The 68072-nt window shown below is 34.3% G+C and overlaps 11 protein-coding genes and 1 non-coding gene across 15 annotated transcripts; 5 read left to right on the top strand and 7 right to left on the bottom strand.

Annotated features, from left to right (window-relative positions):
* Positions 1–781: 781 nt before the first annotated feature.
* On the bottom strand, positions 782–4487 carry LOC107431565 (probable auxin efflux carrier component 1b). The gene is made up of 6 exons (XM_048464774.2): positions 2677–4487; positions 2081–2357; positions 1900–1985; positions 1598–1755; positions 1409–1485; positions 782–1305 (listed from the first exon to the last, which is right to left on the bottom strand). The coding sequence occupies exons 1-6, from the start codon at positions 3806–3808 to the stop codon at positions 1239–1241; spliced, it is 1797 nt and encodes a 598-aa protein (XP_048320731.2). The 5' UTR covers positions 3809–4487; the 3' UTR covers positions 782–1238.
* A 4260-nt stretch (positions 4488–8747) lies between these two features.
* LOC107431567 (uncharacterized) lies at positions 8748–11801 on the top strand. Its single transcript, XM_016042525.4, has 3 exons — positions 8748–9220; positions 10853–11082; positions 11293–11801. Exons 1-3 carry the CDS (start codon positions 8845–8847, stop codon positions 11569–11571), a joined length of 885 nt encoding a protein of 294 aa, XP_015898011.2. The 5' UTR covers positions 8748–8844; the 3' UTR covers positions 11572–11801.
* A 7711-nt stretch (positions 11802–19512) lies between these two features.
* Positions 19513–21450, top strand: LOC107431513 (10 kDa chaperonin, mitochondrial). 2 transcript variants are annotated; one of them, XM_025066885.3, is made up of 3 exons: positions 19513–19724; positions 20453–20738; positions 20921–21450. In XM_025066885.3, the coding sequence occupies exons 1-3, from the start codon at positions 19620–19622 to the stop codon at positions 20980–20982; spliced, it is 453 nt and encodes a 150-aa protein (XP_024922653.3). In that variant the 5' UTR covers positions 19513–19619; the 3' UTR covers positions 20983–21450. The 2 variants fall into 2 exon arrangements, with proteins under 2 accessions (XP_024922653.3, XP_024922655.3); XM_025066887.3 differs by having other exon boundaries at positions 19517–19724; positions 20453–20592.
* A 258-nt stretch (positions 21451–21708) lies between these two features.
* On the bottom strand, positions 21709–24451 carry LOC107431522 (serine carboxypeptidase-like 45). 2 transcript variants are annotated; one of them, XM_016042460.4, is made up of 10 exons: positions 24041–24451; positions 23852–23953; positions 23633–23728; positions 23352–23444; positions 23183–23256; positions 22797–23081; positions 22568–22692; positions 22324–22416; positions 22088–22205; positions 21709–21973 (listed from the first exon to the last, which is right to left on the bottom strand). In XM_016042460.4, exons 1-10 carry the CDS (start codon positions 24279–24281, stop codon positions 21824–21826), a joined length of 1377 nt encoding a protein of 458 aa, XP_015897946.3. In that variant the 5' UTR covers positions 24282–24451; the 3' UTR covers positions 21709–21823. The 2 variants fall into 2 exon arrangements, with proteins under 2 accessions (XP_015897946.3, XP_024922652.3); XM_025066884.3 differs by having other exon boundaries at positions 21750–21973; positions 22073–22205.
* A 1892-nt stretch (positions 24452–26343) lies between these two features.
* LOC107431550 (serine carboxypeptidase-like 45) lies at positions 26344–29632 on the bottom strand. Of its 2 annotated transcripts, none has more exons than XM_016042498.4 (10): positions 28870–29632; positions 28642–28746; positions 28421–28516; positions 28159–28251; positions 27941–28011; positions 27498–27842; positions 27230–27375; positions 26982–27074; positions 26774–26891; positions 26344–26644 (listed from the first exon to the last, which is right to left on the bottom strand). In XM_016042498.4, exons 1-10 carry the CDS (start codon positions 29255–29257, stop codon positions 26498–26500), a joined length of 1602 nt encoding a protein of 533 aa, XP_015897984.3. In that variant the 5' UTR covers positions 29258–29632; the 3' UTR covers positions 26344–26497. The 2 variants fall into 2 exon arrangements, with proteins under 2 accessions (XP_015897984.3, XP_015897985.3); XM_016042499.4 differs by having other exon boundaries at positions 27230–27372.
* Positions 29633–29783: 151 nt separating this feature from the next.
* Positions 29784–31176, bottom strand: LOC107431551 (phytochrome-interacting ankyrin-repeat protein 2-like). The gene has a single exon (XM_016042500.4). The coding sequence runs from the start codon at positions 30594–30596 to the stop codon at positions 30099–30101; it is 498 nt and encodes a 165-aa protein (XP_015897986.1). The 5' UTR covers positions 30597–31176; the 3' UTR covers positions 29784–30098.
* Positions 31177–31546: 370 nt separating this feature from the next.
* LOC107431526 (serine carboxypeptidase-like 45) lies at positions 31547–35158 on the bottom strand. The gene is made up of 10 exons (XM_016042467.4): positions 34832–35158; positions 34527–34628; positions 34130–34225; positions 33867–33959; positions 33473–33543; positions 33021–33365; positions 32507–32631; positions 32296–32388; positions 32058–32175; positions 31547–31936 (listed from the first exon to the last, which is right to left on the bottom strand). The coding sequence occupies exons 1-10, from the start codon at positions 35091–35093 to the stop codon at positions 31769–31771; spliced, it is 1473 nt and encodes a 490-aa protein (XP_015897953.1). The 5' UTR covers positions 35094–35158; the 3' UTR covers positions 31547–31768.
* Positions 35159–40191: 5033 nt separating this feature from the next.
* Positions 40192–43454, bottom strand: LOC107431528 (serine carboxypeptidase-like 45). Its single transcript, XM_016042469.4, has 10 exons — positions 43088–43454; positions 42827–42931; positions 42373–42468; positions 42167–42259; positions 41815–41885; positions 41230–41649; positions 40978–41111; positions 40792–40881; positions 40547–40664; positions 40192–40414 (listed from the first exon to the last, which is right to left on the bottom strand). The coding sequence occupies exons 1-10, from the start codon at positions 43329–43331 to the stop codon at positions 40265–40267; spliced, it is 1521 nt and encodes a 506-aa protein (XP_015897955.1). The 5' UTR covers positions 43332–43454; the 3' UTR covers positions 40192–40264.
* A 1926-nt stretch (positions 43455–45380) lies between these two features.
* Positions 45381–47257, top strand: LOC107431521 (mitotic-spindle organizing protein 1A-like). Its single transcript, XM_016042459.4, has 3 exons — positions 45381–45560; positions 45890–46133; positions 46971–47257. The coding sequence occupies exon 2, from the start codon at positions 45914–45916 to the stop codon at positions 46127–46129; it is 216 nt and encodes a 71-aa protein (XP_015897945.1). The 5' UTR covers positions 45381–45560; positions 45890–45913; the 3' UTR covers positions 46130–46133; positions 46971–47257.
* A 1567-nt stretch (positions 47258–48824) lies between these two features.
* Positions 48825–53622, top strand: LOC107431543 (putative SWI/SNF-related matrix-associated actin-dependent regulator of chromatin subfamily A member 3-like 1). The gene is made up of 3 exons (XM_016042487.4): positions 48825–50723; positions 51385–51676; positions 52580–53622. Exons 1-3 carry the CDS (start codon positions 49125–49127, stop codon positions 53383–53385), a joined length of 2697 nt encoding a protein of 898 aa, XP_015897973.1. The 5' UTR covers positions 48825–49124; the 3' UTR covers positions 53386–53622.
* A 5627-nt stretch (positions 53623–59249) lies between these two features.
* Positions 59250–63517, top strand: LOC107431544 (probable mediator of RNA polymerase II transcription subunit 26b). The gene is made up of 9 exons (XM_016042488.4): positions 59250–60625; positions 60898–60966; positions 61138–61220; positions 61887–61939; positions 62022–62152; positions 62268–62295; positions 62412–62719; positions 62805–62895; positions 63001–63517. The coding sequence occupies exons 1-9, from the start codon at positions 60158–60160 to the stop codon at positions 63123–63125; spliced, it is 1356 nt and encodes a 451-aa protein (XP_015897974.3). The 5' UTR covers positions 59250–60157; the 3' UTR covers positions 63126–63517.
* Positions 63518–66224: 2707 nt separating this feature from the next.
* Positions 66225–66296, bottom strand: TRNAP-AGG (transfer RNA proline (anticodon AGG)). The gene has a single exon. It is a non-coding gene; the product is annotated as a tRNA-Pro (tRNA).
* Between the last annotated feature and the right edge of the window lie 1776 nt (positions 66297–68072).

Below are 68072 nucleotides of genomic sequence, written 5' to 3'. Positions count from 1 at the left end.
TATGAAATGGCAAAGAGAAATTTCAAATTTTCAGCAGCCAGCAATGAACGCTCTTCTCCAGGCCTTATGTCCCTTCCAATTGCACCTTCTTTTAGATCAAGGGGGTGGTGGACTATAACTTTTTGTTCAATTATACCCTCCGTTAGGGTCTTTTTTAACCTCTCTTTTTTTTTTTTTTTTTTTTTTTTTTCCTTAACTGCAACTTGTAGCAAAAAGTGCCATTTAGCTAGCAATAAAGTAACATATATAAATATGTATAAATGGAAAGACTTTTATTACAAAAGGTAAACCTAGGCCGTAGGAAAGTCAGCAGCGATGAGGCTATAGGTCCCTCATGTCCCAAACGCAGAGACAGAGCCCCTATAATTTCACTGCCAAAAACAGTCTTATTAGAAACAACAAACCGACATGAGCTATAGTGTTAGGTTCCCTCAAAGCTGTCATACAGATATACATATATATATATGGCTATCTCTGGCTCACCACTTGCTAATAAATAAAGATTAGAGAACCCCCTACTACTACTGCTACACTACTAATCTTAAATCTTATAGCCCGATACCTCTGCTCTTCAAATTTCCAAGTTCCAACCAAATCCCCAAATGAATGCAAGGGCAAACATGGTTTGAAACTTAGTGACAGTTGGTACCATAAAAACACCCCCACCCTCCTTTCGCCCTAAAAGCCTGAAAAGAAATAAACAACCCAATAAACTCACCCAGCATCCATTGTTTGGTTCCCCACGTTTCCCCTCTTACATAGAAAAAAATAAAATAAAATAAAGTAAAAAAAAAGCCACTTTTGGTTCATATTCTTGCATAGAGAGTCCAATTGGGTTGAAATCTAATTTGGACCTTACAAAAGTTTTATAAAAGTAGAAGTATAACTCCAACTACAAAACAAGCTTCAGTTTCTTCATCAAAATAGCAAAAGTGAAGGCACAAGGTTCATAGAAGAAAAGCCAAAATGACAATAAATAACAAAAAATATCCTAGCTCGCCAAATGCCCTAATGTCTTGTCTTAATCCTCTTTTGCTTTTTCCCTATTAACCTCGTCCTTGTTTGAAGAGAAGCCTTTGTCTTGTAATCTTTTTCTTCCCCTCTATACTCCTCTTTCTCCAGAGGTCTTCCAAAATCTATGGTCGTTCTTCTGTTAGACAGCCAAAAACCAAAACACTAAAATGGGGATTGGGGGGGGGGGGGGGGGGGTGAGCTCTACTATCTCTGTTGTTCACTCTTCATAGTCCCAGCAAGATGTAGTAAACCAAAGTGATGGGAAGAGCAATCAGCATTCCAAATATAACCCTGCTCTCAAAATAAACAGCATAGGACTTGCCATCAATATCATCAATAATCCCAAATAGTTAAGAAGCTAACTAGAAAAAGATAATAAGGTTAATGTTCAAACCCAGTGCTCAGAATGTCAGGATGAACATTGTATTCCTTGGCAAAGACAAAGGGCACAATCCCTTGTGGAAGAGCAGCCTGAAAAGATGAATACAAACTTATGAAACTTAGTAGCAGAACAATGCCCGAAACTGTAGTTCGGGAGTGAGGGACTAAACAGTTTGGTGCTTTCACAATACAATTCCTTTACCTGCACTATAGCAACGTGTAGCAGAACTCCTCTTAATCCTACAGCAATTGAAGCAGCAGCCATAACTGCAGGACCTGTGAGGAACCGAACCGCCATAGAAAACGTGGCAATGGATTTTCCACATGCTATAATCCTAGGTTGCAATGCCATGAATAAACCTGCAAAGCCAAAATCAACGATTTTATTATACACTATTATTTCCAGATGAAATCCAACCATCAAAATAATATATTTCAAGCTTTCCTTATGTTGCCTGAGTTTTGTTGTAATATACAGAATAGCCCAAGAACTTAAAAACATACCAAGACTAAACATGGCCATTCCAAGACCTGCATCGGAAAGAATGGAAATGGAACGAGCTATTATTGCAGGCATGACAATGTTCCACCTGCAAAATAAAATCAGTCATACTAACTTGGAATTATGCTATGAACCGGGAAACCAGTTTAAAGATTACCGGCTGTGCTTTTAACTATTTCTTACTTAAATGAGACCAAGGACCACGTGAGACCAATTAGGCTGGAGTAAGTGTTGGGATTTCTGATGAGTTTCCTCCAAACCATAATAAGAATGAGCCTGGTCATAACACTCGCTGGTGGCATAGATGTTGGCTTGGACTCGCCCTGTGGACCAGCTTTTGGATGAAGCTCAGCAGTTGAACTAGAACCAAGCTTAGAAAGTACAGGACCATCCCGATCAACACCATTGGGAACCGGTCTGTTCCCGAAGCTAAACTCGTCACGACCATACTCATCGTAGTCTAAAAAAAGAGAAAACAAACGCCATTTATGCCAATACAGATGACGAGGGAAACAGAGAAAACAAGGAATTCTGTTTTTGAAAAGCAGGCAAGAAGAACAAGACCCATTGCTAGGAGGAAACAAACAAAAAATCTAACAAGCCCCACTTCACCTCCCAACACATGATCTAAGAAAAGTAAATAAGCGATCCAATGAAAACCCATATTCAATCAGACAAATATAATATGCTTACATCAAAAGATCACACAGATAATTCCAAACAAGCATTGAGGAAAACGACGACTAAATACTAATGGTGTGGAAGATTAGTGTTCGAACCTTTTTGGTGAGCTACCCCACCAAGATCATTTCCATATTCTCCACCTCTGAAGACATGAATTCCTCCTTCGGAAACCGGCGAGGCGCTCGAGCTCCAAACAAACATGTGAAGGTCTTTACCACCCTCTGTCCCATTTGCTTTCTTCTTAGCTCCCGGACCAACCACCGGCGAGAAAATCCCTGCACTTGGAGGCGCCGGATATCCACCCACCCCATTCACTCTCGCCGGAGGGTTGCCAAACCCGCCGACTCCGGTCTCCTCATCAAAACCCAAGTTGCCAAAGTTGGACTGCCGTGGGCTCACATTGCTGATCATGTTCTTGTTACCATTCATCATCGAATAGAAATCGGTGTGGTTGAAACTCGAACTCCTTGGCGTTGGGTTCCTTGATGATTGGAGTGAATATATTTCTGCATTGGTTAGATTTGATGGCCGAGGAGTCAAGGAAACGCCGGAGTTTGGCCCGTGTGATCGCCTAGAAAAGATTTCAGACCTTGAGCTGGTGGATTTTCTGACTGTCACATGGAGTTTCCCATCTTCACCAACCTCAGCTTCAGTCTGCAATGGCTCTTTCCCATCCAAGGAAATGATATCAGAATCGACTCTGAAGGAAATGATGGAGCCAGCAGTGTCTGGGAACTGCTCCACAATCAAAAGTCTAGCTCCTCTGTACTCGAACAGAAAGAGCATCAGAGTGTACCATATTATGCATTGGAGAACAACTATCTGAACCATTAAGGTCCCTGAGAAATCTCCATACATACCCTTCAACAGAGGGATGCCCATAACCAGAGTGTTTGGGAGGGTGGAAAGCGAGAAGAGGGTAATAGACCACTCCAGACAGCCTCTGGAGCTTGTTCTTGACCAGATGGCTAGGACCGCCAAGACTATGACTTTCTGAAGTGTGTCTGCGGCTATGAACCTCAAGTTCATGGCATAGGGGTTGTTGGTCGAGATGAAGTGGAAGGATAACAGAGGAACTGCGAAGAGAGCCACAAAGCGGTTGATGCCTGAGCACTGGTCTGGGCTAAAGATCTTCCACCATTTTACTGAGCCATAGGCTAAGATCATGGCCACGTACAGAGGCACAACGGCTGTGAGGACGTGGTAGAGGTCTGTAACACTGATCATTTTCCTTTATGGTTTTCGTATAAAGGGCTAGACTTTTTCTCTGATGGGGATTTGGTGAGTTTTTGAGGAATGCCGGGATGAGAAGATGGGACCAATCAGAAAACAAACCCTGATTTGGTTTTGCAGAAAGTAGAAGAAAAAGAGCTAATATTTATGACCTTCCCAACGCAGAATATCAACCCATTCCATAGAACAGCCCAAGTAGAGAGACAAGACGAAAAAACAGAGCAGAAAACAGAGGAAATCGCCGGAAAATAAAAATGAATAAAGGCTTGATTCCGGCGCCCAGAGAGACAGAGAGAAAATGAGCGTGGCTTGCTTTGTATGTTATAAAAAAAGAGAGAGAAAGGAGGTGGCGAGTGGGGGATGGAAGGCAAGGGAAGTGAAGCGCTATATTTATGGCATTCTAATGGCAGACAAAGAAATAAAAGCTGAGGGCTTCCTTTTGAGAAGCTTTTTTAAGTCTTTTTGGATGGGAAAGCCCAAAACAATAAAATAATAAATAGATTATAAAACATCTGAGAAAGAGAAAAGAGTATCTGAGAAAGAGAAAGAGTAATTGTGCAAGCGATAGGAAATAGACCAAACAGCATATGGAAGGGAGAAGGAATGAGTGGAAGGAAAAGCAAAAGAAAGGAGAAAGCAATCCACCCCCTGAGAGTGAGAGCAGAGAGCTTCAAAAGATTCTCTTGGCTTTCTACACTATATATACTGCTATTCTATTCTTTTTGAATGGAACTTATGGATTGTTTGTTTGTTTACAAAATATTTTCTCCTTTTTCTCTGTCGGAACAACATTGTATTTTTTTTTCCTTTATATGATGATTGGGTGGACCACCGGTCCATTTATTGTTAATATTTCAATGTTTTACACATTTATTCTTATATTGAACATATATATATATATATATATCTTTTTTAATTACCTGGAATCCTGGCCATTCAAAAAAATATAAAATAAGTCCCTTGTTGCAACTACCAGTTTTCCTTGCATTATGAACTGCACTTGCCAATTTGTCCTTCAAGATTATTTGCCACTATTTTTGATTTATTGCAAATCTTGTTTGCTTTTGACATTACACAAAATGATAATCAATGAAATTTCCACCAATATATAGAATTGAAAACATAACCGCTCTTACATTATTTCCTACAGCTATTAAGTAATTCAAGATTTAATACTCCTATGGTGTATTTTTAAAAGAAAACTCTCTATTCATTGGACAAAATTGGTCGTCACAGTAACACTAACTCTCTCTCTCTCTGTCTCTCTCTCTCTCTCTGAATCTAAGGTTCTACATGATAAGAAAATTGATTCAGTTGGATAAATCCAGAAGGAAGAGACAACTCTCTCTCTCTCTGGCACAGTGTAAAATATAAGTAAACAGAAGAGAAGAAGAGCATGAAAACAACTTCTCCTCTAAAAAAATAAATAAACAACAAATTAAGCTGGTAAAAGAAGGAAGCACAAGACCCTCAAATGCTGGAATGATTGCAGCATCCCTAACAGGCCAGGGAATCTCAATTAAATCCCAAACCCCACACCTTCATCTTCATGCATGCGTGACATTTGACACATGTCACCATCTCGCGTCATCATTGTCTATGTCTATAATATTGCCTTGCCTTGCCAACTTTTTTTAATAGTTTTTTTTTTTTTTTTTTTTTTACATTTTTGTTTTTTTTTTTTGTTTTTTGGGTCTGGAGAAATTGACAAATCAATATCATTAAACATATATATATATATACATATATTTTTGTAGTAAAATAATAATTATCAATGACCCAAAAGAAAAAAAAAGAAAAAAAGAAAAAAAAGATTACTAGTACAAGCTTTGGATGGTGTAATTGTAAAGATCCAAATTTATCTCCTACTGGTCAAAGGTGGAGCATGCACCAACAGTTTTCAATGGACAAAATAAATTAAATATATTAACCTTCCAATTTTATGCTTTGGTATTTGGTTCTTCATGTCACAATAAATCAACTTTGGATATCATAATTAATTGATTGGTTAAAGCTCCCAATTGCATCGCACTGCCAGGATTATTTGTCCGTTTCGATAGGAAGCTAGTTTGCATGCAATGCAAGAGGTTGTGGCTTTTAGCCTCAAAAACATCTACCTCGAGACGTCATTCGGAATTACTTTCCATCCAGTATGTCAACCAATCTTTAATTTTGAGAAACTGAAACTATTATTTAGATGGCGACATGAGGATTAATTCATGTATATGATTAAAAGAAAGGCCATCACTTGAATGTATTAAAGTTGATAGTTAGGATACCTAAACATTTTGAAGAAAAAAGAAGAAGAAAAAAGTGTAGAGAGCAAACTTTTATTTTATTTTTAAATAGAGAGCAACTTTTTTTTTTTTTTTTTCTGGGTAACAAAGTAGAGGGCAACTTGAATATATTAGTAGGGTAGAGTTAAATATGCAAACAAGTCAAAGTGGACCAAAAAAAAAACAAAAAAAAAAACTTAATTATCACTAGTCCATCATCATGAATCTTTTTCCTTTAACTTAGGGCTGTGAAATCATGCATCAATACCATTCTAATATTGTAGCAGCAACATATCTTTTTTCTCTTCTTTTCATTTTGCGGGTTTGGATTTGATCATTCGGCAGAGCATAGATTTGCCTTTCTCTTCTTCTTCTTCTTCTTCTTCTTTTTTTTTTTTTGTTTTTTTTGTTTTTTGTTTTTTGGGTAATAAGAGATTTTCCTTTCTCTCAGGTCTCTGTCATCCCCAACTCAAGTATTCAACTTTAAAAACAACTTCACCCAAAGCCACTTTGACCACTTTTTATTTTTTTTTATTATTATTAGGATAGTATATGCGCGTAGCATATTACTTAATTAATTTAGCCACAGTGTGTAATTTGTTGTTTCTTGGATAAAAGCGAGGGAGATAATCATCTAGAAAATCCCTTTTTTTTTTTAAGGAAATAGTTATGGTTCTTTTCAGGCCTGTCGTATTTGACCTCGTGCAAAATTATTTTAATTCAAGACCATCCTGGGTTTGATTAAAAAAAAAAAAAAAAGTGCACATTTTGGAGTGAGAAAATATTCCCGCTGTTACTCTTTATTGATGCATGAAGGGGTATCTGCTACTCTTGAACTCTCCTCTTTAGCAGCCTATAAAAGAAAAGAGAATCGCTCAGTACCAAATGAAAACGAAATATCATAACATCATTTATCTTCGTCATTTGGTTCTTGGCTTACAAATTAAGTTATGATTTGATGCCTAAACCTAAAATGTTTATTAATTTAACAGCGCACTCCCTCCCCCAAAAAAAAAAAAAAGACTTAAATAAAGAAGAAAGAAACGTAATAAAAGTAGCCACTACATAAACACAGAAATCAGAAATATATTGGAAAAAGAAATGAAATTAGTTTACGTTATATTAGAATACATGTACATGGTTATTGGTAATACAATTAAAAATGCTAGTATGGTAGTGGTCAGACGGAGAGAAAATAGTGAAGTTAAAAGGGTGAATAATAATTGTACGAGGAGTGTAAATGTGGCATGATTTACGCACAAGAGTGGGAAAGCGTGCCATAATTGGAGTGTTTAATTTCTCTTTGTACAGAACTGGTTGCGGTTATCGTGACTAGGTGGTGAAATTTCCCCCACAAGTGCGACCATACTACTACTAGGAGATACTAGCCAGTGGACTTAGTACATACTACTACTACTACTACTACTACTACTACTAATAATAATAATAATAATGAATAATACTCTCGCAGCAGGCGGCGCCGCTGGTTGCTTTCAAATTCAACTCCATCCATCAAAAATCTTGTCAAATCCGAATCCATCTCACTACGCTCTTTGGTGATGAGACTGAGATTGAGAATTTGAGATTGAGTGTGTTTGTTGGAGTTGAATAAGATTGTTATTAATGGACACGGCTTTTCAGTTTCACTTTGCGTTTGTCTTGGTGCTTCTGCTTCTGCTTCTGCTTCTGTAAAGCACGCCAAACCAAAAAGCAAACAGTTTTCCCAGCAGCAAGCTAAGCAATTGCATAAAGAAAGGAGCAAACTTTTAATATTATGGATATTTCTTTCTTTCACTGCTCCCCTCTCTTTAATTTTTTGGTTTCAGATCTGTATTTATTGCTAGCTAAATTAACAAGTAAGAGGAGGAGGAGGAGGAGGAGGAGGAGGAGGAGGATACTCTGTGAAATATTAAATATGATTATTTCTTTAATTGATTTTATTCGACACTTGGTGATGATGGGTTTGCCTTTTGCCACGAAATTAGAGATTTATTGATTGATTGTGCACTACTTTCACAAACGGTGATAGACTTTTTTTTTGTTTTTTCACAATGGTCATGTTTTGTTTGTTTGGTAATAAATAGTAGAATTGTTTTTTTTTTTTTTTGTTTGGGTAAAAAAATAGTAGAATTGGTTGATAACTACTTTTTCCTTAATAATAATAATAATAATAATTTGTTACTTGCCTTGACATCCAGTAACTTTTTACCTTGATAATATTTCCAAAGTTGCTTAGTTTTTACAACTTATAGATTTTTGACATGAAATATGAAATTGTGATTGATGAGGAAATTTCCATGGAGGAGTGGATGGGGTTGATAACAATTAACAACAATAGCATGGTTGGTCGGTGGGATGGAGAAAAATGAAGGGCCCAAAGTCAAAGTAACCTAACTCTCAAATTAATATTATCCCCATACGCAATATATAATGCCCATACCATCATTTTCAATCTAAAAACTTCCCCAATTCAATTCACTTTCCTCACATTTTTGGTTCTGAAAATAAGATTAAAAAAAGCAAAAAAAAGTCCGGTTGAATTTTATTTTACCAAACATCAAAAAAGGTATTTTACCAAACATCAAAAAAGGTCCAACTTGGTCACACACTAGCATGTGAATCACAACCATTATTTTACAATTAATAATCATGGCAAAAAAAGCATTATAATTAAATTAAATAATTATAATTATAGAGTGTAAAGAAGCAGAGTCGAGACTCACAGGGTCAACAACCAAAGCAGTTAGCAAAGCAATGGGGACCGGCAGGCGCGTGGAATTGGAGCCATGGGTGGACCTAGAGGGCAAGGTGGTGATGGTCACCGGGGCATCGTCTGGACTGGGCCGGGAATTCTGTCTGGATCTGGCCAAATCCGGCTGTTATGTCGTCGCGGCGGCTCGACGTGTTGAGCGTCTCAAGTCCCTTTGCGACCAAATCAACAATCTCAAGTTCCCATTTCCCTCCTCCTCCTCCTTCTCCTCCTCTTCTTCTTCTTCTTCTTCCATGCTTAGAGCCTTGGCCGTGGAGCTTGATGTCACCGCCGATGGACCCACAATCCAAAACTCTGTCCGGAAGGCTTGGGACTCTTTTGGCCGTATCGATGCCTTGATTAATAACGCCGGCATCAGAGGTTATTTATCCTTCTTTTCTTTTTATCAAATTTTGTTTCTCTTCTATTTTTCTCAATCACGAAATTTTTGGACGTAGCAAATTTTTGTGCTTTTTTTTTTTTTTTTCATTGCATTAGTCTATGTGAAAAAAAAAAAAAAAAGAACAATCCCAGCTGAACTTTAAAAGTAATTGAATTTAAGCCTTTGCTAATGAATCATATGATCAAATTGAATTCACCTATTTTGTTGCTGAATTTTCTTTTGATTTGGATATCGGTTTCATTTTCTTTTGCTTGGATATCGGATTCTATCCATGTCCTGAGTATATTTCTGTATTGTTGTATTTATTGGTATGAGAACCTTTCTGAATCATGCAACCCAAATTTCAAGAAAACCTGCTGAATTCGATTGAATTTTCATTAAATGAACGTTCCATCAGGTGAGTGCTGCATCGAAAGTTTCAAACTTTAGAAAGTCTATTTTTATGAACGCTTCCGGATTGGGAGACTGGTATTCTTAATTTCCTCTGTGGACAGGGACATCGTGTTTTATTTATATTCTGGTTTTGTACTTAGCCTTAGAATGCAACTAACATAGTCACGTCTTGAGTTGGGTTCCCATGTTAGAAGGCTAATAAACCAAGTTGATGCCATTGGCTAGTCCTTTTGGAGCACGTATTTGCTTGTTACAAATGGAACCACTAGTAGAACCGACTTGGCCTAATTCTTATGGTGGCTTTGCACGCCTCAGGCTGTGCAACTTAAAGCGATGCTTGCAACAATCGTATTGCTTGTAATTTTCCAAAAACTTTCTAGGTTTATGTAATTGAGGGAGAGTATACTTGAAGGAGTTTCTGGCAAATGGGATCATCAAGTAGAACTCACTTTTTTGTGTGACCAATGTTTGTGTTGAGTAGAGTAGTAAAATTTATGATTCTATAGTAGATCATTACTTTTATACTCGTTGGGCTTTGGAAGAATGTCTTATGTTACCATTGTCTCTTTTGTCTCTTTGAAGGGTATTGGTTTATAATAGCTTTCCTTATTTGAACTATCGATCTGCAAGGGAATGAAACTTGGCGGTAGGAAACTCTTGCTTTGGAAGGTTGGTTCTTCCTTCTTTGATATGCAGCATTTGAAGGTTTAACAAGAACAAGGCTCTTAAAGAAGGAATGATGTTGTGGTTTTTTATGGGGAAAAAAAAGAAAAATGAAAAAAAAAAAAAGGGTGGCTTCCATAGAGTTCCTGTTTTAATTAATTAGTTTATTTATTTAATGTTTGGAACTTTCTTGCTAAAAGTTCTTTTATTCAGGTTCTTAAAGTTTCAAAACTACTATTTCCTTACCTTTTTTTTCCACACTGAATGGTGGTAATAGTGGATATTTATGTTGTATTATGGATGGAGGATAAATATGAGGTTGACCGCAATAAGGTATACTCATTGGTATGCTTCTACTTCTAGAAATGAGTATAGAGATGTATACTTGTGATTTACCAAACCGTCAAATGTATCAACTAGTAAATGTAAAGCAAATCACTTATAATAAATAAAAGTCTGGTTTTCTGTTAAATCGGTATAGTTTAGTTCTCTTTTAAACTGGTATTCTCAATATATATTTAGTTGGATGTTTTTGATCCATTTGTGTGCCTCAGGTAATGTAAGATCCCCATTGGAATTGTCCGAGGAGGAGTGGAATCAGGTTATCAAAACAAACTTAACAGGCTCGTGGTTGGTGTCAAAATATGTCTGCATACATATGCGTGATGCCGATCAGGGAGGATCAATTATCAATATTTCCTCAATTGCTGGTCTTAATCGCGGACAATTGCCTGGAGGTGCTGCTTATGTATCTTCTAAAGCAGCCCTGAACTCCTTAACAAAGGTAATTGTGAAGTAGCGAATTCATTTGAAAACGAGATTGATTTGAGATGAACACATAATATTTTGGGCATACTTTAGCTATTTGGTAAAATGAAATTTCAGATAAAAATGTAAGAAGTGAAGTCATATATATATATATATATATGTATATAAATTTTGCTGTTTATTTGACTTTTGATTTTTCACTGATATGATATGACTGAGATGACAGGTAATGGCCATGGAATTGGGGGTGCATAAAATCAGAGTGAACTCAATATCGCCAGGACTATTCAAATCAGAGATAACGGAGGGTCTGATGCAAAAAGACTGGCTGCAGAATGTGGCAATGAAAACGGTCCCTTTACGAACATTTGGAACCTCAGATCCCGCATTGACATCGTTAGTTCGATATCTAATACATGACTCGTCAGTTTATGTGACCGGGAATATTTTCATAGTGGATGCAGGTGCAACCTTGCCAGGCATCCCTATTTTCTCTTCTCTTTAATTTGTATCACCTTAAAATATATTAATTGATGTCTGTCTATATTGTGTTTGGGAAATTTTGGACTTAGTCTCCCTGCTTTGGTGCTGTGGTGAGTGATGATGAATCCTCTTCCAAATACACATGTTAAATGTTAGGATGATGGTGATAATATAAGCATTAACTGTCTATTATTCAGTGCTATACACCAAAATTTATTTTTATTGTGATCAATATATTATTATTATTCATAAGAGAGCATGCTTTATGCTTGCTTATCAACTGCTAGTGCATAAGCTTCATTTAGTTTCTTGTTTGGTTGTGTTGGTGAATGGTGAAACCAGAATCCTTGTATTTTGGAAAGTAGTCGATTGGCATATTCTCTTTCATGCACCTAATCCACATCTTTTCCGGCCCATCCAAGAGAGCAAGATACTTGGTGTTACATTCATGACAAAGAGGAGATCTTTTGTTCAATGGCTTTCACCAATCGGTGTCTCCAAATGCAAGGGGCCTAACTCTGAAACCACTACAATTGAAAAAGCAAGCTCTTCACCCCAAAAAAAAAGGAAAAAAAAAAAAAAATCACTTATCGTTTCCAAGAAAATAGTACCGATGAGAATATAAGTCAACATTGGACTCACATTTATATCTTCCCCCTCAAACCATCCGAATCTTCTCCTAGTCTCGTTGGACTCTTTTCAACAAGAAACCGTGACAAACCAGTTCATAAAGACTTCAATTTCTTCAACGCAAACGTTTCTTTGTGTGTGCAAAGTGTGTTTGTTTTGGTTTGCTTTTATATGATGCAATTGCATTGCATGGGCCGTATATGGTTATAAACTTAATAGGTGTAATTTTGGGTCGGACATATTCAGACCTTTTATTCTATTTACCCTCGTTATGGTTACCATCTGTTAGAATTTATTTAGAACGGGACTCAGTATGGGATCATATCATATTAATCACAATCTGCTTCCCTTCTGGGACAATTTTATTTCTTCTATTTTTATTGAAAAGACATTAATAAGAAACAAACAAACAACCTTAAAGACTTTTTTTTTTTTAAATTTATAAATTTTTTAAATTTTTTTATGTATTTAATATATAATATATAACATATATGCAAAAAAGGGTGTGGTCCTACCCATGGTCATGGCTACTTAAATTGCCCTTCCAAATAGGTAATCATGAATTTGACAAAGAAATATAATAATAATAATAAAAAGTAATCATGAAACAAAGTAGTGAAAACGAAAACAAAATATAAAAGTATCTATCTCTTTGTGCATTTATCCTACAATACCAGCGTCACCCACCCTTTACTCTTGCAGATTAATTACAATCTGGGAAATTTTTTAACCGAACTAAATATAATTTTTTTAAAATTGAGAAAGCAAAAGTATTTGCTTAGATGAATTCAACTAAATTGAAATCATCTTTACAGCTTTTATGGCTCTTGTATTGGTTTTTTTTTTTTTTTTTTTTTTTTTTTGGGTTGAATTTATGGCTCTACATGTTCTATGTGCAGTGTGGGTGACATTCTAAAAGTTGGTGTTTTAGATTATTTTCAAGATTTTGCCAGCAATTAATTATGATGGTCTTGGAAAGACCTCCTTGGAACTCTGTGCATAAGAATACATAATTATTTGATCATATTCAGACAATTACCGTATTTTTCTGGATCGAAGTGGGAATTGGCCAATACTGAGAGAGAGAGAGAGAGAGAGAGAGAGAGAGAGAGAGAGAGATTTTAGAAATTTTGCCTTCTTTTCTGTGTAAGTTGCAGAAAAAGTAGCAGAGGAAAAGAAAATAACATGTTGACACTTTTTTTTTTCTTTTTTTTTTTTATTGAATATACAAAAGTAATATTTCCAAGTTCAAGAATAACATTATTTTCAAAAAAAAAAAAGGAAAAAAAGAAAAAGAAAAGAGGCTGTAGAATAACAGGGAGCGGAAGAAGAAAAACAGAAGTTGTAATGGGATAAAATTTTCAAAAGCTCATATTATTATGGTTATTTTTGGACACTGCAGAACCAAACAAACCGAAATAAATAAAAGAAAACAACCTTTTTTTGTCTACTTTTAACCCCATTATTACATTGTCTTTTTCTGCCCATTTCTTTCGAGTTTCGATACAAACATCCTCACACTGGTATATAAATATAATCCTCTATATCTCAGGACACAAAAAGATTATCATCCATGATTAAAGCTTGTTTGGGTAATCTAAACGAGCATTAGCTTAACTTCCCTTTCTTAATTCCCAAAGCATTTTCAAAGTGAGCACCAACTAACATATACATAACCACATAAAAAGAACAGAAATTGAAAGAGAAAAGAAGATATATCTATATATGTATATGTATATAAAATTGGAAATTAGATGTTCTTCTACTCATTTTGTAGATATATGTATGCATATTTTGTGAAGTGTGTCACAGATGTGCATAGTATACATAGTGGACATATGGCTGTCAAAGGGAGAATAAATCAAACATAAAGTGGGGCCTCCTACATAATCATTAAAATGGCTGAATGGCCTTTGACAAATTCAATCTATATATCTTTATTCGTTTATACTCCAAAATTTCTCATAAAATAGGTTTTCATCCTTGATCTATGGGCGAAAGACATTCATCTTATCATGTTTTATTTTCGGCTTATAGAGGGAAAAAGAAAAGAAAAGAAAAGAAAAGGAAGGTTATGAGTATTACATGTGATCGATTAATGGATGGATGATATTACATCTTTAAATGGCAATCCAGAATCCAGTGCATGACTGATCATTAGTTGCACTCATATCCATGTTTCCAAACAAGCACATAAGACAAGGCATATTATACATTTAAAATTATGTATCTCACCCTATACATGCATAAGTTGAAAGCTAGATTAAAATTCCTCTTTTTAAGTCCCTATTAAATATGGATAACCTTATAATTCCAAATTTTGAACAAAGTAGAACTGTACAAGGCCAGTGGAAACACAGGCATTCTGGCCCCTTTTGGGGATGAATACCACACCCTATATATCTTACGAGTAACTGCATAAAACCACACCACCAACCAACTACACCAAAATATTCATAACGCCAACAACCCCATTAATGGCATTGATGTTCATCTCAAAACTTTTTGTTTTGTTTTGTTTTTTTTTTTTTTTTTCTTTTTTTTTCTTTTTCTCTCCCATATATATTTTTAAACAAATAACTATAATTCCTCACAAATATCTCAGAACTAAATTTTCATATACATCTGTAAGATTTACTTGAAACATTCCTGTGAACACTAGTCCAGCATAGCCTCAAGCATTTTAAGGAACAAAAAAAAAAAAAAAAAAATTGCTTCAACAAATTGAAAAATGAAAGAAAGAAAAATTTCATGGCTTTGGCAGATGAAAATGAACTCAGGAGGGGGTCTATATCTAGTAAAACTTATCTATTGTGCAGAGGATTTGGACCAGTGTAGACTTTTCTCTTTTCAACTCCAAAAACTTCATCACCACCTGTATCTGCATTTCCTTTGATACCAGTCTGAGATTTAGCAGGAGTTGGCACAGAACCAGAGGTCCCTTTGAAGCTGCTAAATTTTGCATACCCTGCAGCAAAACATGCAGTCTCCAGCTGTAGGAGCATAAGCAGCACCAGAGACAAACAAGCCAACTCTATTTTCAGACCCATTTGTTTCTTTCTCTTAACACTTGAGTAATTCATGGCATGGAGTGCTTCTTTTTTGCTCTCTGGTCTTCTGCTTTAAAAATCTGAAGAGTGAAGATGGGTGGGTGGTGATGAGTGAGGATTATTATTTTATGAAGAAACTTTTTGGTGATTTGTTTGTTTTGGATTTTGGAACCTTGAAGTTTGAAGAAGGAGCAAGTCAATGTGGGGGTGAAGAGTCAAAATGCATAGGACTTGCTGCCTGGGTTTTATAAAAGAATAAAAAAAAATAAAAAATAAAAATGGGCTACAGCCAAGAGAAAGAGGTGTTGTTGGAAACTTCTTTCTTGCTGCTTTGCTACTGAATTCAGAGCCCAGTTTTGGCTGGTGAAATGCTCCACAACCAGGAGAAGAGAGAGAGAGAGAGAGAGAGAGAGATGGGTATCCAAATTCCTAAACTGAAAGTTGCCCAAGGTGGCTTCTCAATCTTTTTATAAATCTTGGGCAACGTGATGATGAATCATTTCTATATATATATATATATATGTGTGTTATATATATATATATGTGTGTGTGTGTATTTGGGTTTTTCCTCTCTCTCTCTCTCTCTCTGTCTCTCTTTTTTTTTTTTTTGGTGCTGTATAGAAAGTCTTGCCTAATGCCTACTAAGAATGTCTTTGACTTTTTAACTTGTTATCCACCAATATATGCCCTCAACCCAAGGGAAAACAAACCACCAATGCTACAAACCACCAATGCTTCTCTATCTCTCCTCCTTTTAGTCTGGGAAAGTGTTGGGGGAAAGTCTTTCCCAAACTGATGGCTGGATAAGCATATTAATGTGCAATTGAGTTTTAAAACCTATTTTTTCTCTGATAAAAAACACTACTTTGGTAGACATGTTAAGACTTTAGCAAGGATATTTTCAGAAAAATAAAATAAAATTATAATGGTAAAATTGTGTAACATAGGCTAAGGACAACATTAATCTTACATGCACTCGTTTGATTATTTTTACGCTTTAATCAATATGTACCTAATCAAGATGCCTAGCTAGCCAATTATGATGACATATTGAAAGCAGGGTTTGGCCCATAGTTTGCACTTTTGAATTAATGGAACAAGTTCAGAAGAATAAATTGATGAAAGATTTGGTTTAATTATCTCTACTCTATGTACTTGATAGTTCAAATTGAAACCATGCTAGCAGCAATTTTCTTGACCGAAATACTGATTAGATATACAGGAGATTTTTCTTAACCTCATTTATGCCAATTAAGCAGATATAAATGTAAGGAAAATGAAACGAGATGTAAAACAAAATATTGAGTAATGAAAAATAATATCGGAAAGAGCAGAATTAATTGAAAATTGAGACAGGGGAGCTGGGGTGGGCCATACGGAGGTGGGGAGGTGAATATCAGAATGTATATATGGTGTGGTGGTTACTTTCTTAGAAGAAATGATGATGTTTTTGGTCACTTTTATTTATTTATTTTTTAAAAAACATTTAGAAGAAAGTTGAGTATATTAAAGTCATGGACACTTGATGATGATTTTAGCACCCAGAAAAAAAAAAAAAAAAAAAAAAGGCCTTATGATTTTTTATTTTTTTTTTCTTTCATTCCATATTTTATAAAGTACACTAAATAATGCCTCCCAAGCCCCTTTCACCTGGCCGAATTTCAACTGCACTTTTTTTTAGCATCATTTTGATGAACGAATATATGTATACATAATTTCCATTCAGATCATATATAGTTAATTCAGATATATATCCTCCATACTTTGTTCTTTAAAGAATTAATGCACTAACGGCAACCATTTTAACTAATGACTTATAATTAAGTAATTTTGATTGAGATAGTTAATTACATTGGTTTTTCCGGAATGATATTCCTCGCTAGTCATTATCTACCATGCAACTCTAAATGTACTGAATTCATAAATATACATATATTTGCAATGGAGTGCTTACAAACTTCACTCATCAAATAATAATTTATGATCAAGTAGTTTAGGTTTTGGATACGGCTGGGAGTTTCACGGAGATTTTTTTATTTTTTATTTTGTAATTAATGGCTTCACCGATTTGCCATATGTTTGAATCTGAACAGAAAAAAACTAAGAAAATATGATTTTTGCCAACTGAATTAATTGCATCCTTCGGAGTTTCACGCAGATTAGCAAGTGGATGATCGAAGACAATGCATGCATGAATCCCAGTCCACATGATATATATATATATATATATATATTTACACACACACATTATTCAGAATTTGATTTTGGAGAACCGAAGCTGAATCGACCCAGAGGACATTTAGGAAGGATATTGATGGGGAATCAGCTTTAATTTAGATTGCAGCAAGGCAAAGAAGAAATAGTTTTAAGTAAAGTAGTAGATGAGACAAGTGGCCTGGCATGATTAAGGCAAAGAATTCTTTGCTCTGCAAGCAATTAACAACATTTAACTGATGATTTAGGGGATTAATTCTGCTTTTTTCATTAATTGATGGTTTGGCTTTTTAATTTATTACCAGGTCATGGCCAGCCCCTCAGTCAAAGTCATATATGGTCCTATCATCATTGGGACATAACTGCTACATGAAATTTCTAGTCATGGCCACACCCTTATTAATGACTAATCATGCATGCTTACTCACCCCAGCCCCATCAAATTGAAACCTACCTTTTACTCATCACTCTCTCTCTCTCTCTACTCGGACACACTTTTGTCAATCAAAATCAAAACAACAAATAAAAATTATCATGAATAATATCGTGATGCAGTGGTGTTGCACGTATTGGGAGGTTAGGAATAATAATTTGTTACATATATATATATATATATATATATATATATATTCCTCCATTATTAATTATTATTCACAACCTACTAATATATACAACGTTACTGCATCACATGATAATTTTATTACAAATTTCAATCTAACAATATTTTTTTCTCACCTTTCCAACCCATGGATGTCCAGATCATTGGAGTATTTATATACAATCATTTTTACAACAGTATATTTTAACTTGATCAAATATTATATACATATATCTGAATTAATTTGGCGCAACCACCATGCATATTATAAATCCAAAGAGTGAGAAAGAAGGATAGAGGATTGAGGTGATGTATGATATGATGAGAATCAATGGTCATGATGGTGTTGTAGGATCAGTAGTTAGATTTAAGGTGGTCAATTCACCCATAATTAGGCAAGCTGTCTCTCAAATAATGCCACTTTCTTCTTTAATCTTGATCAGTCAAGTAATTTGTTTTCTTCATTATATTTCTGGTCTGTATAGTAATTAATTTAGCTGCATCTTACAACTTCAGAAAATATTATTGTTGCTAGCTTCTCATATATATAGATGCATACATATATATGGGAATCCATCAAAACTTGCAGGTCAGGTAATTAATTAAGTAAATCCACAGACAGAGATAGGGACAGGTTAATCAAGTTTCTTAATTACTTTTAGTTTTATGAAGGAAGCAGTATTCATTCAGTTTCACACTTTACTTTCGAAGTAAAAGCGGTTTCACACACTTAGAATTAAAAGGAGAATAATTAATTCAAGCTTTCAATGTTTTATGTGTGGGTTGCGTCATGATGACGAAACACCCTGCCCTTATCTCTTCCAAACACCAAGTATCCTTTGTGTTTACCCAAAAAAGAAATAATAATAATAACATTTTTGTGAGAACAAATTAGTTAAGTTGTATATAAAACATTAATTAACACTTCTTCGCTTAATACTAGTACAATAAGTAACCAAAACCAAGAAAAATTATCAACTTCAATTTTGGGTTTGGTTTATATGCTATCCTCCCTTTTAATTATTCATATTTCCCTATGTGAAAGGGGAAGGTGAGCTATAGTCTTCTCTAGTCTGATTTGATAGTGAATCTAAAACCCAAAAGATAAAAACAGAAAAAAATAATAATAATAATAAAGAAATAAAATTAACAGCTGATTAGTTCTTTGTTAGAATAACATTTTGAACATTTCTGTGCTTCATATGACCATTCTTCTTTTTTCTTGGTAAAAACTATTTCTATGATAACATAAATATACAAGGAGTTTTATTTTTTGGGATGAAAAAATAAATATACAAGGACTGTTGTTGGGGGATTCACCTAAAAATGATAGCTGCTGGGGAGGTGTGGAATTTAGAAACGGACTAGATCATAAAAAAGGAGAGGGATAGAGACACTGAGGTGGCTTTTTTGTAATTTGAGAGAATTGCACTCTTGGTAGAATAGAAGACTTTAAACGCTACACAAAAAGAGACTTTTTAGTGTGTGTGTGTGTGTGTGTGAGAGAGAGAGAGCGAGAGAGAGAGAGAGAGAGAGAACAAAAGGCAAAAGGTTGGGGTTGTGGACCTTGTGGTAGTGATGGCGAAGCGCTTGGTTCCCCTGCTCAACCGGGTTCTGGTGGAGAAAATCGTCCCTCCTTCCAAAACCAATGCCGGAATCTTACTTCCTGAGAAATCCACCAAGGTCACTTTTCCAAATTACCCACTTCTCACTTCCATTAACCTTTTTTTTTTTTTTTCCTTGCCGAGAAATATTGAAGTTGGAGGGAGAATCATTTATAAGAAATTGGAATGGGCATTTAAGTTCTTAGCTTTTCCTAAATTGGATGTTTTAAAGATTCATTATTTCGTTTATTCGGAATGTTTACCACTTGTTCTATATATATATATATATATATATATGTATATATTGTTCTATTTACATGGAGAGATTTCAATTGTATTTTCATTGTTCTGTAAGCATTCTTTTTCGTTTAGTAAATCAAAATCTAATCTTGGTTAGTTTTTCCTTTTTACCAAGTTTTTTTTTTTCCCCCTCTTTTACGAAAATTGAAACTTTGTATCGATATGGGATTCCAGCTATGGCTGTCCTTGCTTATTGTCTCCCATATAATCTACTTGTTTCAGTAATAAAGATGTCTTTTTCTCAATATTGTGAACTTGCTGAGTAGCTAAATTCTGCCCCCTGTATGAAAAAATTCATAATTAAATCGTATGCGCTTTTTTTTTTTTTTTTTTTCCGTACGTTTTTCTCGATCAGCAACCATGGGGTGGGTGTGTGTTAATTATTCTAGATGTACTCGTGCATTTGCTTCCTCTAGCCTTATTTGTGTTTTGCATGAAGGAAAAATGATTTAGTTTGTTATTTTTGTTTTTGAAACTAACGAGGTTTCCTTATGCTTGGCGCTTTAGCTAAACTCGGGAAAAGTTGTTGCTGTTGGTCCTGGAGTTCACGATAGGGAGGGAAAGCTGATTCCTGTTAGTCTAAAGCAAGGAGATACTGTCTTAATACCAGATTATGGAGGAACTGAAGTGAAACTTGGAGATAAAGAGTATACACTTTCATGCTCACTAACCCTTTTTCCTCGTAAATTTCTGGATATGTCATATTTTAAGTCTTGCTCCTTTCGAAAAGACCAAAGTATTTGGTTGCTCAATGTGGCTGACATCTTCCTTGCTTCATGTAGACGTCAATCTGGTAAAAAAATATTTTATGGAAATAAAAGTGTAAAAAATATTTTATGGCAATAAAGTGTAATTTTTTTTTTTTTTTAAATGGAAATAAAGTGGTTAACAAAAGTGTTTGTTCATACTATGAACTGGTTTGGTGTAGGCTTTATCCGGTGGGATGCTAACGGGATCATGTTTTGGTCATTTCAGGTACCATCTATATCGAGATGAGGATATATTGGGAACACTGCATGATTAATGGATTTGAATAAATGACTGTGTTACAATCATTTTAGCAGATTTTATCTTTTTATAACCAGTGGAATCAGAGCTTACTCTGCATTTCAACAGTTGCATTCTGATATGCGCAATTTACATGGAAATAACACATGCACTTTTCTGGTATATTCAGCTGTGTGCTTTCTTTTTTCTTTGGCGTACATTCTCCAGTAGTTCACATGGCGTACGTGGTCAGCCATCTTCCTCACGAACTGATAATTATTTATTTTCCTTTACATGTTAGAGGACTTTTTCTGTCCCAATTCTTTTGGGATCCATTACTAGTAATCTATTATTAGAAAGCTATATCCTCTGCATCTTGATGAAAAGAAAGAAAAAAAAAAAAAAAAAAGTGAAGACAAATTATACAAGTTGTTTGAAGATGTGAAAGTTATCAGAGGAAGATTTTTGAAAGCTTGTATTTTCACCGAAAATGAGGAATCGGATAAAGGTTTTCAACATTTTGAAGTTGTTTGAATGTGTCAGTAATTTTGTTCTTGTGTTTGGTTTCTGTGTGAGAAACGAACAGCTGTACCCATGCTAGAAGACAAAGTATTGAGTAGTGGCATCGTCAATAAATTTTAGTGTCGGGATGTGTGAAATAGGCCCTTATCCCAGAAATGTACTGAGCAACAAGCATGGACATGCTTGGCCAATTCTTAAAAGGTGCCCAGTGAAATTCTTGTAATTTATATAATTGTAGTGCACGACAAAAAAAATACGGTGATGTTCAAGAATCATTATTTAAGTAACATGGTAGTGAACAAATTGAAAACCAAAGAGGATAAAAACTGCTATTTATTTTCAATCATGATTTTTTTTTTATCAGTAAATTTAGAGTGATTGTGGCAGTGGCTTTCCTGCTAGAAACGCATTGAATAGAACTAGGGACCTCTCTGGCTGTGAAAATGGAGCTTCATGAGATGCTCCTCTAATGGTGGCAAAAGACAAAATATCACCATATACTTGAGTCCAACCAGCAACCTGAAAAAGAGAAAAAGGAAGAAAATGTATAATACAAATTTGGAAGGAAAAGCAAATTTCACTTTATAGCTTTCTTAAAAGGCACAAATGCTGGCTCACCAGCCACTAACCAACCTGCCTGCCTCCAAACCAGGCTCCGTAAGGCACAGTGGTATTCAGTCCCAACTCCTTTGCCAATCCATTTACCACACTTCTTGTTCCAGTTAGTGGTAGAACCGAATCTTGATCTCCACTGTACATGTAAAATATATATGTGGATACATCAGTTATGTGATGCATAGTCAAAAGATAATGGCAGGGTTATGGATGGTAAATAGTAATATTCAATACATGTAGCTTTTTCTGATTACCTGTAAACTAGAACCCGGATTCCAGCCTTGACAAGTGCACCCACATCATGGACGGTAGGTATTTCCAGGTTTCGCATATCATACCTGAGGGTACTGTTTTGTAAACAGAAAGAAAAGAAAAGCAAGTAAGCAATTACTGTTGAACGAACATATTTCAGTTGTCAATTGGAATAAGACTAAAAGGACATGATTGATCGTGTATGAGTAATGGTACTTAAAATTACTAAATGTTTTAGATGATTACTCGCTGCAAATGCTCCATCCGCTAACTCCAACAAGCAAAGCATGGAGAGCTTTTTGCACATCTTTTCGGTTCAAGTAGATGTAAGTTTCATCTTCCACACAAACATCTATCTTCTCTGTTCCTTGCTGAATGTAAATGCAATGCAAGGCAAGTTAGAGAACCTTTTTTTTTTTTTCAAATAAATAAAAATACAAAAATATGAATATGAAAGTCAAGTCCCAATTCCCACCAGTCGATTAAGCACCAGAGATTGAGAAGACAGTGAAGACACACAGACATCAAGAGTAACATCATATGCGTCGATCAATTTACTGACTTGTCTGGAAACTAAGCTGTACACTTCAGCGCAAACTGGGGTCAGAGTTCCAGTCTGAATAATCTGCCTTCTGATTTGGGAGTTGTTACATACTGAAGTGAAACTTTCATATGTTGAATCCGATATCAGCCCGTGGGACCACAAGTACTCCGCCCGAGAGTTGAAATCGGTGTTGAATTCCAGAAGAGGATTGCCTATCTGCACCCAGCAAACTTTAACCCATGATACACTTTCTTTTACTCCAAAATTTATCACTCAAAACTCAAAACAAAACAACTTTGGTTTCCAGTTTTCCTTACTGCTATTCCCTTGAGATTGAAGTAGTTAATTTTGGATTGAACAATGAGTTTCGCAAGCTGCGGAACGTAGTGGCCTGGTGGAAAAGCAGAAATACTTTATGATTTATAGCAGTTTCAATCTTCTAGTTTGTTCATCCATCCACTGACAACAAAAGATGAAAATCCTTACCTCCATAGCTCTCTCCAGTGATGAACAAATCCCTGTTTTTGTACTCGGGAAATTTGAGGAACCAGCGACTCAGGAATACCAGATTATCTTCCGCTAGAAGGAGTAGAAGAAAAAGATTTAACAAATAAACACACAAGTATATAGCAATATGCATCTAATTTTATTTTATTTTATTTTTTTTTTTGTTTTTTTTGTTTTTTGGTCCTTTCCCACTCCAAAGTAAAATGTTAGAAAAATAACCAAGTACAATGCATTTATCCACAACTTGGTTTTGTGAAAACCTGTCTTTTGGTCATTCACTGAGGTATAGAATGATTCATTAGCTGAGTATGAAAAACCAACTCCCGCAGGTGACTCCAGGTATAGCATGTTTGCTTCTGTAAAAGGAAAGCAGAGGATAAAAAACTCAGTAAGGTATAAAATGGACAAGCTTTGTACATGTTCTTGAATCCTGGATTAGTTTCTCAACTGGACTATTATAATAAACGCCAGACGGTTACCTTTATTCCAGCTATATTCGTTCTTAAGCAGAATGTTTCCGCTTGGTTTAAAAGGTCCATGCTCACAGAAAGCTCCAGCTCCGATGGATGAACAACCAGGTCCTTCAAAACCAACAAAAAGGAATTACTTTTATGTACAAATATATTTACTAGAATAGCAGAATGTAAAAAGTGAAATTAATTAATTACCCCCATTTAACCAAAGAACAAGAGGCTTAGAAGCAGGGGCGGTTTGTGCCTCAACAAAGTAGTAAAAAAGTGACCTTTTCTGCTTTTCATCAATGGTTACATAGCCGGCAAACTGCTGGAAACTGACTCGTGGTTGTCCCGGTAAACTGGTGATCTTTTCAGCTAGTGGGAGGGGGCTTGCAGTTAAAAATGTTAGGATGAGACTTGCAAGTACTGTCCATGCTTGAAGCTCAGGCTGCATATTTGATGTGTATCTGTGCCGGTGTCTGTGAGAAAGAAACGCACACACACATACAGAGAAGCAGCTTCACTGCTCGCTAGCTGCAACAAGATTTGAGTCTTGAGAGCAAGAGGATCAAATTTATTGACTTTTCTTGGGCTCCGGGACATTGAGTACTGAGTAGAATATGAATACATAATCGTCTTTTTGTGGAATCCACCTTTTCTCTTTTGGATTGGTTGTGAGTGATATATTGACTAGTTTATTATTTGAATAATATTTTATTTCTTTTTCACAATTCTTTACATTTTTTTTGGGATTATTTGTGGTTTTGACACCAATATCTTGACTATATTAATTAGTAGATAAGTTCAATTTATAGGATTCCATGTTATATGGTTTTTATTTTCAATTTATTTTTTTGGGTAATTTTTTTTTTTTCCAAATTATTGTTCAGTGTGTCAAGAGGGTTGTTGAAACCAGAAGGATAAATGCAGAATATTGGTGACAATGTTTAGACAATTTTACTTTCCTTTGGAATAAAAAACATAGGGAATCTAGCTTATACTATATCCTTTTATCGTGGTCAATGCTTAAACTTCGTTTCTATTTTCTAAACCTTCTAACACTCAAAAAATGATCTGTATCCAATAATCACAATTCAAAATATTAAATTAGTTATTACAACCTAGTATTTTCTGTCGAAATTTCCCTCTTTATATTTATTTGTTCATCTCTTCACATGTGAACACCCAAACCAAATGGTATATCGAGTAATTGATTAAAATACCAGATCTTTGTCAAACGAGTTGTGGGGAAGTGAATTAATTGAACCTTGTAAAAGAAGGAAAAAGAAAGATTGGCTGTCCATCTCTATAGCACAAATATTTCAGAGGCTAGTGGGGTATGTACTGGACAATCCTTTCCCACATTAGATGGCTATTCACATGCATTTATAATAAGCTTTGGTTAATCAAAGTAAAAAGTAGTAAACTTTCTTGTCCAATTGTTAGAATTTATCATGATTTTTTCAGCTATGCAGAGTTACTGATTGTTGAACAAATTATTGGTCAACGTTTGTACCATTCGAATTCGTGAGTAACTTAATTTAAGCCTTGATTATAGAATTTTTTGGAAAATGAAATAATATATGTACATACACACAAAACGAGCCTTTTTAAGTAGGATCCTAAACTTAAAAAACAAGTTTTGTATTTTAATTTTGACCATTGAATCTCATCAATCAACCACCGTAATATTAAATTTAAAAAAAAATTAAAATAAAATAAAATAAAATCTCATGTGACCTTCTCTCCATTCCCAAACTTGGGCCGTGGAACGCCATTTTCCCTCCCCTTCATCTCGATTCACATCCACATAAGAAGGAAGACAGGGAAATTAAAAGTTAATTGAGAACTTTCATTTAAGTTCTAAATTTATTAGAATTTTGTCTTTGCTTGAAAGTCTTCTTCTCAAAGGGTTAAAAAAATATAAAAATAAAAAAATCCACCATTACCGTTTACCATATTCTTGTCTAACATCGGATTTACAATTTCGTTGGGGTTCATGCTTTGCTCTTTAGATCTGGTTTGAATTGTGTCTCTGCTGTGAATGAAGAATGACAGCAATGACGGAGTTTCTGGGTGAAATTCATGATGGAGGGAAGTGGTTTCTTTCATCAGCGAACCCACATGGAAGGTGGAGTGAGAAACGTACATGGTGGTGGGGTAAGAACTCCGAAATTAGGGCCTGATGCGAGGAAAGGAACAAACGCACATCAAGTCTTTTCCCTTAAATAAAATGTTGACCATTAATGAGATCCAAGGTCTAGATTAAATTCCCCACTTAATCTTTATGTGAATTTCAAGTATTTAAGAAGCTTTCTAGGTTGAGCCAAAAATGTCAACATACATAACCAACAAAATTATAATCCTTTGTGTGTCGCTGTTGCTGCTCTTACAAGCTCCTACAGATGCAAATACGAAATCTAAATACACACAAATTACATACATCAATTACAGTACCATCTTCATTTAATTCAATATATATAAACTGATCAAAGATGCATTTGCTGAAGAAGAAATAACATCAGAATAATTTCAGATAAAGATAAAAAACAAAGAGTATTATTTGATTCAAATCAATAATATATAGCGGCCAAAGATGTGCATTAGATGTGAAGAATAACACATCGTTTATTTAGATAAAGGTTCATATTTGTGATATTCCTCGCGACTTTAAGCTTCTGGCAATGGCTTTCCTTCCAGAAATGACTTGAAGAGCACAAGCGATCTCTCTGGTTGTGTAGCTGGAGCCAAATGTGAAGCACCTCTTATGCTGGCAAATGACAGGGAACTACCATAAACTTGTGTCCATCCACCAACCTGGAGAAAACAATAAACAATATTGAAGAAAACATAAATTAGCTACGCACAGATGTATGCAAATATACACATATGCCAATTTTCTTGATATTGCAAGGGATTTATCATTAGTTATATGAAAAGGCTTACCTGTTTTCCCTCAAACCAAACTCTGTAAGGCACAGTAGTTTTCAGTCCCAATTCCTTTGCTAATTTATTTACCAAACTTCGACTTCCAATGAATGGGATAACTGAATCTTGATCTCCACTGTTATAGTTGAATTGAATCATATGAACTGTCGTTGACGATATTATGCTTTATGGAAAGGAGGGAAGTTGTTAAGGAAATTCAACTTACCTGTAAACCAATACTCGGATTCCAGACTCAACAAGTGCACCTACGATAGGAATTGTTGGTATTTCTAGGTTCTCATAATCATAATGCAGGACACTGTTGAGAAGTATGAGAAAGTAAAATAGAACAAAAAAGAATTATATTATATATATATATATATATATATATATATAAACACTTCAAAAATCAAAATTGAACTCATTGAATAAATTGCTTTAAAAATATAAAATCTTGCATAAAATGGTTTTTACCCGCTACAAGAAGTCCACTGAGGAACTCCAACAAGCTGGGCATGCAGAGCTGATTGTACAACTTTCCTGTTTAAGTACTTGGTTGTTTTCTCACCCACACAGACATCTATCTTATTCTCTGAGTTTGAGTCTGAGTCCGAGGTCTGCTGTGCTCAGGGGATTACAAGGCAATAGCAAAAAGTCATATGAGGTTGGAAACAAAAGCCTGACATACTTAGTAATAAAATAACTGGTTAATGGCAAACATTATAAATAAGTGCCTGCAAACCTGCTGAGTGAGAGATTTTGCATTTGAAAGACGAGATGACGAAATTCGAAATCTTGACATTATGGGGTGTTTGGCAATATCAAATCTTGATGAATTAGATGCTATACAGACATCAGCAATGACATCGTAACCATCGATAAAGTCACTAAATTCTCCAGAAATTTGTTCATAGACAATAGAACAAGCATCAGAAAGATTGCCACGTATGGACTCTCTAGTTAACCGAGAAGTGTTACAATATGAAGTGATGAGTTCATAAGCAAAATCAGATATCACCCCATGAGACCAATTAAACTCATCCTCCGCATTGAAATCATTATTGAAGTCCAGGAGAGGGTTCCCTATCTGCAATAAGAAAAATAATACAATATCATAGCTTAGTCTGCATCAATTCACGGAAGAAAAACAAGAAAATAAAATTCATATTTCCATTTTCTCCTTACAGCAATGCCCTTCAGATTGAACTTCACATTGGACTGAAGAATGAGGTGTGCAAGTTGTGGCACATAGTGACCTATTGCATTGACAAGGCAATAAGCAACCAAAAAATCTTACTGATACATACATACATACATACATATATATATATATATATATATATATATATATATATTACTGAATACTTAAAGACTTGCTTTTTTCTATAGTCTTCATAACAGACCTGCATAGCTTTCTCCAGTTATAAAGAAATCTCTATTCTTATATTGTGGAAATTTGTCAAACCAGCGTTGGAGGAATATTAGATTGTCTTGTGCTGCAGACAAGGAGGTCATTGTTACTTTCATATAAAGAAACAACACAATTATTATGCAACAGAACCAAAAACATTCTCAGTTAGTGTAATTTCACGGATTAAGCAAAAAGGAAAAGACTACTAGAGGTTTTCAACATATATAGGTAATATAAGGTCAGTGAAATCGAACCTGTAATGGTGTCGTTCACGTAGTTGTAGAATGATGCATTAGCAGAATAAGAGAAACCAACACCAGCAGGGGATTCAAGGTATAATATATTGGCTTCTGAAATAAATTAACAAAAATTGAGTGATTATACGAAGTATTGACCTCAACTGATTGGAGCAAAAGCGAGGTGGCTCTCGAACTAAATTAGTGTCAAGAAAAAATGAATGTGTAAAAATTGGGACCTTTGTTCCAACTGTACTCATTCTTCACCAGGGTTGCATCGGTGTTTGGTCTAAAGGGACCGTGTTCACTAAAAGCTCCAGCTCCCAGTGATGAACAACCAGGTCCTACGACAAACAGAAAGAAACACTAAGAAAGAAATACATGCGACAGCAATGTTCTATCACTATTTTTTTTACATTTTGTTTTGTGTAGGCTTACAAGATAAATTAATAAAATAAGTCATTTACCTCCATTTAACCAGAGAACAAGAGGCTTGGAAGCAGGTTCAGTTTGTGCCTGAACGAAGTAGTAGAAAAGAGCTCTGTGCTGCTTTTGATCTACAGTGATGTAGCCAGAAAATTGTTTGAAACTTACAGGAGGTTGGCCAGGCAAACTTTCTACTAAATCATATTTGGAATGTGACTCAACTGACAAGAATGTCAGCACAGAAGTTAGACAGAGAATGGCCAAGACTATCCTTGGCTGAGATATTGCCATGGTTAAGTTAAGGTAAGGGAGAGATAGGAGTATATGAACCTGGCTTGTAGCAGCAACATACATATAGATATATATAGTATTTCGAAGGCAATGCGGGTCCTTGTGGGCAATGACGTTGTTTAGGGTCGACAGCAACATGAAGACAAATATCACACTTTGTTAACCTCGCAAAGGGGCTAGTCAAGCTGGCCGATCAACAAACGTTAAGGCTCACACCCCAATTTCTCTTGTTTTACTCATATGAGACATCGAATTTTAACAACAGGAATGAATATGCATTATTTCAGGTTTTACTGATATGGTGTATGAAAATTTGGAATTGGTCATATTCAAAACATATTAAGTTACAAAATATGCAAAAACTTTTTTTTTGTGGGAGGGAAGGGTGATGAGAAACACAGTACTGATTTTTAAAAAGCTTGACTTTATTTGAAAGAAGTTTCCATAACAAACTAATAAGAACAAAAGGTAGTGTCTAAGATCGGCCAGAGTTTTGTACAATGAAAGCGGCATCTTTCCTTGATTTTGAAAAGGCATAGTTGTCTCTTGCTATGGCCAGCAAAGGTGTCAGAGCTAAGACTGCCGGCATGAATACTATAAAAAGCTTGTTCTATTCTATGAAGAATTATTTAAAAGATGCTGCAAATTCACATTTACACAAGGATTCAAAAACAAAGTAGGAACTTTTATTGATTGATTTATTTTTAAACATTTATCGATAATACATAACAAGAGCAATCGGCAAACCCACTAGAGACAGAACCAACAATCAAACAGACAGACATGATTAGGAATTTTTATTGGAATCGCTACTACAAATACCATAATAATTATAATAATAATAGTTGTAGCAGAAGCAGCAAAGACCCACACAAAGCAGCAAATTTCTTTTTTTTTTTTTTTTAAAAAACAAAAAAGGAAGAAAAGACAAAAGCAGGAAGGAGGCTAACAAAGCAAATTTGATAGTTTTGATTAGGGGTCAATCATGTCGGAGACGATTCATCTCCTCATAAGCCCACTCAAGTCCAGGACAGTAATGGAGTGGAGGGTTAAATCTGCAATCGTTGATATCGGGGGGTAAAAAGGCGCCGTTCTGGACGAGAAATTTGACAGCTTCCTTTCTCCTCTCTTTGGCGGCAGCGTGCAGCGGAGTCCACCCACAGCCACACGATGACTTGGTTCGAGCGTCAATGTTGGCGCCGCGCTCCAGAAGCTCGTCCATAACGTTGAGGTGGCCGCCCTCGGCGGCGAGATGGAGCGGGGTGACTCCTTTGGATTTGGGGCTGCCCCAGGCGCTGACATTTACATCCATTCCTTCGTTGAGAAGTCGCTTCACCTCTTTTAGATTGCCTTTCCGAGCACCGATATGAAGCAAAGTCCAGCCCCTGTCGTCCCTGAATGAACGCTTTCTCCGACGACGAAACAACACGACCTGCCCTTGCCCTTGCCCTTCCTCCTCCTCTTTCTCTGGAGGCATACTTTTTTATTACTTTCTTAATCAAGCAAAAGTCAAGTCCAGTCCAGTCCAACAAACAAGATTTGATATTGAACAAGATTCTAAGAAGGGAAATCAGTTCAGACAACAAGGGGAAAGAGAGAGAAAAAGGAATTAGCGAGAATGATGGGCTACACAGTAGATTGTTGCCAAGGGATTGAGACCGGGACCGAATGCACGCAGATTCTGGAGAAACATCACGACCAATGAACACAACGAGGGGGAGGAGGAGGAGGAGATTTCAATCATAATTTTTACTGATGGATTGGATGCCGAACCCTAACACGCTCTCTTTCTTTAATAATACAATAATAAAATATACACAGAGAGAGATTCAGAGATATCCTGAACTGATTTCGAGATTATTTGATGGGAACATTAGATTGGGAAAGAGAGATTTGCCACCAACACCAACACCAACACCAAACACCAAAAACCAATCCCAAACCCAAACCCTACGCCAGGAAGGAAGGAAGGAAGGAATAGGATAATCTTCTACTCACAGAAACAGGGTTCGCACGCGCGCCCAAGTTTTATTCTCCAAGGAGAGACACAGATATTTTTATTCTTTCAGTTTGTATTTCTCTTAATTTAACCGTTTCTTCCACCCCCGTCAGTCTGACGATATATGGTGGGGCTTTTTTCCTCCTTTTTTTTTTTAATTTTTTTTTAATTGTTTTTTAATTTTTTTTAATTTTAAATTTAAAAAAGAAAAAGAAAAAAGGCCAACAAACCAAAGGGATGTCATTGTGTCATAATAGGAAACTTAATGCTATGAATTTTTTAAATTAATAAGTTTGTGATACTAGGTCGACTTTATCATATATATATATATATTTTTTAAATTCCACTTTTTGCTCTTGTTCAATTCTCTCTTCTTTAGAAATAAAATAAATTAAAATGCAGTGCAGAATTAGTTAGTTCCTCATTGGTAAGCAATGAATATCATTATACACTTGGTAACATTTCATCACATCCATTATAACAAGGAATGAATTTAAAAAAAAAAAAACAAACGACTTAAGAAGACGGAAAATAATAAGTCATAGCTAATAAACAAAAAAAAAAAAAAAAAGTAGAAGCAATATTTTTATTTTTTTATTTTTTTTGCTCTTGATGGAAGCATTAATAAAAAATAATAAAAGAAAACAAATCTAAGGAATAATAGCATCCGAAGTTGGAAGTGGTTTGCCCTGTAGAAATGTGTGGAAAAGAAGCAGAGATCTCTTTGGTTGTGAGGATGGAGCAGCATGAGATGCTCCTCTAATTATGGCAAACGACAGCATGTTTTTATTTCCATAAACTTGACTCCATCCTCCAACCTGCCAATAATTAATAATTAGACTTACTTAAACCATCCAAAAACCTTTTTACTTTTTTAAAATGCAAAACCAAATCTCCAAAATTTGTCACATATTATTTGCTACTGCTACATAGACTAACCTGTTTTCCTTCAATCCAGGCTCTGTAAGGTTGAGTTGACTTCAGTTTCAGCTCTTTTGCTAATCTGCTCACTAAACTTCGAGTTCCAGTGAATGGAATAACTGAGTCTTGGTCTCCACTGTCACATAGTTTAACCATTTTTTTTTTTAAATATATACATAATTTTTCCATTTCTTGATTCCAGACTAAAGGCAATTATAAATTGATGAAGTTGGAATTCCCCAGAAACCCCCTTAACCTGTAAACCATCACTCGGATTCCAGACTTGACCAGCGAACCTACCAATTGAATACTTGGTATTTCTCTGTCTTGGATGTCATATTCTACCACACTGCACAATTGTAATTTAAAATAACAATAACAATAATAATAATAAAAGTAGTTGACAAACTTAAAAAAGAAAGGTTGGTTTTGTGCCACTAGAAAAAGGTATATGCCAGAGCCATTACTTGCTGCACAAACTCCATCTAGGGACTCGAACCAGTCGAGCATGAAGTGAGTTTTGAACATCTTTTCTGTTTAAATAGTCGGCTGTTTTCTCTTTCAAACACACATCTACATTGCTTGCGCCTACCTGTAATTAAACAGCAAAACGTCCAACTTGAACATCCTGTAATTAAAATCATCCACCATATTCCTAAAACCATAAAATTTACATTAATTCTCCTTTCAGGTTGCAGGTTTTGCGGATATACCCTTTATTTTTTAATAAAGAAAAAAATTAAATTGCATAATCACTCCTATAGTTGACATTTCTTTAGGTTTCATACCTTAATTTACACATGAAAACTTCAAGAACTTGTACGTATATATATGAAAGGGGTGAACTTTGGAACAGAATATTCAAGAGGGGTGTGTTTCCTTACAGTTTCTTAAAAATACAGGTGTGTATTTGGTTGTGTAATTTTCCCTTTCTAAAATCAGTTAAAAGACCAAGTAATAAAGTAATGCACACTTTCTCACCTTGTGATTAGGAGCAGCAGGTAGTATATTATGGTGACTAGATGATAAAAGTTGGAAAGTGGACAAGAGGCTAAGTGGGTGAAGATGGTTAAATGAATATGACAGACAAATATCGGCAGTCACATCATAAGGATCGAGATACTCAGTAAGTTCCTCAGAGAGTTGGTGATATACACGGAGACAAGCATCAGAAAGAGAGCCACCAATGGCCTCTCTGTTGAACCTAGAAGTGTTACACACCACTTTCAGTAGTTTGTAAGCAGAATCAGATATCACCCCATGAGACCAATAATATCCATCCTGTGAGTTTAAATCTGTGCTAAATTCCAACAGAGGATTTCCAATCTGCATTCATTTGTTAAGATTTTCCAAATATTAGTCCAACAATTATTGTTATGTAATTAATCAAAAAACAGGTTTATTATCAGTCATGTAATGTTCCAACCACTCACAGCTATTCCCCTTAGATTGAGTCTCAAATTGGAATGAAGAACGAGCCGCGCAAGTTGTGGCACATAGTGACCTATTTATGACAATGAGCTTATTTTAGAAATCATAGACTAAATATGGATATATAAATTGTAACGTGAAGCTGTCTAGCAGCTATGAGTTGTATAAATAAAATAAAATTATTTTCTCTCTCAACCTCCTGTGAATTTTGAAACTCTCCCAACTGTTTTAGTTTTAAGAACCAAAATTGAGGTGTCTTGATTGACAATTTCAAAGGAGAAAGAAAACTTTTGTTTTATCCATAACTTATTCTATCATGATGATTAAATAAAATATTAATTCCACAATATTAAACTAAATATATAATGTGTGACAGCAGCAGAATACACAAAAAACCTGCATAGCTCTCTCCTGCAATGAAGAAGTCTCTGTTGTCATATTCTGGAAATTTGATCAACCAACGCTTCAAGAATGAAAAATTGTCTTGTGCTTCACATACAGAGAGATAAACCCATACATGTCATGTCAGTTTCACATTATTAAAAGATTTCGACATTTTCTGATGACACGAATATTCCAAAATTAAATTAAAGTTAGAACTCACACACTTAATTTTTATGATGGGTTTATATATTATTAAGAAAAATAAGAACATTAACCTGTGATCTCGTCGTTGACATAGGAGTAAAATGATTCATTCGAAGAATAAGAGAAACCAACCCCCGCTGGTGAATCCAGGTACAATATATTGGCTTCTGTAACCATGAAATCAAACTCTCATATTAAATTTTGTATTCATTTGTAAGTGTAAAACAACTTGTCTCTAAGGCATGGTAACACTAGCATGACCGAAAACTATGCCATATATTATGTCTTTTTTTCAAAAACAAAAAAAGAAAAAAAAAATTCTGCTGGAAAATATTACGTCATTAGTCGTCCTTGCCACATCACAAAAAGGAGTTGCATGCTAGATTAAAAAAAAAAAAAAAAAAAAAAAGGGGGGGGGGGGGGGGGGGGGGTGTGGGAAGTGTATATGAATTTGTTCTGCTTGGAGACCTTTATTCCAACTATACTCATTCTTCACAAGATTCTCTCCATTTGGTCTAAAGGGTCCATGCCCGGTGAAAGCTCCTGCTCCAACAGAGGAACAACCCGGCCCTACACAAAAATACAAAAAGTAAATTGCAAAAGCAAACAAAGGATAGCTAGTTAGCAACTTTTGTAACTTTTTATTTTTGGTTTTGTAAAAAACAAATAGCAGAAACATGTTTGAAAAATAATTCTAATTATAATGTAGAAATACATTATTTCTTATGGCAGCAATCTGCAGATCATCATCTAAGAATCTGAAGAAGATATACCTCCATTAAGCCAGAGAACGAGAGGCCTTGAAGCAGGGTGTGCTTCTGCTTCCACAAAATAGTAAAAGAGAGCTCTATGTTGCTTCTCATCCACTGTGATGTAGCCGGAAAACTGTTGGAAACTGACGTGGTCAGGTTGCCCCGGCAAACTTATAATTTTATCAGATTTTGGGTGAGACTCTACTATGAAGATCATCTGTATGAAGATTGCGAAGACCCTGGCCACCATTTTTATCCATGGCTTAGATGGACATGGCTTCATTGAGTGAGTGAGTGAGTGAGAGACTGAGAGATAGAGTGACAGAGACGAAGAGAAGTGTGAAGTGTGAAGTTATTATGAGCTACTTGGTTTTGCATATATATAGTCTTACTTGTAAATTACGTATTTTTTTATTTAAAAAAAAAAAAGGAAAAAAGGAAAAAAGGAAAAAAGGAAAAAAGAAAAAGAAAAAGAAAATGTGGTGTGCAAACGCTTCAATTTATTTGCTAATTAATTCTTGACTTCAACATAAAGAAATGTTGTGCATCTGCCTTTAACAAGATGTCTAAATTACAAATGCTATATATGAAGAAAAGAATCTGCAACTACAACTACTTTGTCCTCCACTTCACATACAAAACGGTTTTAAATAGAATGATCGCAAATTAGGGTAAAACCAGCCATTCATATTGTCATTATAAAACTAAAGTGTTTATTATAGTGACAAACTTCTGTCTAGCTTTTCATAACTTCTTCTACAAGTTTGTTTCAGAATCAAATAGTGATATTTTCCAGTTAATATTGGATTATAGGTCAATTGTTAATAATTAATCAATGGAACCTTAATTCAGAAAAAAATTTAAATAATTTAAGTGCTTCAAATCAAATGCTGGATACATGCTCATGAACAACTATATATAAAGTCTTAGTATGTAAAAATAAACGTGTACAACATAACATTCAACTGGTTGCACCAAGAAAATGAAATGGAATTGACTTAAACCTCACATGAAATTTCCAATCATCTGGCTACATGCCCAAGCCCACTTACCTAGGTCTTACTAATCTGCCCAAGCCCACTTGCCTAGTTCCTATTACGTGAGGTTCAGTCCAAAACTGAGATAGGTAGGTTTGGATTATCTAGTGGATTTTCTTGAAGTTTCCGACCAGTGTGGGACAGTCCCTAACAATACTGTCACAATATTATTTGTAAAATTTAAGAAATGGAAAGTAAAATAATCCTAAAATGTATTGTAATTAATTAGGAAAGTATTACCTATAGACTAAAACCCCGATTCCAGACTTAACAAGGGAGGCCACAAACCAGAATTGTTTGTATTTCTTGGTCAACAAAATATTGCTAATCCCTGAAACTGGGGAGCAAAAAAAGAAAAAAAAGAAAAAAAAAAAAAAGGAAGAAAAGAAAAGAAAAAGAAAAAGTAAGGAAAACCCCTTTACATCAATGGACATGCAATTTGAATAAGTCAACTATGGTATAAATAGTACTAGGTACATAAACTCCATCGTTCAACTCCAACTAGCTTGGCATGGAGAGCACGTTGCATGTCTTTTATGTTCAAATACTCTATCGTTTCTTGTTGTGCGCAAATATCAAAGCTGCTTCTGTCCCGTAACTTGCTGTAAAAGTAAGAAGAGTTTATGATGTGTTGTTAACTATAGTAAATAATATAAACCTTACCTTATAGGGATTCATATGTTAAAAAGTAGTTGTCAATTCTTTTATTGATTGGCTTACCTGCTGATTTAGATCAAGGTTTTTCAGAGTGAGAATTTGATGTTATGAGGTGGAAAGTGGAGGTAAGAGGAAGATAGATTTATATTATTACGAGATTGAAGAGATGATAGACAGAGATCACCGCCGCATTCTTCAGTAACAGTCATGAGGTATTCTCTCTCCTAAACCTTCAACTGTTACAAACTCGAGTCAGAAGCACATAGCTTGAATCGGATGTCAGCCAGTGTGACCAATTGAACTCGTACGTCTTCCTGAATCGATATCTGTATTGAATTCTAGAACTACTGTTTGGTTTCTCCGAAAATTATATAAAAAAAAAGAAAATGCAAACGTGCGCAATTAGATGGGAATCAACATATAATATATGTATAATGTGATACGCCAATTACGAAGGTACAGTTTTAAATTACATAATCTTTTATATAACATCATCATTGACTTCAAATTAATTAGGATTGAGCCAATTATATATAAAGAGTTTCGGTACTAATTAACTATATAATGAAATGATAGAATATATATATATATATATTAACTAACCTGCATAGGTTTCTCCTGCTATGAACAAATCTCTGTTGTTGTATTCTGGGAATTTGCCAAACCAGTTGCAAGCTTTTAAGATTTGGAAAACCCTTGCTCAATATATATAATGCAAAATGACTATAGGCCCTCAAAAGTAATTCAGCGAGCAAAATAACATCGTCATAGACGAGAGAGACCACTCCCAAAAACGGGAAAATTACTTACTTTTTGTCATGAAATTTTTTGGTCACAGCTAGAATAAAATGCTGTGACTATATATTCATCATTAAAAATAAATAAATAAAGGAGATAGAAATTGTCACATTGAAGTAACATTTTATATGTATGATGTTAATGTACAGAAATGATGGAAAACCGTAGCCTTACAATCCACAGTTGGATAAAATGATTTGTTTGCAGAATAAGAGAAGCCAACCCTGGTGATGTTTCCACTTCCACGTATAATATATTGCCCTCTGTAGCAAATTAGTGAAATAAATAAATAAAGGAATAAAATTATCTCAAGTGAAAATTAATGGTCTCAACGTATGAAGTACAAAACATAAAACTATTCAAGAGTGAAATAAGCTTTATTTTCATATATAGAAAGTTTGGTTTTGCAAGGTGGACCTCTGTTCCAGATGTAAATAACTTTTTAACAAAAGTCTGCCGTGAAACTCTGAAAGGTCCGTGTTCGATGAAAGCACCTTCTCCAACAGACGAACAACCAGGCCCTATATGTACCATACCCATATTTAAGAAATTAATGAATATTCATATTTTATGTACAAATAATAATTATTATACCACCAAGTTAAATCTTAACCAACTGGGGCCAAACTGGAAATTAATGTAATGTTGGAGAAATGAATACCTCCGATGAGCCAGAGAACAAGAGGCTATGAAGAAGGGTTAGTCTGTGCTTCAGCAAAGTATAGTTAAGAAGAGCTCTATGCTGGTTATCTTGTTGAAATGTGACCTCTGACTGGCCTAGAAGATGGTCAATTTTATCAGCCAGAGGAAAGGAGTCCACTTCGAGGCAGAAAGTATACCTGCCCATATTATTATGGTTGTGGTGGCCATGCACATTATATTAGATGGTTGCACACCCACAGACGACATAATCATTATCTTCAGCAACGTTTATATATATTTTCTAGTGTAATTTGAGAACTGAGAGAGATTTAAGTGACAAGAATTGTGAATATTGGATAATGGTTATATATAGACCAATTGAAGGTGTTATAATTGGCTAAGTCTACCCAATACTAAAAAAGTGTATATAATATAGAGTCTTGAAGTTGAAACAAAGAATGAGCACATGGTTTTTGAACGGATGCAACGCGTACCTTATATGATAGCTTTACTAATAATTTAACTGAAGAAGACACCCTCGTTACACATTATGGTTGTCCGTAGTCTCTCTGTGGAAAGAGATTGCTTTTCTACTAAAAAATAAAAATTACATATAGTTGAAGGCGACCTCATTATAATGTATATCTCCAATGCCCATCATACTTGGTACTAATTCACAGTTACATAATATGTTATATATGTTCACATTGCTTGACATAGCTACATCTAATTAATTAAGCTGGAGATTGTGCGAACATGTCCTAATTTTATTGGCTGCAGAATTATAGTACGTACCTAAATTGGATATATATATATATATATATATATGGGACGTTTAAAGGATTCCAGCCAGACTCAATCGTATATAGAGCTGCATGAAAATGTCGCAATTATTGAACGTAATTGACAGGATCTACACAGGCTAGTGGGACATCTTAGTTACCAATGCCATCTCTCTCTGTAATATATGTTGTTGTGGAAGATTTTTGTCACCTCCTTTCAGTCAAGCCAAACTACAAATCCTATGTTTTCTTTTCTTTTCTTTTTTTTTTTTTTTTTTTTTTTTTTGGTTTTTCTTTAGCTTCACCGACTCTCTACAAAACAAGTAAATGGTGTAGGGTCACCGACATTCACCCTTCAATGTTTAAATTAGTCCTTATCTCAAAGAGTTCTTCCTCTTCCATGAAAACGGCTTATCAAATGGGTTTTTCCATGGTTAAGAATAAAGGAAAATATATGGTTTATTTGGTGGGAGGAGGAAGAAAAGAAAAAATATAGAGGAAACTGAAATGCTTAGGATTTAAGACTTATCTTTTTGGAATGAAATCATTATAAATATAGACAGAATATAGAAGGTGTACTTTACAGATTTTAGATTGGTGATATATTCCATAGGTTCCAAAAACCCTAAATGCTCTCACATCATCACATGGATACAAAGTGGATTATACCATTTAGATGTGACCATATCTCATATGGGGAATGAGAAGGACATTTGGACAACTACTTTAATTAGGCTGCTTGGACTATTTTTCGTAGGCTAAAAAATCCCCACAACATATGTATATATATAGTACATATGTATGTGAAAATATATTCTTTTCATGTGCTAAGCTCTGAATCCTCCAAATCAAATAATGGTAAATAATGGTTGCTGGAGTGTTGTAGACACCACCACATGCATTTGATTTTGCTACATACATATATAATGGCAGTTCAGATAAGCTTATTGCATTGGGTCGTGCACTTAGACATGCAGAATTATTAGTTTGTTGAAACAGACATACATACATATGAATGGCTGAGTGGTGATCCAATCAAAACTCTACACGTATATGAATAGTGCGTCCTGCACTCCTTGTCCATATATACATATATGATTTATCTTAGGTCATTGATTACATGTGATGGAGAAATATATTTATAATGATCACAAGCACAATAGCACTTGCTGACTATATATGATGATTGATTTACGCTAATGGTTATGGTTAAATTACTTTAAAATTAATTATATGCGTTGCTCCTTGTCTATAATTTCTTTGGCAAGCCAACTTTAACGATAATCTTCAACCCCTTTAATTATTTTTTTCCTAAATGGCAAAAATGGAAATTAATCTTTTCGATTAAATATATACTTAATAATACTACTACTTTTTTTTCACCTATGGGAGAACTAGACTCTTGCGGCATTTGAATATTTAAAGACTGCTATATATATTAAAAAAGGTGGCATTACAGCGAATAAAATCAAATGCAATGACTTTGTTTTTTATTTAGTTATTAGATTTTACATTGATAGTCCTTATCCACTCACAAGTCATGCTTTTGGCAGGGATTTTCCAGCTAGAAATGATTTAAATAACAATAGAGATCGTTCTGGCTGTGCAGCTGGTGCTGTGTGAGAAGCTCCTCTAATGGTGGCAAAGGATAGGATGTTATTACCATAAACTTGTGTCCATCCTCCAATCTGCAGGTGAAAAAATTAATTATATATATGTATATAATAATAATAAATTAATAATTAAGCAAAATATTATAATTAACTAATTCAATAGGTTTAATGAGCAAAACACTAGTCCATTAAAAATAAAAGACAGACCTGTTTGCTCTCAAACCAAGCTCTGTAAGGGTCAGTTGTTTCGAGTCCCAAGTCCTTTGCTAATCGATTTACCAAACGTCGAGTGCCAAAAAATGGGATCACTGCATCTTGATCACCGCTGTCACATATAATACGCTAGATATTTATACATGAGTCTCCAAATCAAAATATGCAAATTGATTGATTAAAATCTAAAATTAAAATAATTAACATATCCATTTATATATATATATATATATACACACCTGTAAACCAAGACCCGGATGCCAGATCTAACAAGGGAGCCTACAACCAGAATTGTTGGTAATTCCTGGTCAACAACGTATTGCACATCCCTGAATTTGAAATTTTATATTAGTGCAAAACCATGAGATGAGCAAAGTCAATGAAGCCGCATTAATTTAATCTAAGCATGCACAAGTATTAATTACCTGTTACATAAATTCCATTGTTTAACTCCAAAAAGCTGAGCATGGAAAGCCTTGTGCACGTCTTTCCTGTTTAAATATTTAGCAACTTCTTGCTGTGCGCAGGCATCGCTCTTCTGATATTTATGTGTAACTTGCTGCACACATGTATGCATGAATCACAAAAATATGTATGTATATATTCCCTATATATATATATATATATATATGAAGCAATATTACAAAATCATTGTCACTTAGAGTTGTACATGTTACCTGTTGATCATCATGACCATGTAAATTCAGATGATGATGATGAGCTTTCTCTAACTGCAATTTGAGAGACGGTGGTAAAAGGTGATCTAGATTTGGCATTGATAGTGCTGGGTAAAGTGATTTATTGAGTGCTTGATCATTATAATCATCATCTGATACTGAAGATGATAGACAAACATCTCCCGTTACAAAATACTCCAAATCATTTCTGTATTGAGTCTGCTCTTGAAGAACTTGTGTAAATACACGAATACATTCTTCTGAAAGCGGACCTGCTGTTGTTAACTCTCTCCTAAACCGAGAACTGTTACAAACTTTGGTCAGAAGCTCATAGCTTGAATCGGATATCACCCCATGGTTCCAATTGTACTCGTCCTCTGAATTCAGATCGATATTAAATTCTAGAGATGGGTTCCCCAGCTGTTCATTATATGTATATATATATATATACACATATAAAACCAAAAAAGTTCAATTAATAAAAATCATCATGATCAACCAATTCATTACTTGAACTCAAATTTTATTTTATTTTTTTTATTTTTTTTTTAAGTAATAGCTAGAGCCTAGAAAGAGAATACCCACAGCAATTCCTTTCAAATTGAACTTTTCTTTGGAGTTGACAATGAGCTGGGCAAGCTGTGGCACATAGTGACCTAATTAATTGACATTCAAAAAAAAAAAAAAGTCGGTGGTCACTTGTCACTTGTCACTTGTCAGGTTTTAAAAACTAAAAACCCACTGCTTTTTTTTCCATCTAATACACTGTTACTTAATCTTCTGCATCTCGTGTGAGCTACAGTACTGTTCATTATTCGTTGAACAAGGTTAATTATTTTTTCATCCAAAAGTAGAGTTAAAAACAATGTTAATCGGCATAGACATGACAACAATTAATAAAATAGAATAAAAGAAAAGAAAAAGAAAAACACAAGACCTGCATAACTCTCTCCTGCAATGAAAAAGTGTCTGTTCTTGTACTCCGGGAATTTAGTAAACCAGCGTTGCAGGAATGTGAGACTGTCTTGAGCTTTCGGAATAACAAAAACCATTATTGACATATATATCCGTGGATATCAATTGAATATATATATATATATATATAAATATATATGTAATGTTGAAGAGAAATGAATTAAGAACCTGTAATAGCATCATTCAAAGTGGTATAGAATGATTTGTTAGTAGAATATGAGAAACCAACTCCCGCTGGTGACTCCAAGTATAACATGTTGGCTTCTGCAGGCAGTTACAGATTGAAAACCAACCTCAGTTAATTAGGAAATTATCAACTTATTTTTGTTTTTTTTTTGGGATATAGGGCATATACACATATGTTAGAGTTAGTAATCCGAATTCTTGTTGACCCGATCCAAAAAACTCGCGGTGCGACCCATTTGGTGAAACTAATTTTGGAGAAAAATTTAGGGCTCTGTGGTGGAAGCGGAGGTCTCGGACCGATAGATCCGAGACCGTCAAGGATTTCCACGTAAATTGTGTGTTTGTTTTTCGCTTTCTTTTGTTTCCGTTGTTATTTGTTTTTCTCCCAATTCCGTAACAACATATAATTGGTAAAGAAATAAAAAGGAGGACGGACCTTTGTTCCAACTGTAATCATTTTCGAAAAGGGAGTCTCCAGCATTAGGTTTGAAGGGTCCATGTTCAATGAAAGCACCAGCTCCAACAGATGAACAACCAGGTCCTACCATCACCATCCCATCCATATTCAGAACCCAACAACCATATAATTAAATTCAATACAGTTTTATTAATCATTTAAAAAAACAAAAAAAGTTTATATGTAGATAAACTAGATATAGTCTAATTGGTTCTGGAACATATATAACAATAAATATACCTCCGTTAAGCCAGAGTACGAGAGGCTTTGAGTGACGTAGGTCGTTTTCTGCTTCAACAAAGTAATAAAAAAGAGATCTCTGCTGCTTTTCATCGACGGTAACGTAGCCAGAGAATTGTTGAAAACTGACCATGGGCTGCCCAGGAAGACTCACTATCTTATCAGAGACTGGAAAGGAGTCCACTGAGAGCTGCGTTAGTGTAAGCGTGAGATACAGGGTTCTAACCCACATTAATGTTGACATTGTGACACTGTGTTTGCTCAGAAAGACAGAGAAAGAGAAAGGGAGAGAGAGGTGTTTGCTTGCTTAATTCTCATATTTTGTTGTTTTGGTGGTTATATATATATATATATATATATAGAGAGAGAGAGAGAGAGAGAGAGAGAGATGAACAAAGACAACGGCGAAAGGCATTTTACCAAAAAATAAAAATAAAGAAAGTAGGAGTGCTGCTCCAGCAAATAATTTCATCAGACAAAATGAGATTTGACAATTCTGATGAGTGTGGTCCGCAGCGATGGGGAATGGATCAATACTATCATCAAAGGCTCGAAGCTGACGTAAACAATGTGCGCATGCTTCTGCAATCACTAATATATTTATAACACATTTTGCTTTTATTTATATGTTGTTATTGTAATATATAAAAATTTGTATTTTATGGATTTGAAAACTTAATTACTCAATAATGATGGACGTATAAAATGTAACTGACCATGTGATTTCACCCAAGATTCTAACATCAGCTTCATTTGGATCGATCTTAATTCTCATGGGGCTATTATAATTTATGAGAAATTCTTTGGAATGTAATTTTATGGTTTACATTCTTGGGATATGGTCCGAGTCTGTGACGATCTCTTAGTCCTTTTTGCTATCCAATCTGTGCACCTATTATAAATTTCTTGGAATTAAATCTCAGTTAATTTCGTTTTTAAAAAAATCACAATTAATTTAACATAAACAAAATTTATTTTTTGTAATATACGAAATCCCAATTAATTTAAAATCCCATTCAATGTAAACGACAAAAAAATAAAGTGTAATTTTGATTCTTTAATATATGGATGATTTTTTTTATAATTTTAAAATGATTTTTTACAATTCTATTTTTTATACACTACTACATAAATATATAAAAAATATAAAATTATTTAATACAATATTATTTATTTTTAAAATATTCATAATTCATATTATCCCAATATTACATATATTTTATAAATAAATTTTTTTTTTACAATTCTAAAATAATTATATACAGTCTTTCACTAATATATATATATTTTTTTTCTTTTTCGCTATGAATTAGGGTTGATTTTTTTTTCTCACTTTTTTAATGACATAAAAGATTATTAATTTGAAAGCAAAAAAACAACGAACAATGAAGGGTAATGGTGATTGAGTGCTTGGTAGTATACTTCTAAACAACTTTAAAAATGTTCAGTCGTATACTACTGAACATTCTAAAGTAGTTCAATTCTTTATTATTTTCTAAACTTTTTTTTTTCTTGTACAATGTTTGATCGTAAACCTTTGAATGTCTTTAAGATTTTCAGTCTTGTAATTTTGATCTTCTTTAAAATTATTGAGTTATATTTTTGAACATCTTGAAAGTTATAATTTATTATTTTGTAATGTTCAATTCTAAATTTCTGTGCATATTCAAGATATTCGATTATGAAGTTATGAATATATTTAGAATATTTGAATTTTTTCAACTCAGCAATTTTGTAATTTTTTTGTAAAGTATATTTTTATATGATTCGACTATAAACTTTTGTTAAACTTTGATATTGTTCACTTGTAAGCTTTTCAAGTTGTTCGGTTGTAAGTTTCTAAATATATTAAATATTTGTATATAATATACGGTATTTAATATCTGTAATATACATATAATGTTCGATAGATAAAAATTAAATTAAAATAATTATCACAAAATAAAAAAATAAAGAAAAAACTAAATATATTTTACTGTTTCATATTTTTTGAACTTTTATAATTTATAAATAATTATTATATCTGTAGTTTTAATTTTTAATAGTATATAAATTAGATGATACATGTAATGTATTATTTAAAAAAATAATAAAATTGTATAAAAAATTATTTAAATAAATTTAATTAATAAATATTTTTAATAATAATTTTATATTAAAATAAAAATATAAATAAATAATACAACTGTATAGAATAAAAATAATAATGCAATTAGAAATTTTGCTAATATATTCTTCACTTTTATGAAATTATACATTTAAATTTTTTTTTTAAATAATAATAAATAAATAAAACAAAGGCCCCAACCCAATTCCAATTTCAAGCGCAGCGTTAACGAGCAGATCGCTGAATCTTCTGCAAGTATAAACTAAACATCGAGAAGAGTCACAGAGCTCTGGAGTAGCGCGAAAAGAAGAAGAAGAAGAAGAAGAAGAAGAAGAAGAAGAAGATATAGCTGTTAGAAGTAAAAAGGTATTAAATTTACAGTTTCCCTGCTTTATAAAATTCAGCATCATTTGTTAAAGATCCCAACTTTGTTAATGGATTCTGGAAGGCGCCCTTCTTTTTTCTGTTGCAATATCTTTCTTTCAATTCAATTCCATGTCTTTAATACGGAATCCAAACGGAACATTTCAAATCTGAAAGGTTTTCTGTTTTAGTTTTTGTAATTGTTTGAAGCTTCAATTTTGTAATTTTAAGATTTTATCATAATTTGGGTGTGGTGAGGTGTGTGGTGTGTTCATGCTTGGAAAACTAGGTTAGAGTAAAAATTTGAAATTTTGGGGGGTTTCACTTTTCAGTTTGCAAATTGGTTTTCTTATTTGATGGACTCGGACATGGAGGCTGCAAAAACTGCCAGGGAATCTCTGGACCTGGCCTTTCACATGTCTAACTTGCTTGATACGGGGCTTGATCGTCACACCCTCTCTGTGCTCATTGCTCTCTGTGATCTGGGTCTCAACCCTGAGGCATTGGCTGCCCTTGTCAAGGAACTCATTACACAAACCTCCACTTCACCCCCGCCGTCTTCTCTTACCTGAACACGTACGTTTGGTTTCTGTTTCCTCATTCTCTTTCTCTATTCTGCTCTTCTGCTTTCTTTTCTTTCCTCTTCTCTTTGTTATATACTTATTTCATTGCATTCCACGTGCATCAAATTTGAATCCCAAAGGATTGAATAATATCATAAACCTAGAAACTAGATAAGTGCATTGTGCATAGCATGTTCATTTTATAACGTAGATTCCCAATTCTTGAACTTGGAGTGTGCTTGGAAGTTCCAATGGAGCTAGATAAATGATAGGAGAAGATTCAAACTTAATTTGGAGATTTGAATCACTAAGATATCCTACATATGATATATTATAGGGTCCCTTTCTGAATATTAAGAATTCCACTCTTTGGAATGTTTTTAGTGAAATAATAGGCGTCCGCCCTAACTGGAATACTAACTTTTTGATAGGAAAAAAATAGTGGGTAAGAAGTTGCATCCACTTCTTATGAGTTAAAAGAATCTTTGAAATCTAACCTAGTAGTTGCTGCATTAATCTTTCAGAATTTCATCTATGTAAAACTATTCAGGCTGGACCTTAATAACTTTATGCTTCCTTGGAATGAGATATGATAATGTTGATTTCAGTATGGTGCTTGCTTGTGCTTATTACTACTGTTTAATAATCTTGCAAATTCCAAGCTATAATTTCCATAATGTCTCTTGTCTTGAAAAATGCATGCTATATATCTTTTTACATTTTAGATCATGTAATCTTGAGAATTCTTTGACACTAAGACCCAATGTGCTTTATTCATGCCGGCCCACTTGATTTACAAATCCTGTATTGGCTTTGATGGGAGTAAAACACTTGTATTTAATGGTGGCAGGCACACTTGCAAACAAGCCAGAGCCATGTAGCAGGCATTTTAAGGGGAGCAATTATTAATAGTTAGTTCATTGCTAGTTTTGGAGGTTCAAGGGTTTTTTCAGTTTTCTCATTTCCTCTCTACATAGAGAATTTCTGTTAAGTGGAAAGAGTTTAACGTTTTAATGATTGTTCACATTATTAAAACTTATCAATACAGTAGTTTGTCACATTGTGGTTGTGTTAGTTAAAACTGATAAAGAGATATTTCTTTATGATTGAATTTAGACTCTCGCTCTTGATATGTTATCAATTTTCCTAATGGCCCTAAGAGGTTTCTGTTTAAAATACTTGTATTGGCTTCATCTACCGATGCAAAGGTTAAAACAGAGGTTTGAAAGTGGGGATCAATTCTTAGGGTTGTCAACAAATATTTTCTGTATTTGAGTTTGGGAGGTGATGCAGGAACCATAGATTTCTAGTTTTGATTCCTTAAGCTGTGAGAACTGAGAAGAGAGAGAGGGAGAGAGAGAGAGAATAGCCAATTTCCCTGATTTTGTTGACTGTTGTGGGAATCATATTCAGTTGTGTACAGAACAGAGGTCACAATTCTATGCCGGCCTTCTTGTCTAACATATGGAGACTGTAAAAACCGAACAACTGGGGACTATGAGGCTTGAATTACTAGGCCCATGAAGATGCAGCCAGTTTGGTTTCTTGAGCGAGAATTGAAGTAACTACATACCAGTATAGATTGAGTGACTGAGAACAAAGGAAGAGTGAGTGGTATATGTACAAGTTATGGATTGATTCTAGGGAGCAGAAGAGGCCTTTGTGAAAAGAAAAAGCAGCTAACTATAACCAGTCAATTTACTTGTTTGGGAAATGAAAGTTGCTTAAAAGTGAAGCTTGCTAGAGTTTACATTAAATGGCATCTTTGAGCAGGCTGAGTTAGCATTAGCTGGTATGGGATAGGTGTATGAGAAGTGGGTTTCTCTCGGTGGATATAAAACCAGGCAAAGGGAATTGAAGATGCCCTGGATGTGGATGAACAATTAAGATTCCATTTTTCCACTTCAAATGCATTATTCAAGGAAAATCGGAGCTTGTTGAGCTTTTAGTTTTACTCCCTTTACTTGTACGTGGTGTATCCATTTTGCATGCCACCGTTCGTTCATTATTGGTTGATGTGATAATAAAACTATTTCAAAGACACGCAATTTAGATGAAATGCTTTTTTTCCCTTGAAAGAATATAGTCTCCAAAGCAACTCTGATTTTCGACTATTTAAGCAATTTTATCACCAAAATACTCAATTTATTTTTAATTATTGTTATATTTTTGTTCTCATGTGTTACCTCCACAAGATTCCTCGACCTCCCTCAATATAGTTACTCTTTGTCGGTTTTGTTTTTAATTTTTTTGGGAATGAAAAAGGTGGTAAAATTTGTCAGAAAATGATTATTTGGTCAATATTTTGTATGAATTATATTGAGTTTATAATTTAATATCTGTAAACATAAATAAAAATTCAATCACAAGAATAAAATCACGTTATCCAATAAATTCTTTGCATGGACATTTAGATGTTCGTAATATCTCTGTTTGGCTGAATTACACCTTCTACGATTATTTGAAACCATGTTAGGAATTCAAGTAAAAAGAAATATGGATATATAAACCAACTTCCATTTGGATTATGGGAAGAAAAGTTTTTGAAAAAAAAAAGAAGGAAACGAAACTAAAAGAAAGAGAAACAAACTTAAAGCGTTTGGTGTTGGATAAATGTCGATACTTGTAGGGGAGATTTTTTTTTTTTTCAAAAAAAAAAAAAAAAGGCAGAGGAAGAAAGAAGAAATGAAATATTGAGAGAGAGACAGAGAGAGAGAGAATCCCAAAAAAAAAAAAAAAAACGTTTCGGCGAAAAAAGAGAAAACAGAAAGAGCACACCACAAATGCACATTTCTCAATATTAGGAGTCTAGGACCGACATAAACAGCAACGCACTCTCTATGTCTCTCCCTCTCTCTATACATACCCGCCTTTCCACTTCTATTCAAACTAGAATACGCCGCAGGCGCTGACACACTCACTCAATTCAGGCAGTGAAGCAGCACCGATTTTTAATTTCCCTCTCTTAAATAAACTCAAAATCCAAGGACCGCTCTCTTTAGCCATGGATGACGACGACCCAGTGAGTGTGTTCATGATTCTTGATCATTGGCAAGAAGCCCCAATAGACGCTGATGATTTTCCCTACTCGTCCCAAGATTCACAAACCCCATCATCTTCCTCCACCGAGACCTACATGGTCGGCTTTGTTATTGCCAACATAGTTGGTCTGCAGTACTACTCGGGCACTATTAGCGGCCGCGAAATGGTGGGTCTGGTCCGCGAGCCCCTCAATCCTTACGATTCCAACGCCATCAAAGTTCTTAATACTAGAACGGTTCAGGTTGGCCACGTGGAGCGCACCGTTTCTGCAGTTTTGGCACCGCTCGTTGACGACAATATGATCGCCATCGAAGGCATTGTCCCCAGTACGCCTGCCACCAGGAAAAGGTTTAAGCTTCCTTGTCAAATTCACATCTTTGCGCGCCGTGAAGCTTTTTCTACCGTCAAATCGGCGATTTCCCGAGGTGGGTTGCAGTTGATTTCCGATTCCGACCCATCCTTCGCCTTATCTGAGGCTGCGGTGCTGAGGGAAACGAGGTCTGGGTGTGATAAGAGGTTCAAGAGTGTGGACGAGATTTTCAAGTTGGTCGATGAGAATGTGAGCAAAAAGGGCGCATCGGAAGCGTTTGAGCCCCCAAAGGAAGTGATCAAGTCAGAGCTTTTCGTGCACCAAAAGGAAGCCTTGGGGTGGCTGGTTCACAGGGAGAATTCTACTGAATTGCCCCCTTTCTGGGAAGAGAAAGATGGGTTTTTTGTGAATGTGTTGACCAATTATCGTACCATTAAGCGCCCTGAGCCTCTGCGCAGTGGAATTTTTGCAGATGATATGGGGCTGGGAAAGACTCTGACATTGCTCTCTTTGATTGCTTTGGATAAATATGGCACTGCCCTTCATCATTCTTCAACTAGTAATGGTAGTGTGGATGCAAACAAGTTAGAATTGGATGACAATGATATGGGTGAGCAGAATGAGGGCTTGTATCTTTATGGTGGTAAGAAGGCCAAAAGGGGCAACACTGGCAAGAAGGTTATGGGATCGAGGAAGAAACGTAAAAGTGAGGATGCTTGTTTGAATAAGGATGTGGAACAAAAACCTGTTAGTGTAGTTGATAATTCTACTGATTTTGGTACTAAGATGACGTTGGTTGTATGCCCTCCTTGCGTATTCTCATCGTGGGTATTGCAGCTGAGTGAGCACACCAAGCCTGGCAGGTTGAAGGTGTATATGTATCATGGAGATAGGACTAACGATCCTGAGGAGCTTAAGAAGTATGACATTGTGTTGACAACGTATAGTACTCTAGCTACTGAAACTACCTCAGAAGACTCCCCTATTAAGCAGATTGAATGGTGGCGGGTCATTCTGGATGAAGCACACGTGATTAAGAATGTCAATTCTCTACAAAGTCGTGCTGTTACTGATTTAAATGCTAATCGGAGGTGGGTTGTTACAGGTACACCCATCCAGAATGGTTCATTTGATTTGTTTTCTTTGATGTCATTTCTGCGGTTTGAGCCATTTTCAATTAAGAGCTATTGGCAAAGTTTGGTACAGCGCCCACTCGCTGTGGGGAGACAACAAGGGCTCTCACGTCTGCAGGTAGTTTCATGTCATACAATTTTATTCTTTGGAAACTAGTCAGATGCTCGTTCTGCTGCCAAGGAATGCATGCTTAGTTGAATTAATTTTTTTATTTTTTTTATTTTTTATCTCTCTCTCTCTCTCTCTCTCTTTTAAGAAGTACTTTTTTCTCACCACTTATACCTCATTTTTTTTGGGATGGTTAAGTATTTATTTCATGTATGTGTATGCTTTTTCTCTATGCCAAGCAATTGTCATTTTAGATAAAAAAGAATTTGTAAACCGTATATAGTCCTATAGATGCTTGAACCATAGTTAGCATACCACCATTATGGATAAAAATCATGGATACAATATTCGCTGATAAAATTTTGTGAAGAAAAAGTTATCAAAGTCCTTTAAGCTTCTACTTCTTCGGTGCGTTGCAAGTTACTATATGAATGTGCTTTTTTGAATGGAAAAAAAGATTAATTTTTTGTTTAATCTTCATCTATATTACTTATTATGAATGTGCTTTTTTGAATGGGAAAAAAGATCAATGTTTTTGTTTAATCTTCATCTATATTCCTTAATGATTCATTTTGAGGTGTCCTATTTCTACTATTTTCCAAAGTGTGCTGAGGTTTCTATCTTACATACATACACACTTACATGTTATAGCAACTTGATTTATTTTCAGGTTCTTATGGCCACCATTTCTTTGCGAAGAACAAAAGACAAGGGACTGATTGGATTGCCAATAAAAACTATAGAAACTTGTTATGTGGAACTTTCCAGGGAAGAACGTGAACTGTATGATCATATGGAAGGAGAAGCAAAGAACATAGTTCAGGATTATATTGGCTCTCGTAGTATAATGCGCAACTATTCAACTATACTTAGTATAATCCTACGGCTACGCCAGATATGTACCGATTCGGCTTTGTGCCCTTCAGATATTAAGTCACTTCTCCCTTCTAACAATATCGAAGGTATTGAAAACGATGTAAAGCACTTCATTTCTTTCCTGTTCAAGTTGTGCAATATAAGATGCCTATTGGATTCCAGAAACCCTTCTACTACCATTTGGAGTCACTGTCTTTTTGTGTATGGAGTTGCTAGGTTTTATTTAAGTGGTGGTTGACATTTTTGTTTTTACAGAATTCATCCATAGGCTGCAATGTTTTCCAAAATGGATTATATAAATTGTTCCAAATTATGTTTAAAACCCTTCACAAAGGCATTAGTCAATCATCAGTGTGTATTAAGGGAATCCTCATGTAACCAGTTTTCCCTTTCTTTGCGTGCACCGTAGTTTTGACTTCTTAACTCTTTCTTGTGCAATGATTCAGTGGATGTCAAAGACCAAAGCATGATTCATGTAGGTATCACTTCTCTTAACTGAATAACTATGGTCCTTATATGGGCACACGCTTTAGATAACTAGTGCCGCCATTGGTACTAAATTTTCCACCCTGGTCCTTCTTGTTGAATGTCTTTGTTAACCCTCCATCTTGTGTCCACTTATGGAATTGATCACATTACTGCATCTATTTCTGGTCCTAACTCCTTGAGTGCTATTCTCAATGATCAGTAGTTAGATGATACTGATAGAATGTGCGTTTGACATCAGCTTGGTTGTTCTGTTATTGTATATTTACTTGTTTGATAAGCATTCACATCTTAGGATTAGTTTATGATTAAAAAGTGTAAAACATGCGCTCTGGTTGCTCCATGAGATCAAGAAAACTGTGCAGAAATGTTTTGTGTTGATGCATTTTTCATGGGTTTGTTATTCTTAGTAAATTTGTGCACGGAGGATCATTGCTACATTTGTTTTACATGGTATGTTCATTGTATGTGTACTAACTGAAAGGTTTGTTATATAAGCACAGATGTTTCGAAGAAACCAGAGTTGTTAAAAAAGATGGTTGAGATGCTGCAGGACAGTGAAGATTTTGACTGCCCAATTTGCATATCACCTCCAACTGATATTGTAATTACTCAATGTGCTCACATTTTCTGCCAAGCTTGTATTCTGAAAACCCTACAACGCACCAAGCCCTGCTGCCCGCTATGCCGACGTCCATTGACCCAATCCGACCTGTTCTCAGCTCCAGCATCATCGTCTGATACTGACAATGAAGCATCCTCCCACAGAACAAGTACATCGTCAAAGGTGTCTGCTCTTTTAAAACTTCTTGTATCGACAAGGGAGCAGAACCCAGCTGCAAAATCTGTAGTATTTTCACAATTTAGGAAGATGTTGATATTCCTTGAAGAGCCACTAAGAGCTGCTGGTTTCAAGATTTTGCGGTTAGATGGGTCCATGAGTGCAAAGAGAAGGGGCCGAGTAATCGAAGAATTTGGAGTGGGAGGAGAAAATGGACCGACAGTGTTGCTTGCAAGTCTCAAGGCATCGGGAACAGGTATAAACCTGGCAGCTGCCTCTAGAGTGTATCTTTTGGAGCCATGGTGGAACCCAGCGGTTGAAGAACAAGCAATGGATCGGGTGCACAGGATCGGGCAGAGGGAGGATGTGAAGATTGTGAGGCTGATTGCTCGAAATAGCATAGAAGAAAGGATATTGGAGTTGCAGGAGAAAAAGAAGAAACTGGCGAGAGAAGCTTTTGGAAGCAGAGGGTCCAAGGATCGGAGGGAAATAGGATTGGAGGATCTTCGAACCCTCATGTCCTTGTGAGCACGTTTTAATTATAATTATAAGCCAGCCTTTTTGAGATATACAAGACATAAAGACACTGTATATATTTTGTAGTAAACACAGATGGTTTCTACAGTGGTTACCCCTACCTGTCAGTGTCAGGAAAACATGCAAATGTTTTTGTAGAATTGAACTTGCAACTGTTAGTTGATTGGCTTTTCCGGGCACTGTTCAAATTTCATCTTATGAAAATTTTGTTATTTTTATTTTCCAGCATACTAAATGATTTATTAATTTTGTTATTTCTTTTTTGAAGAATTATATGAAAATATTTTTAAATGAGATAATTTATTAATTTTGAGAAAAGGTTGGAAAGTCAGGGATAGGTTTTTGAAAGAAGTCCTGGAAGTGGAATGTGATGAAGAGGGAAGAGCAGGTTGAATGCTTGGATTTGGGGGTTGTGGAAGTGTTATAAATTGTGCATCTGAAACACTAACATTGGTATGTAATATACTATTACACAGGCTATTCTCTGCTCTGGGTTTTGACTTTTTTCCAATCCAAAATAAAATGTCATAGAATAAACTTGTTTTCATTTCAGAATTCAGATAGATAGATGGAAAACATAATAATTTTGACTATACTTAAAAACTTGTTCAAAGCTCAAAGGCCTTTTAACCTCCTTCGCCTAAACCATCAGAACACCGTCGTTGAATTTGTCAATATTGACAAACAATGACGACTTCCTGATCGACTATGTCGTACATAGATTTCTATAAATGTCTATCCATATTCATATTTATATTATATATATATATATATATATATATATATATATATACATATATTTAATTGGTTTATGCGACATCATCCCCAATTTGGCATTTTTGCCCCTTCCAGTGTGTCCCTTTGACCAACGTGGGAATTTTTATTGTTATTATTTTTGGCACAATTTCTTATTATTGTTGTTGCTTGCTATGCTTTGCTCTCATCCTAATAGTAATAAAACAGCATTAACCAAAATACTGTCAAACACTTAATTAGAATGGTAGGGTATGATCGTCCATGGTGCCTCAATTTGAAAGTTTTCAACTTAATTCCTTCTTTTATTATTATTATTCTAAATATTATTTCCTATATATTAACGGCAGCAAAAAAACAAACATAACAAATCTTTGGACTGGAGCTGGGGAGTTGAAGGCGAAGGTCAGGCGGGTGCGGGTCTGAAACACGTTGATGATATGATGGATTGTCGTAGTTCCGTGCGCGTCCAACTTGGAAGGTCAGTGGTGTGGTGGTCCCGTACGCTCATCCAATCCCAATGTGATAAATCTTAAAATCTAAAATGAAATTTTTTCTAAGATAATGGATGGACACGTGTTGCATCTCCATTAGCCGTTCTGGAATTTAGGTTACTCTCGCGTTCGCGCACCACTTTCATCGAATCAACGTTTTCCCCGTGAAAAACACGTGTCCAAAGTTCTATGTCCCTGCTGACCACGTGTCCATCTTATCGACCCTCCTCCCTGTTAACTTTTGCCCACCTGCACCCGTAATTAACCTTACACATCATATCTCACGTACCACTGCACAAAATTATGACCCATTTTCATGTCGCCAAATAACAAAATTTAGTTCTTTTCTTTTGGTAATAAATGGGATTTCTTTTTTCTAAATAAATGGGAGTTTCAATCTTGTTTCACAGCTTTAATTTCGTAAAATATTATCATACTAGCCTTCATTAATTAATTTTTAATGCCAATTTATTGCAATATATATATATATATATATGTATGTATGTTTCAATGCACCTTCTACTTAGTATAGTAATCATATACACAATATTTTACAGACACCTAAATGCATCTCCTTTCATGTAAAAACAACTTCAAGAAAGTCTCAAATCTTCCCAAAACAATCATATATTAGCTTCCTCTTTCACGAAATATTCAATGGATTAATTATAGTAGCTAAGCAAGTGGATTCATCCTAAATTAATTAATTAATTAATTTAAAATGCATCTTTCTTGATGCAAGCATTTATGGTCTTGTAGATTTCTTTCTTTCTAAAAACATGCTCTTTGAATTATCTTAAAGTAACATGTGATTCCTGTAGATTCTAAATTATAAAATTCATTTTTTTGAAAACGACACAATTGTGAATACTTATCATCAACCAAAACAAAAATAAGTTAATCAACATCTATAAAATAACATATATATATATATATATATATATTATATTTCCAAAATCAACCAATTTTATTACAATCTCTTAAAGTGATCTCACTCCATCTTTTTAACAATATCTCTCTCCAAATATATGCATATTATTTATTAATTGCTACATATTCTTTTTTTATTACCAAGTCGTATAAAAATAAGAAATAAACAAAAAGCAAAATGATATCGTATAACTACAATGCCATAAGAGATTTTTTTTAAAGATTATTTTTCATACTTATCTTCAATGTAGAACAAAATTGCACCAAAAGAAAAGAAAGAAGAAGAATAAACTTGATGGCTATGGGCATACTATCGTGAGAAATTAAAATGAAAATGTGGTGGCTTTCGTGTCCCTCTTTAAATAAAGGAATCATACAATATAATATTATTATATACAATAACAAATACACCGTCATTCAATAGATAAGTGCCAGACTAAAGGTTGAGTGAGGTTGTTATCTGATTCCCTGTTAGACTGATCATACGCGTCGTCGTTCCGCCATATATTATATATTACACTTGAAAAGTCAATTGTTTTTATTTTACAAAACTCAATTTTAAAATATTCCACTTTCGATATATATAATTACAGCGATTTCAACATAATTTTTTCTACCGTCAACTTTCTGTACCTAGTAGCTAGCCTGTTATAAACTTCAAAAGATATATATTAATAGAGATATTAAAAATTTAAAATACAAAAATTTTAAAATTAATTTATTCAATCAATTTTTTATTTATATTTTATTTTTAAAAAATTTATTTTTTATTGATATTTTAAAATTATTTTATTTAATTAATTAATTTTCAAATTAATTAAAATTGTAACAATATTGAATGAATTATATTATTATTAATAAAAAGCTACATATTTAATAAAAAATATTTATTACAATTATACATCATAAAATATCATTTTTAATATCACATATATTTTTTAGTTGTTAAAATTTATTAGTAGATATAATAATTAGTTAATATATATATATATATATATATATAGAAACATTAGATTAGGGTTGTATCAAGTAGATATAATAATTTTATTATCAAATAAATTTTTATTAAATTTTAAATCATTTTATAGATTAAAGTTTAATTACGGATTAAATATAAAGTTAATAAAATAAAATAAAAATTATTTGAAGAAAATAAATTTTATAAAAATTCTAATAATCATAAATAAAATTTTAAATATTACCTTATGAAGCTCGAAAGGTTATATAAATTTATATGATTAAATGTGTCATTTTCATTTTTAATCTAATCCGAGCCTACCTACAATGATTAAGATATTCTTCTGACTGATTAATCAGTTTTGTCACGTGCTTCTTTCTCTATTTACTATCAAATTAATGAAAATAGTGTGTGGTCTAGATTACGAAAGTGTAACCATAAGTAATGTACCGCACTAAATTATGATTAGCCATAAAAATTACTAATATTCTTTTTGTTTAGATATCATTTTGCCCTAGTATATATATATATATATATATATAGAATTTCTATGATGAGGACGGTTCGCATGAGGACCGCAATATTAGTGACGATTTTTCATATTAACGACGATTTTTTAAAAAATCGTCACCAATACTATAAAAAACTGTCACTAATACTATGGTCCGCATGAGCACCGTCCGTATCATAGACGTACTATATATATATATATCATGTGAGTGACATTGGTTTTTTGTTTGTTTGTTCCCCCCCCCCCCCCCCATGTATCATCTATTTGTGATACATATAAAAATCTCCCATATCTGACAGTATAATATAAAAATTGGTAAAAAAAAATTAACAATTCTAATATTATTTGTACCTACCACTAATCAATTACTTGCTTATCCCGGGTTGGAAGTATATATTATTATTGGAAATAAAAGAAGAATATATATATGATCAATCTATGATTTAGTTTCCAAAAAAAAAAAAATCTATGATCAAAAGCATAACCAATAAGGAATTAAAATGGTAGGTGCCCAAAGGCCATTATGCATCTTAATTGATACAGTGAAGTTGAGCAAGAACATCTTAAATTGGTAATAGAAACTAAACTAGATTTTTTTTTAATTGGTTATAATTTGGTATATATGTAAAAATGGTCAACTAATAAAGCATTATTGATACTTTTTTTTTTTTTTTGAAAATAGCATTATTGATACCTTAATAGGCAATTTGGCAGATAATGAAAAAGCAGGGACTATTAAATTAGAGGTAGGTATATCACACATGCATCACCCGTACTGATACTGATAAGCCACTCATCGTTTGTTTGGATTCAAAAATCGAAGATTTTTAAACTATAACATTACCGTGGTATAAAACAAAAGAAAATACTATATCATACTACCATATGGCATGTAATTTATTGTTATTATTATTATCTTTTCTTAATGTGGAATTTCACCAGTGAATATTTAAAAGCACAGCAGTCAAACCAATTTTTATTTTATTTTTTATTTTTTTACCACGCTAATTAACTGTTATATAAAAGAGTAAAAAAGAAATGAAAGTAAAAAAATAAAAAAATACTAAAAGAAGAATTAGAGTGACAGTGGCGTGACAAGTGAAGAGAAGAGAAGTAGGTTGCGTGGGGTTGCAGAATGTGGGGGACATTGAAAAGGTGGGGTGCTCCTGCTCCAACCACGCAAAGCAACCAAACGCAACGCAGTCAAACGCAAGGCAAGAGAGTCGTTTCGTAAGCCTGAATGATAATGATGAGCTGACGTGGAATTCAAACATTTCATCCAAATGAATGCTCCGGCTACTTTAGGTCACCGCCATGTGACGGAAGCCCTCAAACGAATTGCCGAGTTTGTTGGGAAAAGCGGTTACTTATAAGTGTATTTAATTTAAAATTTAAAATATTTTTAAAAATATTTAAAAATTTAAAAATATTTAATTTAGATTTTAAAATAATATGTACATATTTAATTAAAATTTTATAAAGATATTTAAAAAATTAATAATTTTAAAAATTTTTGATAAATTTAAAAAATTTATTAATATGAAATTTAATTTTAATTTTAACAATTTTATTGGATTTTTATAAATTTTTTATAAAGTTTATAAAAAATTTTATAATAACCTATCAAATATTTTAAAATTTATTATTTATTTTACATTTTTTTAAATTTTAAATTAAATATAATTATTTAAAATTAAAATTAAAATTAAAATTAAAGACTTGAATTTAAATTAAAAATCCCACCTGCTCTACATCTACAGTGTCCATGTAGGTGTCACTGACCATGGCCATCCCAACTTGCAACTAAGAAAACATTTTGAAACTGAAAGGATGCTTTTTATTTATTTATTTATTTATTTTTTTGGTTAATGCTGATGTTGGCATTAGCAAATTGCAAATAGGCCATGTTGCCCATCTCAACTCCGAGTCCGAGTCTACGACCACGCGGTTTTTCAGACCGCCACTTATAATAATTTTTTATTTCTTTCTTTCTTTATTTATCACAAACAATTTTTCCAAAACATTTCAAAATAATTTAATTTTTACATTTCTTTTTTTCTTTAGTTTATTAAAAATTTATAATAATAATAATAGTGGAAAACAAAAAACCACTTTCTCTCTCATCTTCTCGTTGTGACCGATCAGGTCAAAACGGAGGAAAAAAGGGTTGGGTTGGGTTGGGTTGGGCTGTGTAACTCTTTTTCCGTTTCCCAAACTGTGCAAAACCTTTTTTTTTTTTTTTTTTTTTCTTTGGGGCATTATTGTTATATCGAAGAGTGGTTTTGCAATCAAAATCCTTCTTCGTGGCTTTTTTGCAGCACCTGGTATTTCGACGCAACCATACAGATTACACACACATACATACAGGCTAAGAAAGAATTGAAAAAACAAAAACACCAACAGAGAAAGAGAAAGAGAAAGAGAGACAGACAATCCGAAATCCCATATTTTTTTTTTAATTTTTTTTTAATTTTTTTTTTTTTTTTTTTTTTGGGGAAAACAAACAAAAAAAAGAGGAAAAACAAAGTTCTGTAGAAAAATCGGGGATTTTCCGGAGGAGTTTTGGGTGGGGGGATAATCATAACCAGCAGCTCTAAGTTTCGAAAGATAACGGCTTGTTGTTGATCAGCTGTTTCTGGTCGCATATTGGAAATATTTTATTATCATATTACGTAATCCGTTCATTATTCACACCCCTCCGAACGATTTAATCGTAATAGTCAACAACATTCTTAAGGTCAAATACTGATACCAATTCTAAGTTCAAGGATATTAGGCCTAGAATCTGGTCTATCAGCTACCTATCCGGTATTACAATTTGCACCGGAAACCAATTATTTCTGTTTGATGGGTCTGTGTCAGAAGCACGTAAAAATCGTTTATTGATCCAGGAATTCGAGTTTCTACCTTCTGAACCCAGAAGTGGAAGAAGAAGAAGAAATCGGGTGGTTTTCCTATTCTGGGTTGCTATCAGAATCATATCAAAGTTGGCTTTCCTTATCAGGGTACCATCACAATCACATGAATTCCATTTTCTGATTGCTGGTCATTTGACTGCGAATCGATTTTCCGATCTACCTCTCCCGATTATCAATCGGGAAACACGGTGTTCCGGTCATGGCTAAGAAGTCTGGGTCACTGGATTACTGGAGAAATTACTTTCGGACTGCAAATTCGGATATTTTCGGTATAATTGACCATGCGATCATGGTGGCGGCTTCGGATTGTCCTAAAGAGTTCAGATTGCGGAGGGATCGAATAGCAGAGCGGGTTTTCTCCTGTAGATTGACGAGGTGTTCTGGTTGTGACCGTGTGGAGTTGGCTGTTCCTGGTGATGAAGAAGAAGATGAAGATGGAGGTTGTAAGAGTGGTTTTGACAGAGATGGAGCTGAATTCGAGGCAGGAGCTAGTAAAGAAAGTAAGGTTAATAGCAGTAGGGATGACCAGGGAGATATGAACACCAACCAGGTTAGCAATTACAGCTATGGAGAAGCTGAGGCATTGACTGATGAGATTGAAGAAGCATCTCAGATTCTTGAGGAGGTCTCCAGGATTAAAGAAATTCTTCGGAACTGTGAAGAAGAGGTATATCATCTTCATCGATTTTGCTTGAATTCTATATATATTTTTTGTCTGTTGAATCTGTTATCAGTTATGTATGCAGCTTCACTTATTCGATTTCTTCTATGATGGCTTGGCTATTTAATTCGGGTTGTTTGTTGAATTATTAGAAGCTTTTCTTTCTGCTGTTTGGATGAATATATGCTTCTTTTTTTTTTGGTTCAATTATGTCTTCTTAGAATGCTTTTGCTTGTTTTGGTTTCTGATTTCGGGTTCTTGAAATGTTGTGGTGGCAGTCTGAGTCGGTATTGTTTGAATCGTTGAGAAGGCTTCAGTTGATGGCACTGACTGTTGATACTCTGAAGGTCCGATTGAATCCTCCTTTGCTCATTGAATTAGACTGCTACTTGTCTATTTACCAAAACAAAGGCTGCTATTTGTCTAAGAGGACTGGAGGAGTATTAATTCCTTAGTCAGTTCTTGTTTTGGGAAGGACTTTAGCTAGAATTTGGACTTATATGTTTCTCCTCTGCCAGGCAACTGAGATTGGAAAAGCAGTGAATGGTCTTCGAAGGCATGGATCAAAGCAAATTTGTCATCTGGCTCGAACTCTTATCGAGTATGCATTTATACCCTCTGGCAGTTTAACTGTATAAATATTTTTTTTGGTTTGGTCTTTAGCAGGGACTTGAGCATTAAATTGCAGCCTTTTGCAAAGACAACTGCATCATATTCCCTAATTTTGTGAAATTGAATGCTTAGTTTGCCGTATATGCTTTGTTTATTTTGGTAAATTGTTCGCTTTTTTAGCAGAAATGTTAATATCATATGCTGTAACCATAACTCCAGCTTTCCTAACGATTATTTATTAATAATAAAGTAGGAAACTTTTGCTACTTACTGAGTACTGTATTCATTGTGCTTACGTAGTCGCTATTCATGGCAGAACTCAAGGGGAACTCATGTAACATTCTAGGCTTATCTTTTCTGCATTTGTATGGACACTTGTGACTGTTTCCATTATCCACAAGTGTCTAGGAGACTTCATTGCCATCATGTATCTTTTTCCATCTCTAATTCCTTCTAGTGTGATAAGTAATGTGCATCTGCGGTTTCGCAGTGCATAAATCTTGACTAATTTTGTTTAGGCATGTACACTCTGTTGTGTGTATATATGTGTATATATACTTGTTAGTGAATTATGTACCATTTTTGCTAGCACACTCTATCACTTATGTTTTATTGACAACAAGACTACATTTTAACTCGAATTTATTGATTGTAGTGGGTGGAAAGTCATGGTTGATGAGTGGGTCAATGCTACAGAAGCTGTTGCAGGTGTGGATTGTTCATCAATGTTCTATACAATTAAAGATTTATAAATGCTTTGGTTTATCTGATTTTGGTCATATATTTGTAGGCTCAGAGGGTACCCCAGATTCTGCAAATCCATCTTACATTGATGATGATGAAGAAGAAGGGCTACCATCTCCTCCTTTGGATGAAGGAGCTTTCTTTGCTACTCAGCCCACTTCAATGGAGCTCTCCCAGGTATGGCTTCTTTTATTCTTATAGTTGGTAAGATAGTTTTATTTTGATTGGATGATTGTGAAACTGACTTTTTTTCTTTGTTCTCTTGGGATCCTAATAATTTCACCACGTGAAGTTCTTTGATGGCATGGATGATGATGGAAGTGAGTTGACTTTGCCATCTCTTATGCTTGTTTTAAACAGCTTTTGCTATTCGGTTCTTTATTCGAATTCCCCACTTCATAGATTTTTAACTATAGACGGGGAATGTTTTTTCCAGATCCTCGAAACAGTGGGGAATTCATCAAGAACCGTGCAAATGGAAGAAGACCCTCAGTGGAGAATCAAAATACTACAAAACGGAATCAGCAGTCTCGTAATGAGGTGAACATCCTAAGAAAGGAAAACAAAATCCAACAAGTAAAGAAAGAAGCAGGTATGAAGCCAGGTAAACCAGTAAATGCTGGTTCTGGACCTGGGAGACCTCCAAAACTAAGCATGGAGCAAAAGATAAAGAATGAGACAAAGTTCCAGCAGAAATCGGATAAGATTGCGGTTCAAAGGAGGCCTGCTATTGGTGCACAAGATGTAAGTATAATTCTAAAAGTAAGAATTAATTGTCTTAGATCCCTTTCTTAACTTTTATCTTATTGCTGTTCTTCTGGTCTGGCAGAAGTTCAAGTGTTCAGATGAAGTTGCAGACCAAGTGAAACTTGAAGCCACCAAGAGGAAACTCCAGGAGCGATATCAACAAGCTGAGAATGGTATGTCTTCTTCAATGGAATCGTATCATCTTTAATTAATTATTTTGTAATAAAACATAAGTTAGTCCCATCTCACTCACACTGTAATCTCTTGTTGTTTGACAGCCAAGAAACAACGGACAATTCAGGTAATGGAGTTGCATGATCTCCCCAAGCAGGGGCTTGGTCATAGAAATCCACATGTGAAACCTGGGAACCGTAATCGACATTGGACACATGGGCGGCGCTAGATTATTCATTATTATTATTATTATTATTTTTCACCTGGGAGACCGGTTTTCACCTGCCTTACTGAGTTTCCTCCATTTTTAATCCGGTGGAAGGATACGTATAACCCTCTGGCGAACTGTGACTGGCTTGACCCGACATTTGTGCATCTGAAATAAGAAAATTGATTTTACCATTCTTGCAGGAGAGGAGAGGGGCTGTATCTATTGTAGAGACAAACAAACTTTTGGAACTTTGTTCTTAATTTTTTGGGGTCTTAAATTAAAGACAATTGAGGTTTAGATACGTTTTTCAGTAACCAAAATGAAGACACAGGTTAAGTCTGAAGTTAATGACATAATTTGTTCTGTTTCTGTAGATTGAGAGAACCCTGATGTTTAGTTACCATTATTAACATTGTTTTCTCCCTAGCTGACAACTGGAACTTACATCTCCGTATAGCCATGGAATTTTGGGGGGGGGGGGGGGGGGGGGGTGGTTTATAAGTTTGATAATTTGCACAGAAATAATGTGCATTCTCATAAAGAAAGAGATTCCATCTGTAAGCACCTTCTTGTGAATGTATAAGCTTGGGTTTTACATCTATTGGTTAGTTTACTTGCCTTTTGAAATTTAATCGTTTATAGATTGAAGATTAATTCATAATTTTTTTTTTTAATTTTTATTTTCTTTTTGATTGTTTAGTGGAAGTTTGATTAATCCATTTAAAGTAGTTTGAATGCTGATTAGTATTGTGACTAATTTGGTTGAATTTGCATTTTAAAGTAGACATTTATCTTAATCGATTTCAAAATCAACGTAAATGGTGTTGTAACGATGGAACTCTCATTTAATTGTTTTTATTTATTTTTTTATTATTATAGTGTAATAGAGATGAGAGCAATGGCCGTACCTAATAATAATAATAATAATAGTGATTTTAGAAACAAAAGTTTTTGTTCACTCTTTTTAATTTAAAACTCTTAATAGGAACTTCAACATGCGTATTGAATTTAAGCGTAATGATATTAACATAAAACTACAATGAAAACAACGACTCTTGGATTTTCTTTTGAAATCAGACTTTATGACAAGAAGAGCGCTTGAATTTAAGATTCATTAACTGTTATATCCAAGTTAGAAGTTGTGTAATGCTGAAAAAAGTGAAAATGTAAAAAGTGTTGATCAACATTAAAAGCAAATAGGTCTTGTATGCTAAAAAAGTTGCTTTTTTGAAAGTAAATCTATGTTGATTCAATATGACAAAAAACTACATATTGCTTTTTATTAGTATTATTATTATTATTAAGCTAGCAGCACCTAATGGGAAAAATAAAAAATAAAATAAAATCATTGGTATCGTTTATTTCTCTTTAGATAGAAGGGACTACTTGTACATAATATTCTTGTTAGAAAATTTAAGCAACGATTGTTCTTGTGAAGCATCTATTGACATTCAATTCTAGTAATTAGTAACGGTGATAATCAATAAGAGGTGTTAACAACATTAATATTCTGAAACAGTATGTAATTAATTAAAATGCAAAAAGGGTACAAGTAATATATTAATTTTATATAAAATGTATAACAAAAGGAATAGTAAAAAGTGTAAGGGCATGGATCTTAACGTTGTTGCTTCAAACAAAACAGTAGTAGAAAAGTGCAAGAAGTAGGTAGCTTTCTTTGATTATAATTTTATATAGTTGAAAGTGGATTTGCATGTGTGTAAAGAATGTGAAAGTGAAATTGAAATATTGTATTGTACATAAATTTGTATTTTTATGTATTGCATAACGTGGTTGAATGAGTTTATTGATTAGCTAATATCAAAATATTAGTGAAGTATTGGTTGGATAGGGAGGGAATACAATAATTTATATTTATAGAAAGAAATGCGTCTAAGTGAATTGGAGTTTAGAAAGACGGAAGAGACTGGGAGAGAAGAGAAGAGCGTGGGGATTTGTGTACTCAGTGTGCGGAAGAAGAGAGTCCAGTTTCCAAAGGCCATGAGATTTCGTCCTAAACCTCATGGTCATGGCTGCCTGAAGAGGAAAATAAATAAATAAGAAAAACATAAAAAAAGAAAAAAAGAAGAAGCATAATTAATTTGCATATAAAGCTGAAGACTTTGACCTTTTGCTCATCAGTCGTATCGTAATTGTTTATGGAGTGTGGGACCCACGAGTTGTAGTCCACGTGCACATGCTCTTTTTTTCTTATTAACATTAATTTTGATATTGTTGTTGTGGAAGTGATGGATGACTTTTTTTTTTCTTTTTTGGGGGCAGCACAACTTTGTTGACTCGTCATTCATTCCTTTTACTTTTGTTTTTGTAATTGATTGGGTTGCTTTCCTTTAAAAAAGTAAGGAATTTTTTATTATTATTATTTTTTAATGGGTATATTATCAAAATGAAATATCTTAAAAGTAAAAAGTTAAAATTTGAATATGTGTTGTACAGTTGTTGGTGTAAGCGTGCATCATTTCCGTGCGCTGTTGGAATTTTATTTCTTCTCATAATCGCAAATATCCCTATTATTCACCAAAAAGCAAAAAAAAAAAAAAATAAAAAAAATAATACCAATATCCCAGTATATATACCACTCACAATACATTTTTAGATGCTCATGTCTTACCTCTCAGCAGACAGCATCCATTTCTAAAGCCATCCACACACACACTAACAAAGAATCTACACAAAATAACATATTACAAAAATTAAAATTAAAATTAAAATTAAAAAATAGTTCGACCCTTTTGCCCAAACAAACGCAAGTACAGCGTCTTGTTATGAGTTTGCTTTTGGATGAAAAATCTAACATATTCCTTAAGCTCTTGGTTGACCATTTTTAAGCCATAATTAGATTACTAGTTGACACTAAATAATATTATGTTAGGTGGTAGATATGGGATGAGGTCCATCTGTCCGTCTGAATTCTGATGCCACACTGTAATCATTCCCTAGTTTTTTTTTTTTTTTCTTTTTTTTATAAAAATATCAAACAGCAGCTAAAAGCACAAATAAACTAAATTAGAAGATTGTGGAAGTGCATAATAATACCCATGTACGTTGTTCACTGTCCAGTTTCTAGCCAAAAGAATTCTGAACAAAAACAATAAGGGGGCATTCCAAGAATTGAACTCGGGACCTCTCGCACCCTAAGCGAGAATCATACCACTAGACCAAATGCCCATCTGCTTGGCCATTTCCAGTAAGTTAACATACGTGTCATTTAAATACGTTAATGGCTATATATATATATATATTGGACATTGACACAACCTAAAACCATAGAAAATCTAGTTGCATATTGCTTCGTTTTGACATCCAACTATGTATATATTGTAGACTCGAAAGGCTGGTGATTTTACTGTCCAAGAAAAATAAACAAGCAGGAATTTAACTAATTAGTTATTAAAGCAAATGCAAAGGTGCTTGGCAAGACAATAAGAGCAAAACTAATATGGTGGCCATGCTGCATGCATACCTTCCTTGCTGGCTTCTACCATCCTCACAATGCAAAAAAATCTTTTCATGCCTTTCATAAGAAAACACCCACACCCAAATGCAATTCCCACTCAAAACATTTCTCATTTTTCTTTCAATAGTACTCAATCTATAAGAGCGAGTTCAATATGCTATATATACACATTATAATATTACATGTCATCTTCAATAATTCTTTACAATATGCTTTTATGTAATAATCCATGTGATCACATTTAACAATAAAGTATTGGGCACATTAGTTATTTAATATGTTGTAATTTTTAATCCAAATTTTCATCTTACCTTACATTGGCATCATATGATTACAGACCAACCAAAAAAATTTAGGTGTATGCAAAGTCAAACCAAGATAGGAAGCAGTTTTGGTAATATTTCATTTGTTAATATTTTTACTCATACATTTCGTTTATATGGCACTGCATATTATTAATGTGTTTTTATATACTTTTATGTAAGATAATGGTGTTAAAAGAAAAGAAAATTGCGCATTACTCTTAGAATTCAATATTTAATAGGAGTAACTTGGGGATTGTTGAGAGAGAAACTCAAATTGTCGGTGTGTAAGATATTAGCAATAATTAAACAAAAAGGCTGAGAAGGAAGGAGTAGTCTATATATGCGCTAGGGAAAAAAAAAATTTGTGGAGCTGAGTTTAGTGTTAGTTGTGTCGGCCAAGCCATTGAACACCATACACTAATTAATTGCTAATTAATTAAGGTCAATCGGAATCAAACAAGGAAGAAATTAAGGGACCACGTTTCCTCAAAAGTTGTCCCCCAAAAATATTTTACCTTAGAAATTAGCAAATTAAACTGCAAAATCGCAAGATTTCCTATTGTTGTCCACACTAAAAGGATTCAAATCCACACAGAATTATCTAAATATGATATTTTGGGGATTGCAAAGCTTTTGATATTGCTTTCCTACTCAAAAAGGTGGAAAATAGTGTTAGGAATGGCACTTGTCATCTCTCTTTTGTAGGCGAAAAGAAAAGTCCCTTTCCAATATCATTCTGGCAGCAAAGGTTGGAAGAGATTACAAGTATTTGTATGATTGCTTTGCTCCCATATAAGATTTGAAAGGATAAGGTTCCATAAATTCTTATCCATCAATGCCACCTCACAACTAGTAGTCTTGCTAAACCAACAAACCACAACATTCAGATCTTTTCTTTAAAAATTTCAAGCAAAGCAAAGCAGAGAATTCAATGCCACCATAACACTCCAAACATAAACTTAACTGCTTTCTCTTGAAACTCCAGTCCGAAATTGGGATATATTGGGACAGATTTTGCAGGCAATATACTGCCAAAGTCATCACCTAAAACAAGTTTAAATGTGAAAAACGTTGTTGACAATCTTGGCTACTGTTGGCCAGCTTACAATGTAAAGCATTTATTAATTAAATAAATTCAAATTCAATATCAAACATCAATATCAATATCATGTTAGTCAAACC

The sequence above is a fragment of the Ziziphus jujuba genome, chromosome 11 (assembly GCF_031755915.1).
Source record: "Ziziphus jujuba cultivar Dongzao chromosome 11, ASM3175591v1".
NCBI classification, from domain to species: Eukaryota; Viridiplantae; Streptophyta; class Magnoliopsida; order Rosales; family Rhamnaceae; genus Ziziphus; species Ziziphus jujuba.
This window is presented reverse-complemented; position numbering and strand designations above follow the sequence as displayed.

What these genes read in the sequence shown, in the direction of transcription:
- LOC107431565 (XM_048464774.2), bottom strand. Translation starts at nt 3,808, where the DNA reads ATGATCAGTGTTACAGACCTCTACCACGTCCTCACAGCCGTTGTGCCT. An exon ending in TACACGTTGCTATAGTGCAG is followed by an intron (nt 1,486 to 1,597) that starts GTAAAGGAATTG and finishes TCATCTTTTCAG; the next exon opens with GCTGCTCTTCCACAAGGGAT. An exon ending in CCTGACATTCTGAGCACTGG is followed by an intron (nt 1,306 to 1,408) that starts GTTTGAACATTA and finishes TTTTGAGAGCAG; the next exon opens with GGTTATATTTGGAATGCTGA.
- LOC107431567 (XM_016042525.4), top strand. Translation starts at nt 8,845, where the DNA reads ATGGGGACCGGCAGGCGCGTGGAATTGGAGCCATGGGTGGACCTAGAG. An exon ending in TAATAACGCCGGCATCAGAG is followed by an intron (nt 9,221 to 10,852) that starts GTTATTTATCCT and finishes TGTGTGCCTCAG; the next exon opens with GTAATGTAAGATCCCCATTG. An exon ending in CCCTGAACTCCTTAACAAAG is followed by an intron (nt 11,083 to 11,292) that starts GTAATTGTGAAG and finishes CTGAGATGACAG; the next exon opens with GTAATGGCCATGGAATTGGG.
- LOC107431513 (XM_025066885.3), top strand. Translation starts at nt 19,620, where the DNA reads ATGGCGAAGCGCTTGGTTCCCCTGCTCAACCGGGTTCTGGTGGAGAAA. An exon ending in TTCCTGAGAAATCCACCAAG is followed by an intron (nt 19,725 to 20,452) that starts GTCACTTTTCCA and finishes TTGGCGCTTTAG; the next exon opens with CTAAACTCGGGAAAAGTTGT. An exon ending in TTCATGTAGACGTCAATCTG is followed by an intron (nt 20,739 to 20,920) that starts GTAAAAAAATAT and finishes TGGTCATTTCAG; the next exon opens with GTACCATCTATATCGAGATG.
- LOC107431522 (XM_016042460.4), bottom strand. Translation starts at nt 24,281, where the DNA reads ATGCAGCCTGAGCTTCAAGCATGGACAGTACTTGCAAGTCTCATCCTA. An exon ending in CGAATATAGCTGGAATAAAG is followed by an intron (nt 23,729 to 23,851) that starts GTAACCGTCTGG and finishes TTCCTTTTACAG; the next exon opens with AAGCAAACATGCTATACCTG. An exon ending in CCTGGTTTGGAGGCAGGCAG is followed by an intron (nt 21,974 to 22,087) that starts GTTGGTTAGTGG and finishes TCTCTTTTTCAG; the next exon opens with GTTGCTGGTTGGACTCAAGT.
- LOC107431550 (XM_016042498.4), bottom strand. Translation starts at nt 29,257, where the DNA reads ATGTTGCTGTCGACCCTAAACAACGTCATTGCCCACAAGGACCCGCAT. An exon ending in TGAGTACAGTTGGAACAAAG is followed by an intron (nt 28,517 to 28,641) that starts GTCCCAATTTTT and finishes AATTTATTTCAG; the next exon opens with AAGCCAATATATTATACCTT. An exon ending in CAGTGGACTTCTTGTAGCGG is followed by an intron (nt 27,075 to 27,229) that starts GTAAAAACCATT and finishes ACTTCTCAACAG; the next exon opens with TGTCCTGCATTATGATTATG.
- LOC107431551 (XM_016042500.4), bottom strand. Translation starts at nt 30,596, where the DNA reads ATGCCTCCAGAGAAAGAGGAGGAGGAAGGGCAAGGGCAAGGGCAGGTC.
- LOC107431526 (XM_016042467.4), bottom strand. Translation starts at nt 35,093, where the DNA reads ATGAAGCCATGTCCATCTAAGCCATGGATAAAAATGGTGGCCAGGGTC. An exon ending in TGTCAACGACGAGATCACAG is followed by an intron (nt 33,960 to 34,129) that starts GTTAATGTTCTT and finishes CTGTATGTGAAG; the next exon opens with CACAAGACAATTTTTCATTC. An exon ending in TGCAGGAGAGAGCTATGCAG is followed by an intron (nt 33,544 to 33,866) that starts GTTTTTTGTGTA and finishes TGTCATAAATAG; the next exon opens with GTCACTATGTGCCACAACTT.
- LOC107431528 (XM_016042469.4), bottom strand. Translation starts at nt 43,331, where the DNA reads ATGTCAACATTAATGTGGGTTAGAACCCTGTATCTCACGCTTACACTA. An exon ending in TGATTACAGTTGGAACAAAG is followed by an intron (nt 42,469 to 42,826) that starts GTCCGTCCTCCT and finishes AACTGCCTGCAG; the next exon opens with AAGCCAACATGTTATACTTG. An exon ending in TTTGAATGATGCTATTACAG is followed by an intron (nt 42,260 to 42,372) that starts GTTCTTAATTCA and finishes TTATTCCGAAAG; the next exon opens with CTCAAGACAGTCTCACATTC.
- LOC107431521 (XM_016042459.4), top strand. Translation starts at nt 45,914, where the DNA reads ATGGACTCGGACATGGAGGCTGCAAAAACTGCCAGGGAATCTCTGGAC.
- LOC107431543 (XM_016042487.4), top strand. Translation starts at nt 49,125, where the DNA reads ATGGATGACGACGACCCAGTGAGTGTGTTCATGATTCTTGATCATTGG. An exon ending in AAGGGCTCTCACGTCTGCAG is followed by an intron (nt 50,724 to 51,384) that starts GTAGTTTCATGT and finishes ATTTATTTTCAG; the next exon opens with GTTCTTATGGCCACCATTTC. An exon ending in CCCTTCTAACAATATCGAAG is followed by an intron (nt 51,677 to 52,579) that starts GTATTGAAAACG and finishes ATATAAGCACAG; the next exon opens with ATGTTTCGAAGAAACCAGAG.
- LOC107431544 (XM_016042488.4), top strand. Translation starts at nt 60,158, where the DNA reads ATGGCTAAGAAGTCTGGGTCACTGGATTACTGGAGAAATTACTTTCGG. An exon ending in TGACTGTTGATACTCTGAAG is followed by an intron (nt 60,967 to 61,137) that starts GTCCGATTGAAT and finishes CTCCTCTGCCAG; the next exon opens with GCAACTGAGATTGGAAAAGC. An exon ending in TGCTACAGAAGCTGTTGCAG is followed by an intron (nt 61,940 to 62,021) that starts GTGTGGATTGTT and finishes ATATATTTGTAG; the next exon opens with GCTCAGAGGGTACCCCAGAT.